Raw genomic sequence first — 71,669 nt, 5'->3', positions numbered from 1 at the left:
ACCATCTTGTAATCGTGGAACTGCTCCATAACATACATCTCACTCCCAGCATCGGTGGCCCCGAATTTAGATTCGAGCGCCTCCCACAAGTCCTTGGCAACCTGCATATGTAAATATGCATCAACCAGCTTATCTCCGATCACGCTAATGACTGCTCCAAGGAATAGGACGGTGGCCTCCTTAAACATCTTCTCCTGTTCAGGAGTGATAGTTTCCGTAGGAGTGACACCGGCTACCCAGAACACGTTCATAGCCGTGAGCCATAAGGTGGTTCTCGTTTGCCAACGCTTGAAAAAAGTACCGGTAAACTTATCCGGTTTCAGTGCAGCAGCAAAACCATTACTCGAAAAATTCCTACAGACATTAGGTTTTTGGATTGTTGAGTAAATAGGCAATTTTCCGAGTAGATTAATCCACAAAATAATAACTAGCATGGCATTGACTAGACTAATGACATACTGATGTTGAGCTAACCTAGCACATACTACGCATATAGTGGATACATCTATGCAAACAAGTAGTACTGCTAGAATAAATACGAACAAGAGGATAAACGAGTCATACCCTCCAATCGGCCAGTTGGCCGTAGCAGCAGCAGCGGCGGCGGCGGCAGTATCCTCTGCCGTCTTCTTTTCGGCTTCCTCGCGGAGACGATCAGCTTCGCTTGGTGAAGACATGGCGATGACGAGGGCGACGCGGACGTAGACGAAGCAGACGGACGGAGGCGAGCAGTCGCGTGATCGCTCCCCAAAAACCTAATCGCCCCTCTCCCGTACAGGAACCGGAGAGGCGAGGTTTCGGAGGCCTGCTCTCCCGTCGACCGTGTACGCGGTAAACGGGACGGAGTCGCCGGCGGCAGCAGCAGTTCAAGGAACGAACGCGTGAGGCAGATGTGATCTGATTTCGTGACGGCTAGGGTAGGCGATCGCGTGCTTATAAAGACGGCTGGGTGGAAGAGTCCGAGTCGGTAACGATCACGATCCGACGTCTCGGATCGTTTCCTTGTCCGTTACGTATTCTCCGTTCCTGACCGGCAAAAATAAGCGCGTAGGTATGAGCTCGGCTCGGCTCATTCCCGCAACCCGCGGCGCGTCGTGACGAGGCGTGGCGTGGCGAGGCGGGCGGCGGAGGAGGAGTGCGTGAGGGCACCTTCTCTTCTCACTCTCCAATAGCATGTGGAAGAGAGACCCTTATAAAGGGGTCCAAACTCTCCTCCACTAGCGGGGTGGGACTAAACTCCCACCACCTTGCCATGCCACCACCTACATGGGCCCTTTAGATTTTTCTGAAATTCTCTAGTGGGCCTAAGGCCCACCTCCAAATTTCAACAATATCTTGGTCTTTCTACGGCTATTGGTTGGATCACAGGTGAAAAAAAATATCATATAAGGAGACAGCCGAAAAAGTCTGTCTGCTTATGTTGGTATAGAGATTATACTAAAATCGGTCTTCCAATCGTTAGCATGAGTTGCTTTCTTTTAACCAAGAAAGCGTGCAAAGGTTTAAACTCAAGCATGGCTAAGTTTTGGTGAGGGAGTTATCTCTTAACCCAAATTTACTATTTGCCACGGTATTGAAAGGCGGATACTTCCATGATATTGATTTTATGCATGCTACTCCCTCCATCCCAAAATAACTGTTTTAACTTAACACTAGCTCTAGTATAAAATTGTATTAAGCTTAAGACACTTATTTTGAGACGGAGGGAGTACAATACAGAAGTCTGCTTCAACTACATGAACTACATGAAAAACGGTCGTAGTGAGACATAATATACTCAATGTTGGCTTACTTAAAGGAGTTGGTAATGGTTCCACCATCTTTGTATGGAGTGATAGATGGATTCCTGCCACTTTCTCTATAGCCCCGGTGCTCAAACCTCCAAACACGTCAATTGAGATGGTTAGTGATTCGATTGTTAATTGCACATGGAAAAGATATCTTATTTGTGATACATTCATATCCCCAGATGCATAAGCCATTATGAAGATACCTATTTGTCAAGGGGGCATGAGAATATATTTTTTCATGAACACATGAGAAATCAGGGACCTACTCTATTAAATCGTCCTATCGAGCTTATTGAATCCAAAAAAGCGTGTCTCTAGATGAGGGGCAAATAGCGGGACCTTCAGTGGGCGAACAACAGATGTGGAGTAAGCTTTGGAAACTCAATGTAGTCCTCAAGGTGAGGGTTTTATGGTGGCGAGTGATTACGGGAATTATTCCTGATGAACGTACTCTCAAACATAGGCACATCGGAGATATAAGTACATGCAGAATTTGTCTAGCGATGGATGAAGACCTTATGCATGCGTTCATCAATTGTTCACATGCACACCGGTTTTTGGAAGAGACCCGCCTCCTGGTCGACGAATATTTTTTTGCATAAAGCTCTCGGCAGTTCTAAGAAAAAAACCGAAAATAGGAAAAAATGACATTTTTTGGAGGCAAACATTTCTGAGTGTTTGATCATGGAGCACAAACTCGATGTTCAATTACAACATGTATCTCCGTGCAACCGATGCACGTTGATATTAAATACGATATTAATTGGTCACTAATTACGTGGTTAATGCTCATTATTATTATTGTTTTGAAAAATACCTTGAGCTATTATAAAAGTTTATGAGAAGTATAAATCTATTCTAACATTATGCAAATTATATCGAGGACCTGAACCATCGAACGACCACTACCGTCGTCAGAACGAGCCATCGACATGCCACTATCTCTCATACGGCTGGCATGACCTTGCATCATAGTGGAAGTGGGGAGGGTTTTATAGCGGCATGCGGTGTGAAACATGATGGATGACGGGTAAAAGTGGAGGCAAAGGACGTAGTCGGTGAGGAAACATGGCGGGAAGGTGTGCGGGAAGGTGTGCATGCATCGCCGCGATTGGTTGGCCCGCTTCGCAGTGTCATGGCACTAGTGCAGAATCAGACAATAGTTTCGGTTCTTAAGGACCTTTAGTGTCGGTTCTGCAACCGGCACTAAAGGGTGGGGACTAAAGCCCCCCCCCCTTTCGTGTCAGTTCGTCACGAACCGGGACCGAATGTCCATCACGTGGCACGAGCCCGCGCCAGGGGCTGGGGGCCTTTAGTCCCGGTTGGGGACTAAACGGTTTAGGGTTTTGTGTTTCTGGTTTATTTTTCCTTTTAATTTTATGTTTTCCATTTTATTCTTTTTCATTTCAAACATATTTTACGCTACTACATATTGTACACGTTATGCATATATAAAAATAGACTTTTTCGTAGAACCAATCATATATATATCATCGAATTTCTCGCACGATCATTCACACATACATATGTATATATACAATTTCTCCTACAATTTGCATATCATTACATGGAGGCATTACAACTTGTAATGGTATTCTCCTTTGGGATCTATGACCTGGTCGAGCAAAAATCCCGGTATTTCCTCTTGAATTGCTCGTACGCGATCCGTTGGTAGGAGCTGATCCCGCATGTCTTTCATCTTTATTAAAAAAAGATCAATATGAATATAATAGTTTTATATATCTATATATATTAGATCATGATAAAAGGAATTATGAATAGTGTTTTAACAAACGTACCCAAAGTTGTCTATCACTCTTGGACCTTTCGGACGCCATCATGTGAATGTTCTCGCAAACGTAGTATCTACATAAATTATTCCCCGACGCGCCCCGGAAGGTAGCTCCTCCCAGTGCCAGACCGGCGGAGCCCAGTCCCGGACATGCTGGCGCCTCTCAAGCAGGTGGTTGCCACCGAGTCGACAATGAGAATACGGGTCAGGCATCGTCGACGTCAAGAACCAATTTTATAACTATTTAAATTCCTACTATTTAATAACCTTTTATAACTATTTAAGTGCAAAAATTGTAGTGTAAAATAGGTACCATACATGCATAAGAATGAAATTATTATGAACAGATCCGAAGTGTAGGAAATGTCATTAGCTCAAAGTGACAGGATTTGGCGAGGGTTGATATTATTGAATTCTAAACTAGGATGGTAATGCACGTAGTTGGCAATCCATGACCGAAGTGAACATGAAGGTCTTATTTTTTTTTCTATTTTTTCATGTTAGTATATTCCCATCTCCTTTTACTTTTAGATTTTACATTAATTTTAAATTGAAGGTGCACCTACAATTTCTTCAGGAGAACCAAGCACAACTCAAGTACATAAGGTATTATTTTTAAGCTATTGTAAACCTCAAGTTCTGACAACATATTCTTCAAGAGCACCAAGCACAACTCAAATACATAATAGGTATTATCTATAAATGCTGCTATCTATATAATAAAAAAGATAAGCAAGTATCTGACAACATATTCTGTAGGCACGATACAACCTAGTGACATATATAATTCCTTTGCATCACGATTCCTTCGAAACATCAGAATCAATTCATGAGCAAACCTTAGCTGCTAAAAGTTACTAAATGAATCATAATCTATGGATCGAGGAAGGAGGCGGACGCGCTCGAGCAGGCTAAAGGCCATGGCGCCGCCGCGCTCGGGCAAGCCGGAGGCCATGGCTCTGCCGCGCTCGGGAAGGCCGACTGGAGGCGGCCGGAGCTAGGGGAGGAGAGGGAGGAGCGGTTGAGCTCACCGTGGGAGCAGAGGAGGGCTGGGGCGCAGCAGCTGCTCGTCGACGGACAAAGGGAGGAGGCACAGGCGGATGACGTCGGTGGCGGCGACAACGAGGATGGCCTCGGGGGCGGCGGCGACTCCGGCAGCCTGGCGGCGTCGGGGGCAGGGGCGTCGTCGTCGAGGGATCAAATGGAGATAGGAAGATCGAAATTTCAGAAGTCCTGCTTATATACTCCCAGCCTTTAGTCCCGGTTAAAGCCACAAACCGGGATTAAATGTAAATTTGGCGAGCCCAAAGGGCGCGAAACCACCAGCCCCCGCCACCCATTTAATCCCGGTTGGAGATGCCAACCGGGATTAAAGGTAAATTTGGCGAGCCCAAAGAGCGTGAAACCGCTAGCCCCCGCCACCCCTTTAGTCCCGGTTGGTGGCTCCAACCGGTACTAAAGGGGGGAGGCGAGGGCTGGCGAGGGGTGCGGGGGATGTTTAGTCCCGTCTCACTAGTTGAGGCGAGCCGACACCTGTTTATAAGCCCTGCCGCCGGCAATGCATTGAGCTCCTCTCTACTGCACGCCTTCTGGGCTACCTCACTTCTGCTGCCTGGTGCTACTAGGCCTACTAGGCCTGCATCCTGGCCCAACTACAGGTTGGGTTTCTAGTCGTATGCAGGCCCTTGTGGCCCAGTAGGAGGGCTTTTTTAATTTATTTTTCATTTTTTCTGCTTTATTTATTTTCTTTTGTTTTTGAGTTGTTTCTTGCTTTATTTAGAGTTTCTTTGCAAATCTTTTTGGTTTAGGTAAAACAATTTATAAACTTTCTGTTAGTGCAAGTAGTTTTCAAATTTGAATTGTTTGAAATTTGTGTGAATCATTAGTCTGTGAATAACTTTTTTGTTTTGTTTTCTGCTTTATTTATTTTCAATGATTCTTTTTTCTTCTATTTAATATTAGTGTGTTTTATCATTATATTCATTTCGTAATTCTTAGGTTGTTTAAAAAATAAAATGCCTTTGTAGCACATGAGTTTTAGGTAAATGATTCTAAAATTAAAAAGCACTACACATGAACTCTAAAAAGGTTGAAACCTGGCATGGTATCATCATTTCACACACATAGCATGTGCTAAAAAGTTAAGAGGATTACGACAAAAACTGAATGCACTTTGTTTACAAACTTGGGCATCTACTTGAGAATATGAGGATTTCGGACGAAAACTCATTTTTACACGGTCATTTCATTTTTGTTAACTTGTTTCAACTCCAGACTTTTCGTGCATTTAATATGCACCATTCCAAGCCACATCCTCAAATTAAAAAGCATTACAAATGAACTCTAAAAAGGTTGAAACTTGACATGGTATCATCATTTCACACACATAGTATGTGTAAAAAAGTTGAAACGATTACGACAAAAACTGAATTCACTTCGTGTACAAACTTGGGCATCTACTTCACAATATCAGGGTTTCGGACGAAAACTCATATGTTACACGGGCATTTCATTTTTGTTAACTTGCTTCAACTCCAGACTTTTTATGCATTCAATATGCACAATTCCAAGCCACATCCTCAAATTTCAACAGTTTCTAACTTTAGTTGCTATTTTTCATGCATTTAATGATTTTTTCAGGTAAATGACCCTCAAATTAAAAAGCATTACAAATGAACTCTAAAAAGGTTGAAACTCGGCATGGTATCAGCATTTCACACACATAACATGTGCTAAAAAGTTGAGACAATTACGATAAAAACTGAATGCACTTCATGTACAAACTTGGCCATCTACTTCAGAATATGAGGGTTTCGGACGAAAACTCATATGCTACACGGGCATTTTAATTTTGTTAGCTTGTTTCAACTCCAGACTTTTTGTGCATTCAATATGCACAGTTCCAAGCTACAAGCTACATCCTCAAATTTCAACAGTTTCTAACTTGAGTTGCTATTTTTCATTCATTTAATGATTTTTTAGATAAATGACCCTGGAATTAAAAAGCACTACAAATGAACTCTAAAAAGGTTGAAACTTGGCATGGCATCTGACATCACAATGCTCTAGAAATCTTGCTCACGTCATATTTAAACACGGACATAAACAAAAATACTCGTCCGAGCTTGATATCCCCAAGCAGTACATAATATATAATAGCTAGAAATAGAAGTGTTCGCCATTGCGAACACTACTCGTCCGAATCAGAATATCCCCAAATTGGTGGTGGTGGTGGTGCTTGATGTACGAGGTGACGCTGGCCATAGTTCATGATTCGAATCCTGCGGTACAACTCCTATGCAACGTACGCATCTTTTTATGCATACTTAATGTTGATACCGTCAAGTGGAGTCGTCTCCCACTCTTTGTGGTGATTGGAGGGGAATTTGGTCTTCATATCAGCGTACTCCTCGTCGATGATGGAGACTGCCATATGAGCCATCGAAGTCCTCGTATGTTGAAGCCTGAATATGTCTTGGATATCAATGTGGCAGTCAGCTGGTATCTCAATACCGAAGCTGTGCCTCATCTTGAGCTTGTCATTCCTTATATCAACGCTAGCAAAATGTATGCCGCTGTGAAGAAAGTCCATGAGTACTGGCAATGTTTGTCACTACTGCAACATCAAAAAATTAAAATGGAACAAATGTTACATACTACAAGTATATTTCGATAGAAGTATAATAATTAAGAATCTTAACAAGTATAATATGCAACTATAAAGGAAAATTTGTTCACTACAACAAAAGAGGAACCAAAAGAAGCCCTAGATGTTGCTATCCTATGCAATTTTCATATATGAATCAAAAGAATAAATCTATGCAACAAGGAAAATTCTTTCACTAGAACTAAAGAGGAATTGATATTTCCCATAGGATTCAAATGGAACATATTGCTATCCTACGCAATTTTCATATCCTATGAATTGATCAAGAAACCCTAAATTAGCTATGCATATATATTCTCCCATGGTTTTGCCGATAAGCAACAAGGAAAATTATTTCACTACAACTAAAGAGAAATTGATCTTTAGGATTCAAATGGAACATATTGCTATCCTATGCATTTTTCATAACATTTGATCAAAAAAAGCATCAAAACTTACCTCGCCCATTGGAAGACCATGGCATTTCTCTTGAAACAAAGTTGGATGATTGTAACGACCAAGATGCGGTCCTTTCTGATCTGGGGGTCGAGGCCCCGAATAGGAAAGAAGCGCATCTAAGCGTTTCGCAAGCAAGTAACATAACACAAAATAATAATACAAGTAGACAATTCGGGATTCAACTGTCTTCTTATTAATAACTCAGAGTACAGCACAGATACAATCAAGGTAGTTCCGCTACGGACTACAAAACATGGAAAATGCTATGCTACCCTGCTGCAGGCCCACGATCACGACCACGCCTCAGTCCTCGGGATAGTTCACGTAGAGGCGGTCTGTCTCCTCGTCGTACTGCCACGCCAGCTGGGTGACGTCGGGATCATCTGCCTCTGGAGTACCTGTACCTGCTGTGAGTTTCGGAGGAATCCGTGAGCCACGGGGACTCAGCAATCTAAGACCTTGGTGCCAAATCTAGTCACGTTATTTGGGTAAGGAAGGGATGAAGTGTTTCAGGCTGCTGCATCCTATGACAGAATAAGTGGCTAACTTACGCAAAAGGGGAAGTGAAAGTGGTCTATGCTAACGATCGGGAATACCTGATCAGAAAGTGATCCTGAACACCTACCTACGGCATTCATAACCCCACCGTGTTCCCGATCGAAGAGGGGTCTTCGAAGGGACAGTCACGGTTACGCACACAGTTGGCATTTTTATTAGTTTATGTTTAAGTTCTCTAATACCGGATGTTAACAAAATATTCCAAGTTGTCACATAACCGTGGGCACGGCTTTCCGAAAGATTAAACCCTGCAGGGGTGCTCCAACTAGTCCATCATAAACGAACACAGGCCGCAAAGGCATCCTCTATCACGAATCTCGTGATCTCGTCGGATCCCTTAGAGGAAAACATCAACTCTGGGTGAAACCAAAGCTTCACAGGGATTCCTATACGCAAGATATATCGCTAAGGTAAGGCAAGGCTAGCAGGACCTCCCGACGTGTCGACGACCCTGATAAGAGCCGCGTATCTCAGTCTCAGGACACGCCGGATGAGCGATGGTTACCACGCCAAAACAATAGGAATCATGTCATATGGGCATGTGATGGTACACACTCTCACATGCACCACAAGGAACACCCTAGGAATCATGTCATCCTCAAGGTGCAACCCCCACAATAATCTACCCATGTTGAACTAGTAAGCTCCACCTTCACATGCTATCATAGCTAGCCACCTAGTGCATCACATCACATCAAATACATGTGGTGAGGGGGAGGCATCCACACCCCACTAAACCTATACAAGCAATTAAGACTACAAGAACAACTTAGCCCACACTAAAGCTCAAAAGATGGGGCTATACATGATTAACTAGTGCAACTATCACACCTTAAAGCACAACACTCACAAGAAGCAAAACAACTAGCACCAACTCCTATCAAGGGTCACTTCACATCACAAGGTGCAATCACCCTAAGCATCACAAGGCTAGCAACATCATCTATCACACACTAGTGTGCAAAACACACACACAATTAAATCTACCCTAACTATACTAGCCGAAACAGGAATAAAACACCACTATTCCTAAGAGTTAGCTAACCAGAAGAATTAACAGACTAACAAGCCACTTTGTATAAGAGTTAGAGAAACAGAAAAGAATTAGGCAGAAAAGAAAAGACAGCAAAAAAAAGAAACACAGGCTCCTGGGAATCGAACCCAGAACCTCTGGTTCCAACAACAGCAACTAACCACTACACCACTGTCATCTAGTCCACAGGATAGAGGAAAGAAACAGAGTAAGCTGATTCACTGGTCACTGTGCAAAGAAATAGGATCTAGTCGACAGGATAGAGGAAAGAAACAGAGTAAGCTGATTCACTGGTCACTGTGCAAAGAAATAGCAAAATAAAAAGAGGCCGAGGGGGGATCGAACCCGCGCCCTCTCATCAGGCACAAACACGGAACAACCGCTGGGCTACGATGTGGTTACTGGCAGAAGGGGGGAACTCAAACAAGTATGCTATCACTGCCGTCAGGTTGCTCTGCTCGCCGGCGACAGAGGAAGCGCCGAGCAGAACGCTGCTGCTGCTGCCCAAGAAGTGAGCCGTCTACACGCCACTGCGCTGCACCACGAGGGGGGAGGGAGCTCCACTACCCAACATACACGCGCAGCCGGCTCATCCACTGCGTCAACCCACGAGCACGTCTACCTCTCCTGCTGGCTACTGCGAACAGCAAGGTACGAGGAGGGCCACGGCGTCATGGTCACGAGGTGGAGCTGGTCTACCTCGGCTCTACGTCGGCGAGGGGACCGAATATATAGCCCCGGTGCTGTCACTACGAGGGGAGAGGGAGCTTCCCCCTGCGCAGCACACCCACAAACTCCGTTGCACGCGCTGCACCACGACAGCATCCGAGCTACGTACAGAGGACGCTAGCGCTACCAGGTTCGGCCGATCTACGGAGGGGAAGGAAGGAGGAGGTGCAGCCTCACCTTGGGGAGAAGAGGGGGCGCCGATCGGGAAGGAGGAGCACCGGAGGGGAAGAAGGCCATCGACGAAGAAGTTCTTGCACTGCAGAACCGAAGGAGAGGAAGGAGACACCGCGGGCACGTCCTTGATGGGCTCGGGGTCGTCGGTGTGGCCGATCTCCGGGGCCTCTAGCACCGGGAATGGATCGCAGGGATCCACCCCGAGCGCCCGGACATGGCGACGGCGGCGAACGGAGGCGGGGGCTCGACGGTCGTCGGCGATGGCCTTCTGTTCTTCTGTGCTATTCCTACCACTGCCTTACCTGACAGAGGAGAGGGGGAGAGAGATGGGGAACGAGATGGTGGCGGCGCGAGATGGGAGGGAAGGAGGAACCCTAGATGGGGGAAGAGGGCACGGACGCCAACGCGCTTAAAAGGGGGACCTCGACGTTGTTGCTCACGGCGTCAACTCCTCTCTCTCTCTCGTTCTGACTGAAAGGAAAACGCGCGGGGAGGAGTGACGGCGTCAGGAAGGAGGGGGCTGCTGGCGTGGGCTCCTAGCACCGGGAGGGAGAGCAGCTGGGCCAGCAAAGTGGAAGGAAGCCCACAGGCGACCACTATAAGAAAGGCCCGAGTGGCCTTTCCCAAATAAAAGAAACACCAGAAGGAAAATAAATAAAACAAATAATCTGGTGGGAATAAACTTAAAAGGAAAAATCCCCTGGTCATAGAAAAATATGACCTAAATTAAAAAAATAAGAACAAGATTTTTAGAGTAGGCAAATATTTGACAAAACAGCATTAAGTTTGCTGTTTTGTGTCATTGCCACCTGTATAAATCACTCTCAAAAATCACCAAACTAGCATAACTACACACTCACCTTAATCCCTAAACACAAGACATTTTTAGAGCAACTTTTGGGAAGATAGAATTTTGACATGAGATAATAGGAGGAAAAAGGATTTTACATAGCAAAGAGCTTTGAAAATACTTAGCACTCACTCCTACCCATCACACACCAACATCACATGCATCACACAAGATAATACAATACCACAACATCACACCTAGCAAGATCACATGCAATCATGACATGACATAGAACCATAAGGTATGGCAAGGATGGTATGGCATGGATGCATGCATGCAAAAGAAAAATAGAAGGTGGCACATGAATTCATACATGCATAGAAACTCTCATGACAAAGTGAAGGTGGTCCCACATGGAAGCTTACAAAAAGGGAAAGTCCTACACTTGGGGCATTACAAACTCTCCCACACTACAAAGAAGATCTCGACCTCGAGATCTAAGACTGAAAGAAATCGGGGAATTCGGAACGGAGGTGATCCTCGCGTTCCCACGTAGCCTCTTGATCGGAATGGTGTGACCACTGCACTTTGAGAAACTTGACAGACTTGTTACGGGTCTTGCGCTCAGTCGTCTCGAGAACCGCAACTGGATGCTTGCGATAAGAAAGGTCAGGCTGAAGATCGATATCTTGAAGATGCACAGTGCGCTCGGGGTTCTTGAAACACCTCCGAAGCTGAGAAACATGGAACACATCATGGACATTTGCAAAGGTTGACGGAAGCTCGAGCTGGTACGCGAGGTCGCCCCTCTTGCCAACCACTCTGAACGGACCAACGAAACGAGGCGCAAGCTTGCCTTTGATGCCAAAACGTTGCATACCCTTCATAGGTGACACCTTGAGATAGACAAAATCATCAAGCTCATACGACATGTCATGGTGCTTGCTATCGTAATAGCTCTTCTGCCGGGACTAAGCTGCTCTGAGGTTGTCGCGAATGATCCGACACATCTCCTCAGCTTCTTCTATCATATCATTGCCAAGGATCTGACGCTCGCCTGTCTGGGACCAGTTGAGCGGAGTGCGGCACTTCCTGCCATAGAGAATTTCAAACGGAGCCTTGCCAGAACTAGCTTGGTAACTGTTGTTATACGAGAACTCCGCGAAAGGCAGACAATCCTCCCACTTCATGCCAAACGAGATAACACAGGCTCTCAGCATGTCCTCAAGAACTTGATTCACTCTCTCCACTTGACCACTAGTCTGAGGATGGAACGCTGTGCTGAAGCAGATCTTCGTGCCCATAGCAGACTGAAAAGAGTCCCAGAACTTGGAAGTGAAGATACTCCCGCGATCTGATGAGATCATCATAGGTACACCGTGCAACGAGACAATCCTTGAGGTGTACAACTCTGCCAGCTGAGCTGCTGAAATGGACTCCTTGACTGGAAGGAAATGCGCCACTTTACTGAATTTGTCGATGACGATGAAGATAGCGTCATTGCCCTTCTTGGACTTCGGAAACCCTGTGACGAAGTCCATCTCAATGTGATCGAACTTCCACTCGGGAATCGGCAAAGGCTGCAAGAGGCCCGCTGGTCTTTGATGTTCTGCTTTCACCCTTCGACATACATCACACTCATTAACGAATTGTGCAATTTCACGCTTCATACGGGTCCACCAGAAGGTCTGCTTCAAGTCGTGGTACATCTTGGAACTTCCAGGATGAATAGAAAGCAGAGAGTTATGAGCTTCTTCCATGATCACCTTCCTGAGATCACCTTTCGGGACGACAAGACGGTCCTCGAAAAACAAAGTGTCCCTGGCATCCACAGTGAAACACTTATACTTGGGAAGACTCTTTACCACACCAATCTTGACCTTCTTCACCATAGTATCAAGTAGCTGAGCTGCTCTGACCTGATGTTCCAAGGTAGGAGAGATCTGAAGGTTCGCAAGAAAACCCTGAGGAACCAGCTGAAGATTGAGCTTCCTGAAAGACTCAGAAAGACCCGGCTGGAGAGGTTGCAGAATCAGACTGTTGCAATATGCCTTCCTGCTCAATGCATCTGCCACAACATTTGCCTTGCCTGGCGTGTACTCAACACTCGGATTAAAATCCTGGAGCATTTCCACCCAACGTGTTTGCCGAAGATTCAAGTTAGGCTGAGTGAAGATATACTTGAGGCTCTTGTGATCGGTGAAAACTTCAACCTTACGTTCCAACAAGAGATGTCTCCAAGTCATCAAGGCGTGCACCACAGCTGCTAGCTCGAGATCGTGCACATGATAGTTCTTCTCCGCAGGCTTCCGCTGCCTGGAGGTATAAGCAACCACCTTCCTATCTTGCATCAAGACTGCACCAAAACCCTGGAGAGAAGCATCGCAAAAGACCTGGTACGGCTTGGAATCATCCGGAGGAGCCAATACCGGAGTGGAGGTAAGCTTCTCTTTGAGTGTATCGAAAGCCAGTTGACACTCTGGAGACCACACATACTTGACACCCTTCTGAAGAAGATTAGAGAGCGGCTTGGCGATTTTTAAGAAGTTCTCGACGAATCTTCTGCAATATCCGGCAAGACCGAGAAAGCTTCGAAGCTGCTTCACATTCTGCGGAGGTTCCCATTCAACAATGGCTTGAACCTTGGACGGGTCAACCTTAATGCCCTCGGTAGAGATAATATGCCCAAGATAAACCACTTCTTTCAGCCAGAACTCGCACTTGGAAAACTTGGCATACAGCTTGTATTCTCTCAGTTTATCAAGCACCAACCTGAGATGTTTCTCATGTTCTTCCTCATCCTCAGAGAAGACCAGAATGTCGTCGAGATAGAGCAAGACAAACTCATTCTTGAATGGCGAGAAAATATAGTTCATCAATCAGCAAAAAGTCGGAGGAGCATTAGCCAGACCAAAAGACATGACTGTATACTCATACGAGCCAAAACTGGTCCTGAATGCCGTCTTCGGAATGTCTTCCTCGCGAATGTGAATCTGATGATAGCCCATTGTGAGATCAAGCTTGGAGAATACTTTAGCACCTTTCAGCTGCTCGAACAACTCATTTATGTTCGGAAGTGAGTATTTGTTCTTGATTGTCTTCTTGTTCAATGGACGGTAATCGACACACAACCGGTCCGTACCATCCTTCTTCTTGACAAACAGAACACCACATCCCCACGGAGACGAGCTTGGTCTGATCAAACCCAAACGCTCCTGCTCATCGAGTTGCTTCTTGAGTTCCTTGAACTCTTCTGGACCCAGCTTGTACGGCCGCTTGCACACTGGCTCTGTGCCTGGCTCAAGCTCAATGACGAACTCCACTTCACGGTGCGGAGGCATCCCTGGCGGCTCTTCAGGAAACACATCTTGATATTCGCAGACTACTGGAACTTGCTCAATGGGATTGATCTCACCCTTTTCATTCAAAGAGAACAAGCGGATTGTGTCATCGCGCGCAGCGAATATAATCACATCCTCCGAAGAGTGGGTAAGTTTCACTTCTTTAGCTTCACAATCAATTGATGCCTTGTTCATGGCCAACCAGTCCATACCAAGGATCAAATCAATGTCGGACTTGCCCAAAACAATAGGAGATGCCAGAAAAGCATAATTGTCCATTTTGATAGAAACATCCGGAACCCTCATGAACGAACTCATTCGCATGCCCGGAGAAACCACACGGAAGGGACTATCCAAATGAATTGCAGGAATATCATGCTTAGCTAGGAAAGGCTTGGAGATGAAGCAATGCGAAGCACCAGAATCAAACAAGACTTTAGCAGGAAAATCATTGACTAGGAGATTACCCATGATCACATCCGATGAATTTTCTGCCTCAGCTGCATTCACCATGTTGACTCGAGCTGATCTGGGGTTGAACTTCACAAGAGCGTTGCTAGGAGGTTTGCCTGGAGGAGGAGGCGGCAGACGGAGCTGAGAAGTGCATTTGTTGGCATAGTGATCCTTCTGCCCACATTTGTGACAAGTGACGTCTGATGGCTGCCGGAACTGAATCTGAGGAGGCCCTTGCTTCTGATGCTGATATCTCTGCTGGAAGCCAGGTTTGGGTGGGTGGGAAGAACCACGTCCACCTAAGTGCTTCGGCTGCTGAGAGTGTCGAGGAGGAGGAGGAGAAACCCAAAACCTCTGTTGCTTCTGAACCACCTGAGTCGAGGAAGAGCTGGAATCTCTGAAACGTTTCTTGGAGTTCTCCACCCTGAGCAAGGCTGCCTATGCCCTGAGAGCTAAGTTATAGAATTTGTTAAACTCCTCAGGATCGTGCAAAGCGAGTGCTAACTGCAAATCCTCCTTCCAGCCACCCCTGAACTGGTATATCTTGCTCTTCTGATCCGGAACATCCTGCAAGGCGTAACGGGCCAGCTCGTGGAACTCGACATTGTACTTGTACACAGAATTGCTACCCTGCTTCAAGCGCCTGAACTTCTCACGCATCTCCTCAACAAAACTGGAAGGGATGTAGTGGGACCTGAAGTCACGACAAAACTCGTCCCAAGTCATCACCCTGCCACCTCTGGAGTCCTTAAGCTGCTGCCACCAAATAGAAGCCTGCCCCTTCAACTGGAATGTTGCAAACTTGACATAGTCCTTTGGACGCACATTGCTACACTCAAAATGCTTGTTCATATCACGGATCCAATCTTCCGCATCAAATGGCTGATCGCAAGAAGTGAACGTATTAGGCTGATTTGACAGGAACTGACTCAGACTGGCGAAGTGATTGCCACCCTGCTGGAAATTGCCCTGTTGATGACTGGCTCTCTCCTGGATCAACTGCAACAACATCTGAGTGTTTGCATTGGTAGCTGCCATCATCGCCTGCCAGGCCTCTGCAGGAGGAGGCGGCGGCGGCGGTGGCGGAGGAGGAGGTGGAGGCGGCATATCCTCACGCGTTGGGGTCTGACGAGTTGGTGGAGCCATCCTGAAGACGGACAGCATATTAGTCCACAGAATAATTGAAGATATTTCTGAATCAAAAGACAGAATATCTGAATAGAATTTAGCATAGCACTCGAACAACATAGCAAGAGTGCATCCTCCAAGTAACAGACGACAAAATTCCGATAAGGGCCACTGCAAACAAGTGTGAGCTAGAACTTCTCGGAACAAACATATGACCGAGATTTCCCAAACCTCAATCAAGTGTCTGTAGGAAGATAGTCCTATAAGATACTACTAGATATCCCACCTATGAATTCCCGAAATAACTGGTCATGCAATCAGGCACACGGATACAAGGAGTATTTCACACAACTCCTAAACTAACCCGTCACCTGTATCACATCCTTCAACACACGACCGGCATCTCGGACCTTCGTCTACAACAGATCCTCGTGATCACAACGATACAAAGTGTGGTAGTACCCCCGAACAATCTACATCAGTACTGGGGACATCGGGGTTATCTCACCACTACCCGTATTGAAGCAATAACGAACACCCTCCGTTCTTAGATACTCAGAAATCTGAATGATGGCGATGTGCGCGATAATCCCTGGAGCTCAACTCCCCTGATACTTAGAGCAGATAGGAGGCACCAGGACATGATTCCGTCACATCGAAATCATATAGATTTCACAAATACCCGCGTGATCCTAAAAAAAATTTGAGCGAGAAAAGGAGTAGAGTTAAAGATTTCCTAAGACGGAAGCCTCACCAGAGCAAAGAAGAGGAGAAAAATGAAACCTACTCTCCGATATAACTAAGACTCAAAACATTTACTAGACTCGACCCGGCCAAATACGATCACACAAAGGCTCCTATGGTCGTAAGGCTCTGATTACCAACTTGTAACGACCAAGATGCGGTCCTTTCCGATCTGGGGGTCGAGGCCCCGAATAGGAAAGAAGCGCATCTAAGCGTTTCGCAAGCAAGTAACATAGCACAAAATAATAATACAAGTAGACAATTCGGGATTCAACTGTCTTCTTATTAATAACTCAGAGTACAGCACAGATACAATCAAGGTAGTTCCGCTACGGACTACAAAACATGGAAAATGCTATGCTACCCTGCTGCAGGCCCACGATCACGACCACGCCTCAGTCCTCGGGATAGTTCACGTAGAGGCGGTCTGTCTCCTCGTCGTACTGCCACGCCAGCTGGGTGACGTCGGGATCATCTGCCTCTGGAGTACTTGTACCTGCTGTGAGTTTCGGAGGAATCCGTGAGCCACGGGGACTCAACAATCTAAGACCTTGGTGCCAAAACTAGTCACGTTATTTGGGTAAGGAAGGGATGAAGTGTTTCAGGCTGCTGCATCCTATGACAGAATAAGTGGCTAACTTACGCAAAAGGGGAAGTGAAAGTGGTCTATGCTAACGATCGGGAATACCTGATCAGAAAGTGATCCTGAACACCTACCTACGGCATTCATAACCCCACCGTGTTCCCGATCGAAGAGGGATCTTCGAAGGGACAGCCACGGTTACGCACACAGTTGGCATTTTTATTAGTTTATGTTTAAGTTCTCTAATACCGGATGTTAACAAAATATTCCAAGTTGCCACATAACCGCGGGCACGGCTTTTCGAAAGATTAAACCCTGTAGGGGTGCTCCAACTAGTCCATCACAAACGAATACAGGCCGCAAAGGCATCCTCTATCACGAATCTCGTGATCTCGTCGGATTCCTTAGAGGAAAACCAGAACTCTGGGTGAAACCAAAGCTTCACAAGGATTCCTATACGCAAGATATATCGCTAAGGTAAGGCAAGGCTAGCAGGACCTCCCGACGTGTCGACGACCCTGATAAGAGCCGCGTATCTCAGTCTCAGGACACGCCGGATGAGCGATGGTTACCACGCCAAAACACTGAGTTGCCCCGGGGAGCGTAATAAGCTGCTCTGGTTTGGACCAACACTCATGAGGAGCACTGACCCGGGTTGTTGATTAAATTCCTCGGGGTAGCTATTCCCTATGCAGTTTATTATTAGGTGATTAGCAAATAGTACCAATGTTGGGTCCTGCTGGACAAGCCTTAACACTACGCGATTTATCGAGGGGGTCCCCATAACAACCCCGAACATGTTAGGAGCGATCATTATGGAATCAAACACCGGTAACCGGTAACTAAGGCGGCAATAACGGAAAAAGACACCCGGCAAAAGGCTAGGCCTCCCGTCATTTACCAAGTATATAGGTGCATTAGTTAAATAACAGAATTAATATAATGATATCAAGCTCATGTCATCACATGAGTTTAAAACACCTGCAACTAACAATGCTAACATTAGTAGCTGAGCAAGCCTACCTAGCCATACAAGTTTGCTACGCAAAGAGTATGGTGTTTAGGCTCATGGCATATGAAGAGGCAATATAATTTCAGTGGTAGGCAGCGAGCAATATGACATGGAATCGAAACTAACATAACAAGTCTAGAGATGGAATCAAGGTCATATCATCTTGCCTGTGATATCCTCAGCTTGGAATGGTTCTGGATCGTCCTGCACGTACTCTCCTGACTCCACGTATTCGTTCTCCTCTCCCGGTGCTACCCAACATAAGAATAACAGCCAATGAACAGCAGCACCACAACATGCAACAATCACATGATGCACGATATGAAAGTTGAGCATGCACCTCTATTTCTATCACTAGCACAAGCAAAATAAACTACAGCAAGTTTCTGGACAGAACTTTGCACCAAACTATTTTGACAGGTATGAGAATGACATGAACAGGTGCAGCTCGTAAAAACGGTGCAAAACCATATAAGGAACATTGCAAATGGAGCTACGGATCAACGGGAATCAACGAAACAAGATATGAAGCTCTACGTGAAAGATTCAACACCACACACACAATTGGCACAAATCTAGTATTCCCAGGTAGCCAAGACATGTAATAACCCAACATGAACGAAATGAAGCAAGGTAGAACACCACAACATACAATTAAGCACAAGCTTTGAACAAAATGGCAAAACTACATAATCTGCCAGTTTCTGCATCTTAGCTGTTTGGGAGCAACATGCAACTTAGCTACAGGTCTTCAAACATGACAAATAATATATGTGGCTGTTGCCAACCAAGTACACTACAAGCCCCAGCAATAATCACAGCAAAAGGAATTAAACTCTAGAAGATACAAGGCCACAAACTTCCCCAAAACCATCAGATCTCAGGGACTTAGTGAAAATTCCTGCACCTGAGTTTCTGTTTCTGTTCTGAAGCTTTTTGACAGCAATCAAAACACAAGCTACTGGACTCCAAATGACTTGCAAATTGACAGGAAGCTTCACAAACATACCAGGTTCAAAATACTAGCACTGAACCAAGGCCAGTTCTCAACAGAATGACCAGCACATCCTCATCTATAGGGGAAGAAAATGTTTCCAGCATCCCAGACTTACAGAAATTTTCAGAGTTCAAAATCTGGAATTTTCCAGCCACATGCCCACTTTGTCTAGGCATAGTTTGCACACACATGTCACCAAGAGGTAGATGACACCACTATGGTGTTGAGCACAAACCCCTACTATTAACACACAAAATCCCATGCCCTTGGGCTCCATCTATACCATGGAATCAAGGACCAAACTCTCAACAAAACTGCTAATGCAACTCCATAAGGTATTCTTCTAAGATGACAATTACATAGGTTGAGTTTCATGTGCACAATTACAAAGTGACATGGGGGTTTGAACCCCATGTTTGTGTCATGCACATCAACAACACCCACACATATGTCACACTAACACCAACATCAAGCACAACAAAATATAAATCCTATGCTAACAAAAGAGTTTGCACACCCTCACATATGGGCATGTGATGGTACACACTCTCACATGCACCACAAGGAACACCCTAGGAATCATGTCATCCTCAAGGTGCAACCCCCACAATAATCTACCCATGTTGAACTAGTAAGCTCCACCTTCACATGCTATCATAGCTAGCCACCTAGTGCATCACATCACATCAAATACATGTGGTGAGGGGGAGGCATCCACACCCCACTAAACCTATACAAGCAATTAAGACTACAAGAACAACTTAGCCCACACTAAAGCTCAAAAGATGGGGCTATACATGATTAACTAGTGCAACTATCACACCTTAAAGCACAACACTCACAAGAATCAAAACAACTAGCACCAACTCCTATCAAGGGTCACTTCACATCACAAGGTGCAATCACCCTAAGCATCACAAGGCCAGCAACATCATCTATCACACACTAGTGTGCAAAACACACACACAATTAAATCTACCCTAACTATACTAGCAGAAACAGGAATAAAACACCACTATTCCTAAGAGTTAGCTAACCAGAAGAATTAACACACTAACAAGCCACTTTGTATAAGAGTTAGAGAAACAGAAAAGAATTAGGCAGAAAAGAAAAGACAGCAAAAAAAGAAACAGAGGCTCCTGGGAATCGAACCCAGAACCTCTGGTTCCAGCAACAGCAACTAACCACTACACCACTGTCATCTAGTCGATAGGATAGAGGAAAGAAACAGAGTAAGCTGATTCACTGGTCACTGTGCAAAGAAATAGCAAAATAAAAAGAGGCCAAGGGGGGGATCGAACCCGCGCCCTCTCATCAGGCACAAACACGGAACAACCGCTGGGCTATGATGTGGTTACTGGCAGAAGGGGGGAACTCAAATAAGTATGCTATCACTCCCGTCAGGTTGCTCTGCTCGCCGGCGACAGAGGAAGCGCCGAGCAGAACGCTGCTGCTGCTGCCCAAGAAGTGAGCTGTCTACACGCCACTACGCTGCACCACGGCGTCACGGTGACGAGGTGGAGCTTGTCTACCTCGGCTCTACGTCGGCGAGGGGACCGAATAGCCCCGGTGCTGTCACTACGAGGGGAGAGGGAGCTTCCCCCTGCGCAGCACACCCACAAACTCCGTTGTACACGCTGCACCACGACAGCATCCGAGCTACGTACAGAGGACGCTAGCGCTACCAGGTTCGGCCGATCTACGGAGGGGAAGGAAGGAGGAGGTGCAGCCTCACCTTGGGGAGAAGAGGGGCGCCGATCAGGAAGGAGGAGCGCCGGAGGGGAAGAAGGCCGTCGACGAAGAAGTTCTTGCACTGCAGAACCGAAGGAGAGGAAGGAGACACCGCGGGCACGTCCTTGACGGGCTCGGGGTCGTCGGTGTGGCCGATCTCCGGGGCCTCTAGCGCCGGGAATGGATCGCAGGGATCCACCCCGAGCGCCCGGACATGGCGACGGCGGCGAACGGAGGCGGGGGCGCGACGGTCGCCGGCGATGGCCTTCTGTTCTTCTGTGCTACTCCTACCACTGCCTTACGTGACAGAGGAGAGGGGGAGAGAGATGGGGAACGAGATGGTGGCGGCGCGAGATGGGAGGGAAGGAGGAACCCTAGATGGGGGAAGAGGGCACGGACGCCAACGCGCTTAAAAGGGGGACCTCGACGTTGCTGCTCACGGCGTCAACTCCTCTCTCTCTCTCTCGTTCTGACGGAAAGGAAAACGCGTGGGGAGGAGTGACGGCGTCAGGAAGGAGGGGGCTGCTGGCGTGGGCTCCTAGCGCCGGGAGGGAGAGCAGCTGGGCCAGCAAAGTGGAAGGAAGCCCACAGGTGACCACTATAAGAAAGGCCCGAGTGGCCTTTCCCAAATAAAAGAAACACCAGAAGGAAAAGAAATAAAACAAATAATCTGGTGGGAATAAACTTAAAAGGAAAAATTCCCTGGTCATAGAAAAATATGACCTAAATTAAAAAAATAAGAACAAGATTTTTAGAGTAGGCAAATATTTTATAAAACAGCATTAAGTTTGCTGTTTTGTGTCATTGCCACCTGTATAAATCACTCTCAAAAATCACCAAACTAGCATAGCTACACACTCACCTTAATCCCTAAACACAAGACATTTTTAGAGCAACTTTTGGGAAGATAGAATTTTGACATGAGATAATAGGAGGAAAAAGGATTTTACATAGCAAAGAGCTTTGAAAATACTTAGCACTCACTCCTACCCATCACACACCAACATCACATGCATCACACAAGATAATACAATACCACAACATCACACCTAGCAAGATCACATGCAATCATGACATGACATAGAATCATAAGGTATGGCAAGGATGGTATGGCATGGATGCATGCATGCAAAAGCAAAATAGAAGGTGGCACATGAATTCATACATGCATAGAAACTCTCATGACAAAGTGAAGGTGGTCCCACATGGAAGCTTACAAAAAGGGAAAGTCCTACACTTGGGGCATTACAATGATGGCAACAGCTTCTTGATTGGCCTAGAGATCAAGCCCCATGAACTTGTCTTTCTCCTCCGCCACTTCAAGTCGTTCCTGGAAATAGGAAAGAAAACGCGGCACCATGGCGATGTCGTTCATGTAGACGACATTGAGTTTGGTCGTGCCATGTGCGAGCACCTTCCCGTAGCGAGTGATTGGATCATCCATGATGGAAGATATGGAGAAGAAGAGAGTAGATAGCAGAGGAAGACGAATAGAATGGCCGCAGTTACCATTTTTCTTGTATTTCATCGCACGAAACAACGTGGGATGTGAACGGTTTGAACCTTTAGTCCCGGTTTGAGACACCAACCGGGACTAAAGGGGCTTGCACCAGGCGAACGGTTGCGGTACTGTACCATTTATCCTGTTTTTCATCGCGCGAAACGACGCGAGATGCGAACGGTTTGGACCTTAAGTCCCGGTTTGAGACACCAACCGGGACTAAAGGGGTTCGCACTAGGCGAACGGTTGCCACCACCCCTTTCGTCTTGGTGCGTGGCTCAACCCGAGACTAAAGGCCCTTAACGAACCGGGACAAAAGCCATTTGGCCTTGAGTCGCTCGAACCGGGACTAATGGTCACATTAGTCCCGGTCCAAAACCAAACCGGGACTAAAGGGGCGAACGTAAGACATGTTTTCTACTAGTGTGGGTGCCTGGTCATGTATGTTATTTGTATGGAGAAAAGGTGGGCTGCATGAAAGGATTAGGAGGGGTGAAACTTGCCTCCTACGCGAGCGGATGACTATGTACCATGCTCCAAAGCAACGCCCCACAACCTCCAAATATGGAGGCACGTGGGCTCAATATGGATTGTCCTTGATAAAGTATCCATAAAGTATGTCGATCGGGGCCTGGATGGCGACTCTACTCGACTGGCATTTTAAGTCAAAATCACCATAATGGCGGTTGTTATGGCGACCGGATGATATGGCGACTATGTCAGAGTTGTTCTAATATGGCATTTCTCATCCTACCACTTTTGATTGTTCACAACAAAAAACAACATGCTTTCATTGACTTCTTTTGCATATGTTTAAGAGGGGGGTTACTCAACTTTATTCAAGTTCTCAAGCAGCCACAAATGGTGCCCCAAATTAAGAGTACCAATCAATCTAGCTAAGTTACGAGCCTCCCAATTATTCCCTCTTTTCTCATGATCAAAAGGACAGATTTCAAAGTCTTCCATCTTCTCTTTGATATCATTTATAACTCTGGAGCTTCCACCCAAATATGGCCTCTTCAAATAGTCCATCGTGGCCATGCAACGAGTTACCACCTAGACCTTTCTCAAACAAAGATTTGACGCTAAATCTACTGCTTCATGAAATGCCATTGCTTCTAAGATCTCCGGTGTCACTTGGTCCTTTACCATGACCGTCGAAGCCCCTTGGAAAATGCCATGCTCGTTCCTACAGACATCTGCATAAGCTCCTTTGTCACAAATTTTTTACGTTGTCGTGTCCACCACCAGTTTAGCACAACCATGCAAAGGAAGCGTCCATCCTCCTTCCTTGATTCGGCCTAATCTGATTATTTCCAGGTGTTTTGCACGCCTTGACTGGGAACAAAGCAAGATCATTCAAGTATTTCTCAATAAAACAGAAAATTGAAAGTGGTGACTAATACTTCTGTTTTTTTAGATCCAGCTGAACGCTGCTTGCATATATTGATAGGAGGGAGCAAATGGTAATACAAAGATCGATGGGTTGGTGATCAAATGATCAAGGAGATAAAAAGAAGAGCGGAAAATTTCTCCCACTAAAGGTGTGTGTGGGGGAGGGGGTGATGGTAGTGTGACTACTCACGGTGGCTGCCCAAATGGATGCTCAAAAGTCTTGGCTCCCGCTTGTCGTCAAAGCTCAAAATTGTTTTTTGATGGATGTTGCAATATTGGCCTAGATGGCAGTTGCTCCCGTGAATATATACAACTATTGTGCTCGCTCCAGATTTGGTACAGAATCGGGAGGATCAAGGATCTGATTCCTTTTCTATGCTCCGGCTTGCTTTTTTTGATCATCATTCTCGTGATCTTTTGTTGTCGTATTGAGGTGATGCCACTGATTTGGGTGGAGGGAGATGCATCCATGCGCCGTTGCAGCAATAGCCCAAACTGACATGGACATGGAGCATTTCCACAACAGGTGTTGGGCTGACTCGGGGTTTTTGAAACAGAGATGACAAAAGTACCCATTCGCCCAACCTCTTCTCTGCAAGCGATTGTTGCACCATAGCCTGTTCTTGTGTAGCAACCAGGCAAAAATCTTCAGCTGGGCTGGCACCCAAGTCTTCCAGAAAATGTGTTTGAAGCTATATCTGATGGAGCCTTGGAATTGGGAGTTGTATGCAGAGCTGGCCGAGTATACGCCCAAGGCTTCATGCTTCCACTTGATTGTGTATTTCGTGTGATCATCTAGGTCGATATTTCTAGTTTGGAGCCATTTGTGTAGTTTGGTAACCTCACTCCAGATCTCTTGTGTGTCACGGTGGGCGAGGTACATGAGCCAAGTCTGGTTTCGAAGGGCGTCCCTCGTCAATCTATTTTTCCTTCTCGAATGCTTGAATAGGGAGGGTAAGGATGTTTTGAGGTTGCCTGAGTCTGTCCAGGAGCAGTTCCACAAGGTTGTTGTAGTCCCCTCGCCTAGGGAGACAATTATTGAGGTGTTGAATAAAGCTCTGTCATCGCCGTCGCATGGCAGCTGCATTCCCACCCATGGGTTGTCTGGGCTCATCTACGAAAGTCAAAGCCATCATAGACGGAGCGCTCCGCTAAACCACTATAGCTCGGGGATGTCAAGTCCACCGTTCTCAATTGGTTTGCACACCACTGGCCAACTAATCTTGCACTTGACGCCCGTGATCTCGTTGTCTTGATCCCAAAGGAATCTTCGTCTGGCCTTGTCAACTTTAGGGAAGAACTTCTTTGGCATCCGTAGCACTCCCATGGAAAAAGCTAGTAGCGCGACGACCACGCTCCGAATCAGCACTCGCCTGTAGGCAATCGAAAGTAGCTTGCCTTTCACATAGATGGGATTGCCAATGAGTACAAGCAGACTAAAAATTGAGGACTTTAACCCCATCATGCAAAGAGTTGAAAGAAGACCAACTAGTTGCTCAACTCTACTCTCATATCGTTTTGATTAATGAAAATATACCATAGAACAATTGTTCTACGGTTTGAGGTTCAAAAAAGAACATCTTTTCCAAAAAGTGTTCAGCCATGGATGAAGCTGATATTTTGTCCCTACCTGTTCCATTAAAGAGGCATATATTGAACATTTCATTGTTGTGCTATTTTTTTTGACACGATACAAACGCAAACGCTCTTATTCACATATCACAAGTTCCTTGTGGCAGCACATATATAATGGGCGCATGCCAGCCAAAACCCACAAGCTAGCTACTGCCTTGCACCGAAGCCTCATAAAGACATGCACCTAAATTTCACAAGAGAAAGTAAACTGGTGCTAGTTAAGAGACACATGCTTGGTACTCACGGCCATGACAAATAATGTAAAGCCTTTGTTTCGTGGAACATTTTTTCAAAAATAAAATATGATAAAAGAGATAATTTGCATATGTTTCCAAAGAACCATGTTATATAAGATGGATAGAGCAGCATCGACCAAACAACAGAGTTCTTTCAAAGTGAAATAGAACAAGAAAGATATACTTTAAAGCTTGCCATGGTTCTGATCTCGTCTTTCACCGAGAGCGAAATTGTAACTCATGAGATTGGGAGATATCAGGAACTGCTCGTATGTCTATTGATCATCACGACCTTCTCATTTGCCCTTGTCGCATGCTTGATGTTGACGTCCCTCGGTTGTTGTTCTAAGCTAGGGTAACTGACCTTAGCTTGAGGAACAAACTTTTGAGACTTTGGTTACAATATGATCACATTGGACTGGGCTACCTATAGCCTATAGCTTGAGTTCGGCTCCATATCAATCTTTAAATTTTTGAAAGCGATGGATACATATTAATCTCCAAACAATTTTACTACATCGTCCAAACAATATTTGAAACATTCACAAACATATTCTAAACTTATGATTGTATAATATTTTTTATTGAATTACACAAACATTTTTTTACAATTGTGTAATATTTTTTTGTGTGCTCATCTAGGTTGATATTTCTAGTTTGGAGCCATTTGTATAGTCTGATAACCTCACTCCAGATCTCTTGTGTGTCACCGTGGGCGAGGTCCATGAGCCAAGTCTGGTTTCGAAGGACGTCTCTCATCAATCTGTTTTTCCTTCTCGAATGCTTAAATAGGGAGGGGAAGGCTGTTTTGAGGTTGCCTAAGTCTATCCAGGAGCAGTTCCACAAGGTTGTTGTAGTCCCATTGCTGAGGGCGAGAGTGGTTGAGGCGCTGAATAAAGCTCTGTCACATCGCATGGCAGCTGCATTCCCACCCATGGGTTGTGTCGGCTCATCCACGAAAGTCAAAGCCATCATCGATGGAGCGCTCCGCCGAACCATTGTAGGTTAGGGACGCCAAGTCCACCGTTCTCAATAGGTTTGCACACCACTCGCCAACTAATCTTGCACTTGCCGCCCGTGATCTCGTTGTCTTGAGCCCAAAGGAATCTTCGTCTCGCCTTATCAACTTTATAGAAGAACTTCTTTGGCATCCGTAGCACTCCCATGGCAAAAGTTGGTAGCGCGGTGAGCACGCTCCGAATCAGCACTCGCCTGCCGGCAATCGAAAGTAGCTTTCCTTTCACATACTTGGGATTGCCAATGTGTACAAGCAGACTGAAAATTGAGGACTTCAACCCCATTATGCAAAGAGTTGAAAGAAGACTAACTAGTTGCTCAACTCTACTCTCATATGACGGAAGAATTTTGTCAATTAATCAATTTTATCTGCTTTACCAATTTTCTTCATGTGCACTTTGGCATTGCGAGTTGGAGTAAATGAGCAACTCAACTAATACCTAAGAAATTTCCTATGGAGAAAGTTTGGAATGGAGGAAAGAGCATCTGCACTTATTGCATGGTCTAAAGTTTCCAAACCAAAAAAGCAAGGAGGACTAGGTATACTGGATATTGCAATTCACAACAAAGCTTTTCTCATGAAGAACACATCAACATTCCTTAATCAACAAAACCTTCCATGGATTAAGTTGGTTTGGGAAAATTACTATCAAAGCAATATTCCCACTAGTAAGCCGGAAGGGTCATGTTGGTGGAAAGCACATCTCTCCTTGTGGAATGAGTTTAAGGAGAACTCTAGCTCCCAAGTAAAATCTGGAAAAACAATACTGCTATGGAAAGATACTTGGGAAGAGCAATCATTGCAACTGAAATACCCAAAGTTGCACTCATATGCTATCAATGACAATATTTCAGTCCATGATTACTTTGCTACTCCAAATGTGACATATCCTTTTCATTTACCCTTGTGTGTGGAAGCCTTCCAACAACTCAATACTCTTAGGGACAACATGCCACATCTAGTTCCAAATGAAAATGATCTTTGGTCTTCTAAGGGATCTGAAAGAAGCTACTCATCCATGAAAATGTACAAATAATTGATGGGAGAGCATGAAGGGCATCCAATCTTTAAACTCATTTGGAACACCTCTAGCAGACTAAAACACAAAAATTTCTACTGGTTAGTGACCCACTGCAGAGTTAACACAAGAGCATTTCTCACAAGGAAAGGGATGCAGTTGGATGATCCCCATAGCCCAAACTGCTATCAGAAAGCTGGGGAAACAACATTCCACCTGCTCTTTGACTGCAACTTTGCAAGAGATGCTGGAATCATATAGTACTAGGAAAGAACACAGGCACATCTATCTACGAGGAAACCATGTTGGCTATGGACATGCTACCCAAACCATTTGCTACAAAAATTGTTATTCTTGCTTGCTGGAATATTTGGATTCAGAGGAATAGAAAAGTTTCCAGGTCATAGCAACAATCAATTAAATCATGGAGATTTTACATTAAAAAGGATCTTAAATTGTTGAGATTCAAAATAAAAGAGAAGCATGCAGAGGAGTTTGAATAGTGGATATATACTAATTTTTTATACAATGCTCCATTTTCCAAAAACTGGAATTGGGTAGTTCTGTTATTTCTGTACCATATCGTTTTGATTAATGAAAATATACCGTAGAACAATTGTTCTACGATTTGAGGTTAAAAAAACATATTTTCCGAAAAGTGTTCAGCCATGGATGAAGCTGATATTCTGTCCCTACTTGTTTCATTAGAGAGGCATATATTGGACATTTCCTTGTTGAGCTATTTTATTAACATAGTACAAACGCAAACGCTCTTATTCACATATCACAAGTTCCTTGTGGCAGCACATATATAATGGGCGCTTGCCAGCCAAAAACACACAAGCTAGCTACTGCCTTGCACCGAAACCTCATAAAGACATGCACCTAAATTTCACAAGAGAAAGTAAACTGGTGCTAGTTAAGAGACACATGCTCGGTACTCACAGCCATGACAAATAATGTAAAGCCTTTGTTTAGTAGAACTTTTTTCAAAAATAAAATATAATAAAAGAGATAATTTACATATAATTCAAAGAACCATGTTATATAAGATGTATAGAGCAGCATCGACCAAACAACACAGTTCTTTCAAAGTGAAATAGAATAAAAAAGAGATACTTTAAAGCTTGCCATGGTTTTGATCTGGTCTTTCGCCGAGAGCCAAATTGTAACTCGTGAGATTGGGAGATATCAGGAACCGCTCGTATGTCTATTGATCATCATGACCTTCTCATTTGCCCTTGTCGCATGCTTGAAGTTGGCGTCCCTCGATTGTTGTTCTAAGCAAGGGTAACTCGCCTTAGCTTGAGGAACAAACTTTTGAGACTTTGGTTACAATGTGATCTTATTGGACTCGGCTATCTATAGTCTATAGCTTGAGTTCGGCTCCATATCAATCTTTAATTTTTTTGAAATGCGATGGATACATGTTAATCTCCAAACAATTTTACTACATTGTCCAAACAATATTTGAAACGTTCACAAACATATTTTAAACTTATGACTGCATAATATTTTTATTGAATTACACAAACATTTTTTTAACAATCGTGTAATATTTTTTATTGAATTACATGAACATTGTTTAGACATTTCTTAAAATTTCATGGACATTTCTTACAAAATGCATGACATTTCTATTTGTCTCATTTTTAGTACATATGATTAAAAAACTAATACATCTAATTTACTTATTCTTTATAAATGATTAACATTTTCTACTTTTAACATTCACATTTATATATTTCTTGTATATGATCGAGACATTTTCCAATAGATGTTTAACAATTTTCAAACGCAAGATTAAGTTTTTCAAGATTAACATTGTACAAACATTTTTTCTTGAAAAATGTCCCAAACACAACTAGTGAACATTGTTCTTAAATGTAACCTACATTTCGTGCACTTTATGAATTTTTTTTTGAATTACCTGAACATTTTTTACAATGTACAAACCTTATTCACAATTGTCTTTTTTATACAATTTTTTACATTTCCTACTTTTTATGATTCACGTACTTTTATTCATATAAGTAAAATACATTTTTCTATACATGTTTAACATTTTTAAAATGCAAGGTTAACATTAAAAAAATCTTTATAGTGTTTTTAGTAATACATACATATTATAAATCTAGAAAAGGGTTAAAAACCGAAACAAAGATGTGAATAAAGCCGGTAGAAGAGAAAAAAGAAAAGTAACATGATGTCAGCACACGACTAGTCGGTACTGCCTACTGGGACGATCCAAAACCTGGTCCTCCAGGCGAGCCTTAGTAGGACTCGCATCGTGCGGCACATAGCTGAGTGCAGCAGGCCTCGCGTGAAAGATTTCCTGGATGCTACGGTGCTCATGCATTCTTTAAGGTTTCCTCGCTCGTCCTTGCTTTCTTTTTTTTGCGAAATCTCGCTCGTCGTTGCTTTGCTGTTTCGCTGTTAACTTTTTTTTTAAGGGTTTTCATTTTCATTTTATTTTTCACTGGTTCTCATCCGCTATTTTTTATGTTTTATTTTGTTTTCTTTCACCAGTTTTCATCGCTTTTTTATACTTTGTTTTTTGGATTTTTTTTATTATCTTTGCTTTCTTTTTGTAGTTTATTTATTTTACCTTTTTAACACATATTAACTTTTTTCAGTGCACAATATAATTTTTGTAGTGCACACGTGTAACATTTTAACAAATATATGATGTATATGTTTACTTATATATTTATGATTTTTTTTATTACGTTATCAAGATTTTTCCAAATTCCCGTTTAATCATTTTACAATTATATAAAAAATGTAAATTATGCAAACATTTTATCATTTGTATAAACATTTGTTTAATGTCACAAACATTTTTTTCACACAAGAATATTTATTAAAAATGTTACATATATTTTTATTAATAATATGAAAGTTTTTTATTATATTATTCAAAACCTTTTTTATATTGTGTACACATATTTGTAAAAGTTCACATAAATTTTTCATTGTCAAGAACATATTTTAGAAGCTATAAATAAATTGTTTAGTTGCGCTAATATTTTCTAACTGTATGATATTTTTTAAAATTCATTGTTTTAAAATTTGGAGTAATTGTTTACATAAATACATTGAATATATAGATAAGAATAAAAAAATGCATGAGATTATGCGACTCATGTCCCTACTGGGCCGGCTCACCATTGGCTCCTTATAGTGTGCTCGGACGGAGGCAGTCGTGTGCCTCACTATAGCGTTTTCACCCGACTAATTTGACTTTGTGTGCAAATTCTATCTATACTACTAATAAAAGATCAAACGTAAACTTCCCTAGGTACACATAGCTATTATCCGCACAAAAGCAAACACCAATCACCACCACATAATTAGCCAACAAATAAAAATCTAACGGCTTTCCACCATCCACGCAGCACCACCGTGTGCATTTACCAATTAAAGTAAGGTTGATGGTGAAGTTCCCATCCATGTGAGTTAGAGCATGCGCTACTTCCAGGAATGTGCTGGGTCAGGAGTGGAGCAGGCGTTCTCTCACTGCTGGACAGCCAATTGAGTTGTTTTAGAAAAAAAATACACTTGTGTTGTCACTTCATACTCGAGATTTAACCAAAAAAGTGCTTAGACAAACAAGGCTAAGAATACAATCAAAACAAATTCTTGAGATTCAAATCCTCGAGTATTCCTATGAAAATACTAAAGTCTTAAGAGACTCTATGTATAAGTTCCTGCTCTTTTTACCAGATAATGCATGCGATATATGAAAGCCTTGACTCTAGCAGGGTATACTAGGGACAAGAACCTTTGATCTATGGGTGTATATATACCCTATACGAGAATAAAATAATAATTAAATACAAAGTCAAAAAATACTGAAAATATTTTTTGAAACAAACTTGACCTTACATTGTACTTGTAAAAAAATTCCACACAAGGAAAAACACCCACTGACTTCTTTTAGAAAAGAACAAAAATTTCTGCCAAAATAGTGTGAATAATGACCTACAATAACAAATAGTTTTTTACCCTGAATTAGTGAATTTAAAAATAGTATTTTATTTGTGAAAAATTATATACTAGTGTAAAAGAAATTCATGTTTATTCTAAAAAAACTTCTAAACCTTTTTGAATTTTTAAAAATTATTTTAAAACATCTCATATGAGGTGTATATACACCCAGGAACCAAAGGGTATTTTCCGCTATACTAGGACATATATTGAACATTGAAGCAACAACACAAGCTAATGTACGCCTGTCCACTGCCTCACTCTTTGATCCGAAGTGATATTTGAAGTACCAAAATCTTCGTTTACAACGTGCCACATAAATTATATGCTGGTCGATGAGAGCCTGCTTAAAGTTGAAGTACATAAATTAGGTAAGAAGTAAACGTTCTTTAGATAGTGCCAGCAATCACTCTGCCCACCTCTGTACGCATCAACATATGCATGATGCAGCTCTATAAATTGCAGAGTATATGCTAGTATCGGATAACCTAGAGATTCTACCATAGACTTTTTTGGTTTCAAGAGATGCATAGCTTGTAATTGAACTTGATGGGCGTATCTATAGATCATACTTGCTTCCTATACTGGCAATGGCATCGCCTCCGTTTTTATCTCTACCGACATGTTAGATCTAGCTAGCCATTCATAGGATTGGGATGCAACGTGGATCTAAGGCGCACGAGAACTGATGCATAGCCTGATCAAGCTCTCATGAGGATTTGTACTCATCAACAACATGGTGGTGCAACCATCCTCTAGAAGCGATCCTTTGCCGTGTTATGTAGTAGGCTACTAGCAGGGTCTTGTCTCACTCGTATTAATTGGTTGCTAGAATATGGTGGCATGTCTCATCTAGTTGTTTTTTCTCAAAGGTGGTGTGGTTCTTCTCTTTTGGAGCGCATCTGGGTGCTTAGAATATTCTCGTCTTGTTTCTGGTTTTCCCATGTCTGAGTTGTTACAATTTGTTGAGCATGATAGTCTTATGTTGGTGCCATCGGGTTTTCCTCACATAGCATGTGTTTCGATCGCGAGCACATGTAGTAGGTTTCCTGATGGTGTGTTGAACTTACGTCTTTCCTTTCTTGTTTTCTAAATTCATTCGAACTTGCTGATGTAGTTCCATTGCTATAATTTATAAATAATGGAAATGTGATTAGTTTCCGAAGAAGAAAAACAACAGACCTTTGCGCACACTACAATTTTCCAACATTTTATAATCACCCCACAATTGAAGATCCCTCTGTAGAAGCAAAATGTGAATGTCAAGAACAAGAGGTCAACTAATACTAATGGGCACGTGAATTTTTGTTTGTTTAAGCTAGCTAGCACTTTATACTGACGGGCACAGAATTTAGACAAACAAAGATAATTTATTTGGAACAATGGTTTTTCCCTTTGGAGATTGATAACTGATAATATTATCGCGGCCTTTGAGTGTCTGCATTTTATGAAGACAAACAGGGCTAAGTAGCACTGAAATTCGCATTCAAATTGATATGATGAAGTCTTATGGTTGTATAGTTTCAGATTATTTGGTGGCCATCGTGGGAAAGTTGGGGTTTGTAATGTCTGATTCCGTCGGTAATGATATGCGTAAGAATTTTATATTTTTCAGTTCTCTTCAACGGCGACCATCTAGACGAGTTTAAACTGGCTCATGGAATCATACAAGGGGACCCTATCTCGACCTATCCTTTTCTTTTGCTAGCAGCGGAAGGTTTGTCATTGCTATTAAAAAGAAGGACCCTGATAAGTGGCATACATCAGGAACGAACACATGGCAATTTTGAATGTTTTTTATGACAAGTTTAATGACGCAAGGATGACAATTTTAGTAGTCATGCATGGCAACTTCCTGTTTGGATGGCAAATTTCAGTTTTTTATCTGTTTTTTTCTTTTCGGATGACAACTTTAGTTGTAGAAAATGTTAGGACTAAATTACTTCGTGCACATGTGTGACACTTGTCATTTGGAAAAAAGCAAGATGCAACAACTCTAAACAGGTTGGGATTAAACTGGCACCCTTGGCTCCAAGGGTGACTCACATATTGTTTTCTAATGACAATTTGTTTTCCATGAAAACAAATGAAGTTGTTGCACAAGAAGTGATATCGGTGCTACATTTGTACTGCAGTGCTTCAGGACAGAAGATAATCTAGAGAAGTCTTCGGTCTTTTTCAGTCAGGGATGCTCAAATGAACTGAGAGGTGAAGTTAAACAAAGAGGCTGTGTTTGATAGCATGGTATTGCAAAAATCAAAGTATTGAAAACTATAGTATTTTAGTCTATGGGTACAACATACCACAGTTTTGACATACCAAAGTATTTTGAAGTATTGTGAATATTGTGACCTGTTTGGCCAGTGCTTTATGCAGCAACGTAAAATAGCTAGCTAGCCGGTTGATAGCCGTTGCAAACACATGTATTCCTAACTAATTACAATCACTTGAGCAAGAGCTAGTTTGGTATAGAAACTCCTGTGCTGTAACCGGTGCCGATGGACAAACATGGCACGAATAAGAGCTACATCAGCTCATCTTTGCACCCGCACGCCTGGGTAGCAAGCTCCACCAGCAGTCCAACAGGGCTTGCTCGCTTTGTTCCTCACGGCTGGCGTGACGGGGCTGGAAGGGTAAGCGACGGGAGGCAGGGGTCAGTGGCCGGCATGGAGAGGTGTACGACATACTGACGATCAGCTATCAGAGAGTGCATCACGGCAGCACAACATAGGCAAATGTAGCATCAAGTTCACGGACGAGATCCAACAAGACTAGGTCGTCGAGCGGTAGCAACATGAGGATGAAGGAGGAGGTGACAGCGGCTTGGAGCAAGGAGGAAGATGACGACGAGGCATCTCTTTCGCCAACTCAGTTTTTAAAAAAGAGGTCCATGGTTCTTTCTTAAAAACAGAGAAAATACCACGGTTTTGCAAATACTACAGTATTAAAACCATAGTTTTTAGTGGCAGCCAAACATCCTATATTAATTAAAACCATGGTAATCTCAGACATTGTAGTATTCACAAAATACTTAGAAACAACTGAGCTATCAAACGGGGCTGAATGTGTAGCAGGAGATTTTGTCTGAAATATATTTAGGCACACCAACATATGTGGTGAGATAAAAAAACAGGGTGTTTAATTGTTTAAAGGATGGAGTGTGGAAGGGAATACAACGTACTATCAAATTTTGCTAGTGGGAGGAAATGAAGTGCTTATCAAATCGGTGGATCACGCTCTCCCAACTTATGCTATGGGTTGTTTCAAGTTGTTTCAAATTAGCGAGAGGAGTATGCAAACAAACTAATTCCATGCTTTGAAAATTCTGGTGGGGTTAAAAGGAGGGTAATTTGAAAATAACTTGGGCTTCATGGAATGATGACTCAACCAAAAAAATATGGGAGGTTTGGGCTAAGTGAAAGATGGAATTGTTTAACCTTGCTTTGATAGCGAAATGGGGATGGTAGCTGGTGCAGGAGCTAGACACTCTCAGTGCGCAAATTTTGTATTACTTGAGTAGGAATTTCCTTTCGTCAGAGTTGGCCTCCCGCCCCTCTCAAATTTGGAGGTCCATTTAGGATGGCACGGAGTGTTGGAATAAGCCACGGTATCTGGTGCGGTCGGGCTCGTCGGACACGTCGGTAGCGCGCGGGTGCAGTCGGGCTCGTCGGGCGCGTCGGGTGCGCGCGGGACGTGCGGGACGCATCGGAAGCCATGGCGGGTGTGTCATGCGTTTTGTTAGTCAGTTTGTACGTGTAAGCTAGATGCATGGAGGCTTGGCCGGGTCTTGTGGTGGCTCACCAAGACGTGGGCTGAGTTCCGCATGAACTAGTCAGCTAGGCTGTTAGCGATCTATTGCGAACCGGACGCAGCATGCGGGTTGACCGCATTGTGAGCGCGCGTGGGCGAGCATGCAGATCGTGTGCACTCAGTTGAGCGAGGTGGGCTGCGTCGTGTGCGGTAAGCTCCTGGTATAAATCCTGTAGTTCGTTTGTTGTTGTGTTGAGGCAGTTGGAGCTGAACAAAAGATTAGGCTGTATGAGCAGCCGTGGCGTTCGTCCCCAGAAAACAACTTCTGGGTGCTAGTGTTCCTCTACCTCCAGTCCTTCCTCCGAGAGAGCTAGCTAGGGTCGTCCCAACACGGAGGTTCTGAAACAAGGCTTGATTAAGGGGATTGGGCGTGGACATTCAGCTTATATTTGGAATTAGAGTTGGCTTCCGAGGGAGAGCATGATGGACATTCAACTCATATTGGGGGTGGACAATCAACTCATATTTGATGTATACTACTCCTTCTGTAAAGTAGTGATCTAAACACTCTTATATTAATTTACGAAAGGAGTAGCTATTAGAAATCGTCATGATGTCTTTCCCTCAAAAAGGTCTTAGAAAGTTGAGATGTTAACGTCGACAACCGTTGGGCCAACATAATACAAATCGGATGATTCGAGACCAGAAGAAACACCAGGCGAGCAAGGAACACTGACAGCCGCGTGCCCTGCCCAAATGTTAATTAACCGAGTCGTCCCTGTTCGTTGTTCGAGCTGGCACACAAAAGTACGGGAGAAGACGACTTCTAATTAACAAGTCAATCTGTGCCACCCACGCTACGGAAAGATATTCAAAAACTCATTGGCAACAGCGACATGTCATTCCGAGTAAGCGGAGGAACGAATGGACGTTCAGGCCATCTGTCGGTTGTGGCCATTGATGAGTTCCCGTCTATGTGCGTTCAGGTACAGATTCGATGCCTCCTTTTTTGTATAACTCATTCTATATTGTGGATGTAGGGTCAAACATTTGAAGACATGATCATCAATACAAGAAAAACATTACCGACATCAAGGATACATACTTATATATCTTTGTCTTGCAGTACTTGCAACTTTATCTTCCTTTTAGTGGTTCATACATTTTTGCGCTCACATAGCTCTAGATCTTGCGGTCATGGTGGACGTGGTGCAATGGTGCTGGTCATGCCGTGCGATGAGGAAACGTTTAAAGAGCGGGCACCGGCCGGGACACGCCGTGTGGTGGCTCAGTGCAGGCACCGGAGTGAGTTTGCCGGTCTCCGTGCCAGTTTAATGCGGCAGACGGAGTTTAAGCGCTAAATTTCCAGATATTATGCTAGTTTGACTCTGGAATTTTCTTGTTTCGGCCGGGAGATGGTATGAATGCGGTGCACATCCATCCAGTCCGGTCCGGTTACGCGTCTTCGGCATTGAAACAGGCGTGGTGACCGGCAGCGCTTTTGATCGACATGTCGATTCAATGTCGACCCAGTAAGAGGTCATGTCCGCTCTGAACCAGCATGAATATGGCGCTGACAATCTGGAGTGACGTTGGCCGACATGAATGTGCGGCAGCTGCTTCGCACGGGAGAGGGTGCAAGCATGAATAATTTTTTCGATGGGTCTGGACGTCCGTAAAGCCTCTCTAGTTTGCATTGTTATACAAAAAAATAGACGTCTGAACCACTTCACGGGCTAATAAGGTACCGTGTTGTATGACAAAATGTGTCTGAATCATCTGGTTCGAACGGTTGAGGGGGTTTGAGAGTCGTGCCCTTACTATCTTTATACTCCTATGTTAGAGTTGGTTAGCATCCATGTGTCACCTCTTTCCCTTCCATGCACATCATTTTCTTGTTGCTCCCTCTCGTATAACAAGGGCAACAACGCATATCTCGTTCGACTACAAAGTGCGTGTTTAACCTTCCTCATCTTCGAGACAAACTGGCCGATCAAGTTTTTAAATTGGACAACTTTGACCTACATCAGATATGCGCAGGCTGCTCATTTTTCGAAGAATGCACACCGTGATTTGAGTTCTTGAAAGCATCTACACGCGAGCACCCAGACCCGTCTCAAACATCCGGTCGAACGGCTTGATCAATGTCTGGTCAAAAAAATATGATGTAGATCGGCTCCTTAAACAGGTCTTAAACATTCGGGCTAGCTATCCGACACTTCTCATATTCAACTCAAATTTAAGACGATTACGGGGCGTCCGGACGCTAATTGATTCAAGTGGGTAGCTTCACTAGACCCATAGATCATGGAACAAATAGGATGGGCAGGCCCAATCACCACACCACACATATAGACGCGAATTTCCCTCCTTACTGTTTGTGCGACTCTCATCGTGCTCGGGCGCATCTGCTCGACATGCCTACCCCATCACAAATTGCACCAGATCCACCAAATCCTTCCTCCTCCTCCCCCTCCCCTTCTCTTTCCCGCGTTCGAGCCCTCGCCGTCAATACCCTTGATCCACATCCCCACCGTCGGTCCCGATCCATCGCCCAAGATGTCATCCAACCCCTCCCCCACCGCCACGACAGAGGTTATGTCTGCCACATCTGTCGGTGTCCTGTCCTTGGCTTCGTCGTGCAACCCGGAGAACAACGCCTGGAGGAACTGGGGCCGCCGACAGCGAGAGGGGGAAGCAGTTGTGATGTCGCGGGGAGTGGAAGGGGACATGAAGGAGCAGCTGTCCCGCCAACCGCACCCGGCACCCCACACCCCATCCATCCGTCCACCGACAAGGAGAGCCGTCGGAGCAGGTTGGGACAGAGGAGGATCCGATGGCCGGCTGGGGCATTCCGGACAACTTTCCGCCAATGCAGATGCGGGTGGTGGATGTGTGCCACTCGTTGCACCTCGTTCGGGTGCGGATAAGCACGGGCATCGGTAGCGCCCAGGCTGCCCACGACATGTTCGATAGAATGACACAACAAGACTTGGTATGTTAAATTGCCCATGTCCACTCAACTTTACATATGGCATGTTTTAATGTTTTGCATGGACCGTACATGATGAATACTCATAAAACCGTGATCATTTAGGAGGTGTTCCTGTCGAACATGATCAATGAAAATCAAGGTCTGACAGAAATTGATTACGAATTGGGGGATCCAACTTGCCCTTCATTTGAAGTTGGGACAACATACAGTGCCAAAACTAGCAAGAAAAATAAGAAGGGAAAGACGGTCAAGGCAAGAGGTCCAGCATTCTCAACTTTTGAGGATATCTTGTTGGTCAAAACTTGGTTGGCCACAACAATGGATCCAATATGTGGCATCGAGCAAAAGGGGAGTATTGGGAGAAGATTTGGAAGGGAACAAAAGGAATATGTGGAGTCGCACCCTATCTTCACCAACCGCAATGTGGCATTACTCCAACATCGATGGGGCATCATTTAAGGGGAAGTGAGCAAGTACATCAGATACTACTCACAAGTGACTGTCCGCCCTCAAAGTAGGATGGGAGTGGAAACTCGCGTAAGCTACTTCATCCTCTCACCATTTGTGTACTTCATCTTGCATTATCGTGCTCATACATTTGTTTTTTGCTAGACGGCGGTGGCGGCCACAATGTATCATGAAAGGGAGAAGAAGTCGTTTGATTTTAGTCATTGTTGGATCATTTTGAATGGTCGGCCAAAATGGACACAAGTTGTCATTGATCTCAAGGCCGGGAAGGAGAGGAATAATGGATCAAGCTCCCACCAATCAATTGGGTTCGATGATGAAGAGGAAGATATTGTGGTCACTATGCCAAAGAATAACCGAGAAGTCATGGGAAACAACTGCCATGTAGGACTCTGACATCCCCAACCTACTCAAACCATCTCCCAGTCGCATTCTCTCCACTCCGTCCCTCCTTCCCCTTGCTTTACATCCGCGTCCTCCTCCTCCAACATCGTCGTTGTACCTCTCCGGCCTGGTCACCACTCAGGCATTGTTGGATGTCCGCAACCATCACTCTCGTGCCCACTAGCCTTGTACTACGATGTCGTCTACCCATGATCCGTCCATGGCCAGGTGCCCTCCCCCCTACTGACGACGTCCATGGTGGACACCACGCCCGACAAGTGTACGTCAAATACATTGGGCTTATTTTCGAACTTCAGTGTCGTTTTTAGAGTAAGGATGGTGAGGTACTCGTCCATGAAGAATGAGTTGTTGTGTGATGCACGGTTGGCCGTATCTACGGACTTTATATGCAGGAGCAGAAGGGGTTGTTTTGGTAGCGCGTGCATGGTTTGTTTCGTGCGCGAAAGCACATTGCGTCCTACGCCATGCACATCATCGCAATATAAAGTCATTAATGCATCGATGATACACGATCCGGAATTCTATCAAGAAGTTTTGTGGCGCGCTTGATCGCCGGAGGCAATGTGGCCATTGCCTGCGACAAGCATGGAGGTTGTAGGTTTTGCTTCTTGTTGCTCTACATGTCGATTGATTCATTCACTCATTGTTGGTCTATACATTGTGTAGCCTGCACACACTGACGTGATGTACTACTGGTCAGAGGACGGACCATTCACGCACATGCATTGTTGGATGAAGTTTAAGGAACAGTATGTGTGTGTCAGCATGTGACAGAGGTGCAGCTAGTATCGTTGAATTCCATCTTTTCATGAAAAACTTGTTAAACATCCGGTTGAATTCGAATCATTTTTGTATTAGACATATTTACATGCTATTTATGAATGATTTGTGCTATTTTCTATCAAATTTTAATGAATTCCGACGTGTTTGATATAATTCGTCCGGTTAGCTAAAACCAGATTTAAAATATATGCCGACAACTTTGGATGTCCACGAACTAGTCCCTAGGTCCACAGATGGAGGTCCACAGATGGATGCGGTGTCCGAATGAGATGCCCAACATGCATACAAAACTCAACACATGATCACATGCACAACTAAGGCTGGCCCCAATGCAAGTAACTTCGTTGGTAACTTCATGTCCAGCTCAGCAAAATTTCCTACGTGGCAGTGAGTTAATGAGGAGAGAAGGAATTGGAGTAACCACCGTGGTTACCGTAACTTCGCGCTTTGTACGAGACTTTTTTAATGCTAGAAGATCTCGTGTGCGCTGTGAGCGCTTCGCGTGGAGAGAAAAGAAATTCCCATCGAGAGACACCACGCCTGCGCCTCCATCCTCATCCAGCTCGCCCCGCTCTCCGTCGGGCCGTCCGTCCAGCGGCGCCTCTGGCCGGCGGCGCCACCTTGCTAATCCTAATCATGGCCAAATCCGGTGCCCGTAAGGAGGCGGCGCCAGTCCGGTCACCGGCGACCTCGCCGCAGCAGCACTTCCCCGGCCCGGCAAGCTCGTACGCGAGCGGCTCGGCACAACAACTCTTCTACCCGGGCGCCCCGACGTGTTCCTCCGCCAATACCTCAACGCCGCCGCCGCACCTGTACCCACCCCTCATGGAGACCTCCTCTCCCAACCCTACATGGTAAATCTCTGCTTTTGATTCAATCTTGGGCAATTTTGGATTCAAGTCTGTAGCCGTTTCTATCCTGAATTGATTCAGTGTATAGGTAATTTCTATCTCCGTTCAAGTATATCTTGTTTTAAGCCTTTGTATGTTGTTGTACAAAATTGCATTGTTGTTATAATATGCTCATGAACTCTGATATTTGTAACAGGAGGCCAATGTACACCGCTGCACCTGAAAGCTTGCTAAATTTTGGGCAATTCCCTCCAATGCATCCTTATAATTTTCGACCTCCGCCGGTCCACTATCCAGAACAAGGACACGGCAATTTGGAGAATTTGCACTTTGTTGGGGCTTCTCCACACGATTCCTTTTCAACACCACCACCGCCACCGCACCCTAAAGTCGCATCTCGGTCTGGTCCTGCAAAAGTGGATTCGACATCTTCCAAAAAGAAAAGGAAGACCATCAATGTAGATGAAGAAGAATTGGGAGAAAGGACCGCATATCGTCTGCCCTATACACCCGAGGAACATGACAGACTGGTAAGCATATTCGTTGCTCAAATCCATATTATGTGCATGTAATTTCTTGATGCTTGTTGGGCTCAACTAAATTAAATGTGAACAATGTAGGCTGGTGCTTGGCTAGAGTGTTCACTGAATCCCATCGATGGGAACGGAAAGAAGGGTGAGCAGTTCTGGGATGACATTGCTGCTCTCTACAATGGTGCCACACCAAGTAACCGGAAGAGAGATCGCAATCAGTTGAAGATGGAATGGCAAAGGACCAAGAAAAAGCTCGGTGCTTTCCATGGGGAGTGGATTGCTGTTATGGGAGTGTATCATAGTGGTCACAACAGTCATGACCTACAAAAAATGGCCTTGGAGAAGTACGAACGCAACTATCATCAGCCTTTCCAACATTTAACTATGTGGGAAAAACTTAAGGATGATAGCAAATGGCTAACCTCTTACAAACACATGACTGCAAAAAAAGGTAACATGACAGATAGCAATACCACATCAAATATGATCAACTTGGAGGCTGAGGAGCGCCCAAAAGTTGGCCGTGATAAGGCTAAGCTTGAACGTGCTGGTAAAGGCAAGTCAGGAGGGCTCTCGCAAGAGCTTGGAGAAAGATTGGTCAAATTCATCGAGGTTAACAATCAATCGATGGAGGACCGTCAAAAGGTGATAAATAGCCAGGTTCTTTTATCAAATCAACAACTTGAAACTGCAAAGATCAACAACAAGACAAAAATGTTGGATGTTTATTCCAAAATGCTTTTAGCGGACACATCTAAGATGGATGATGGTGAAAAGGCCCGGCGTGCAAAGGCTTTGAGTAATATGGAGGCCATGTTATTTTCTTGAAGGAGATGCAGGTATTTTTACTATGAACTTGAATCGCTGCTCTATTTCATGTCGAAACTTCCTCTATAATTACTTGTGTCCTCACTCTTACTTGAGAGAATAATAATTACATCTACTGATTATTTATTTATCTACTGTTTGGCAAGGTGATTGAAGGGAAAGAAGTGGTGCACTACGAAGCATATTAGAAGTTAGCTCGGTCAGTTTGTTGTGTGAACCTGATGGATCGTTCATCACTTTTGGTGTCGGGTCAGTTTATTTTGTAAACCATGGATTGTTATTGTGTGTGCCTGGTGGATTTTTAATTGTGTACCTGATGGACCGATCAGCTACTCTAGAATTGATGTGAACGTGGTGTTTTGCTGTTAGCTTTTGGACTGATCAGCTACTATTGCCAGTTACCTTTTTAATCATTGGTGAGGCTCAATCGTTTCAGTTTCTATCTACACATGAACCGTTGCACAATACTGTGCTATATATACAAGCCTACGCCTTCTCTTTTTCTTACTCCTTCACTACTATATTTTCCCCTGTTCCGCAAGATGGCCAGCACTGAACCTGCCGATGGTTCCGATGGTGAAGCAGAAGCAAGTATCACCAATCCTTCCTCCCTCTACACACTAGAAGACTACGTTGTCCAGATGGACATGTTGGACTCATTAGGAAAGGAGATCGCAGTAGAAGTGAAGGAAAGCCTCCAAGATCAAGCAAGATCAAGCAGGAGTGGTCCGAGGACATACGTGAACAGGCCACGTGAAGCAGCCGCTGAGCAATTGGTACGTGACTATTTCTGTGATAATCCTGTCTACAAGCAGAAAGTATTTCGTAGAAGATTTCGGATGAGAAGGCCTCTTTTCGAGCGTATTGTACATGCATTAGGAGAGTGGTCTCCTGAGTTCACACAAAGGAAAGATGCTCTTGACCGCGATGGACTCTCTCCGTTGCAGAAATGCACAGCGGCTATTCGCCAATTGGCGTATGGTACCCCGGCGGACGCTCTCGATGAGTATCTTAAGATTGCCGAGAGCACTTCAGTTAAGTGCTTAAAACTGTTTGTCGAAGGCGTGATTCATATATTTGGTGATGAGTATATGCGAAGACCCAATGTCGACGATGTGCAGCGATTACTTGATATTGGAGAGAGTCGTGGGTTTCCCGGCATGTTAGGAAGCCTCGATTGTATGCACTGGCATTGGGAGAAATGTCCCACGGAGTGGAAGGGGCATTTCACTAGCGGGTATAAAGGAGCCCCTACTGTTATTCTAGAGGCGGTTGCATCTCAAAATCTTTGGATATGGCATGCCTTTTTTGGTGTTGCCGGATCCAACAATGACATCAACGTGCTTAACCAATCAATGCTGTTCACTGAGCAACTGAAAGGGCAAGCTCCTCGAGTGAACTATACTGTCAACGAGAAGGAATATCAACTTGGTTACTACCTTGTAGATGGAATATACCCCGAGTGGGCAGCATTCATGAAGTCAATACCCATGACTCTAACAGAAAAACACAAGTTGTTTGCGAAACATCAGGAAGGAGCAAGGAAGGACGTGGAGCGTGCATTTGGTGTGTTGCAGGCGCGATGGTCTATTTTACGTCTTCCGGCACGTTTATATGACCGGGGCGATCTCAATAATATTATGTTGGCGTGCATCATTTTGCACAACATGATAGTCGATGATGAACAAGAAGAGGCTGGAAATATTCTTGATTTAAATTATGAAGCGGGCTCATCAATTGTCCTTCCTTCGGTATTTACGCACGGTAACATACCAGAATTTGCCGAGGTACTTGAAAGAGATGCTAGAGTCCGCGATCGTCCGATGCATAAGGCTCTTAAAAATGATCTGATTGAGCATATATGGAGAAAGTTTGGGCGAGAATAGATTATATTTAAGTCTTGATCAATGTACTGCTAAATATGTTTTATATATTTTAATAATATTATATTTTACTTTATTATTTATTATGATCTAAATTTGTGTTTTTTTTATTTATCCATGGGTACCTGAAAACACAATTTTTATTGATACATGGCACGTATAGATCACAAAGTTGAAATGCTACTATAGATCCCACAAAAGCAATAAATGAACCCTCTAAGTTACCACCCACTATGAAGGTAGTAACATAGAGTAGTAACATGCTTATGTGTCATGTATGTTACTACTCAATGTTACTCCCCATTGTGACCAGCCTAAGAAAGAACTCCACACATACACATTGGTCGGTTCAGTGTAGGATTGTTTATCCCCCAAAAGCAAGCGTGTAGGATCATTAATTTACTTAGAAGACAGTGTGCAATCAAGTGTTCGATTTAATAGGCTTTGTCAACGATCGTATAGCACGGTGGACGATACAATGACGTACGTACCGACCGGTAGAGCATCCGAGAATCTCCGCTGTTTCAGGGTCAAATCACGGTTTACCAATAACATTTCCCAGTGGCAAATGACAGAGCAGCACTGTCAACTAGTAGTACTAGTACTTCCATTCCACAGTACATGATCTGTGTATATATGTGTGCCAAAGCGCAAGGTCGTTGTGCATGTGCTCCATTGCACACAACGCAAAGCCTTGTCTAGCGATGTCATCGTTGTTGTCGTCCTTCTTGTACTCGTCTTCTACATTTTTTGAAGACTGTATGGATTTGTAGACTGAGTTGGGCCCGGTCAAAAAAAACTAGGACAGAATCGAGTAGAAAAAAGGAAAGAAAAGGAACAGAAGAAAGGAAAGCACTAGCTCATTTTTTTTTTCATAATGTAGTGCGTGTACATTATTTTAATGACATACTCCCTCCGTTCGGAAATACTTGTCTTAAAAATGAATGTATCTAGATTTATTTTAGTTAAAGATACATACATTGTATACATTTTTAGGACAAGTATTTCCGGACGAAGGGAGTACTTAGCAAATTTTGACCAATTACTGAAGAAAATAATTATATCTACAATATTAAACATGTACAATATGAAAAATATATCTCATGTTGTATTTAATGATATGCATTTGGTATTCTAAGCGTAGATGTTTTTTCTCTATAAACTTGATGAAAGTTTGTACAATTTGACATTAAAAAAATCTATAGGCATTATGAGTGAGAGCGGAGGAAGGGTACTTACTTGTCTTTTGGAGGATATATGAATCAGCCAGCTCATCATAACATGAAACATTCAATGCTGGCTAATGACGCACGACAGAAAAGGAAATTTTTGTTTTGTTTTGAGAGTGAAACAAAAAAGGAATTCTAACAAAGCTGCTAGCTGGCAGAGTGTCTAAACCAATCACGACACACCACCATTATATACTTTTCCACCTATCTTTGTGTTCTGCCTTTTGATTTGGGTATTGACAGACCAGAAGTTCCACATAGTTCTATTTCAAAAATATCAAAATAATTCAGAGATTTCAAACAAAAAAAGTTCACGCAGGTTTCAAAGGGTTTGGTATCATTTTACGCCTATCTCTCGAATATTTCAGTGATCTTCCCAAATTCATATTCTTTTTATTCAATGTTTTCTATTATATGAGGGAATTTTCATTATTTCAATTTATTTTACAAATATAATTTATAAATATCCGGACAAATTTCAATAATTCATATTTTAACAATTTTCCAAAACATTCCCTGTCATTCTAGTAAATTTCAATTATTTCATCCATATTTCAATCAATTTTATCCATATATATATAAACAAATTAACGGTCTCTGTTACCAAGTTGAGCCGATAGAAAATTCGTGTAGGCTGATGCCATGCTTTAAGAAATATGCTCATGAATTTTCAGATAGAAGTTATGTAGTGAGCGTAAAATTTTCCTAACTTCCCACTTTTCCCCATAGAAATGTTCCATCGAGTTTATTAACCATGGAAGGACATGAATAATTTTTCTAGGGTTTATAGAAAGGATGCAACTAGCTCTTCCCTTTGGCTCGTCGGCACCGCCATGGGTCCTTGGCCTCCACCGGCCACAACGACGGTGGGAGGATGGAGGAACCCTAGATTGTCACTAACCGTATCTCATATGGTCTTTGAGTTCTTCCTCGCTAGTGAAGTGGGCCAACAACGATTGTGAGAATATGCTTCCTCGACTTTCCCATGTTTATGTCCTTTCTTGGAGTGGCATGGACAAGTTGGACGATGATGCCGATCTCGGGCACTCGGTATAGTGTGATTCAGTTTGTTCACGACAATGGTGTTCGGCAGAGGAGATGTTGTTGTGACATGTTGTTCATCACGGCCCGACTACGCCTAAAATTTAGTCTTCCTCAAGCCCGAACACGTCCCAGCCCAACTGTCGGACTCAATTTGCAGGACCGAGCACGGCCCGCTGGCATGATTAGACCTAGCCTAGTCTAAGATTTTTGGTTTGGGTTGGGTCGGGCCATCCGGTCCGGGCTGCCCATGGCCAGGTATAAGTGGAGCCCATGTCGAGCCGATGAAACTTGTGTTTTTTATATATCTGATTGCTAATATTATATCCTACCTAAAATCCTAAAAGTGAAGCTACGCCTTTTGACCTCTTCGAACGCACACTTGTGTGGGTTGTCTGATAGAATCGCGTGGAGGAGAATCGCTAGGGACGAGGCATAGTTGATTTCCTATGGCTCCGTTAGACAAGTGAGGATAGTGCACTTATTCAAATGACTTATGGTTGGGGAAAAGTCATCACACGAGACAAAACCCGGTGAACACTAAGAGTACAATCACATGCATTTACTTACATTTCAAAAAATATATTAATAATCTACACCTTTCAAACCATGTGTCAAAATTGCGATATGTTTCCATTGCTACCCTTTTTGCGACTAGCTCTTCAAAACCAGATTTCATATTTATATGTTTCTACACTTTTTTCGTGAGAAACTTTACTGCTACATGAACTATTTTTTATATTATGAGAAACAACTTTATTATTGTGCAAGCCAACTTCTTGTTAGATTTCGAAGAATGTAGCATGTGTGTGCATCTACTGCATTTTTTGAAAATTAAAAAAAAACAATAACTTTTTAGTCGGCCAATGGAATTAAGATTCATTTTCACCCTTAAACTTGACTCATGTGGCACTAAACTTGCACACAGCTACTAATTAGTTACATGATGTACTGTGAAAATTCAAAAACAAAGTTGCTTAGTGTTTATGAAGTTGCATGCTATTGCTAATTAGTTGCTCGATGGTACAATGAAAGTTGCCTACTATGATTTTGAAGTTGCATTTGAAAATTAATGTATCGACATTGCTACGAGGTTGTCTATCTTGGTGATATTTAGTTGCCCACAATAACCTGAAAGTTGCATATCATGGTTCCTTAGTTGGCTACCTCGAAAACAAAGCTCCCTATAGCGCCATGAAGTATTTTACAAACAACTTCTAGATAATATTAGGGTAACCATTAGTCATGGTAGAAAATCTAAGGGTAGACAATCATGATAACCAGCTTACATCATGAAAAACAAACATGTAGGGAGTTGCTTCTGGTATCACTATAGTTGGTTCCCGTGGCACTAGAATTGCCCTGAGAAATTTTTGGTTGAAATACATTCATGCGATATCTAGTTTTGAGGAGTTATATGGGAGGGGTCCAAAAGTGAAAACAGATCACAACTGTACGACATTTTGCTCAAAAATTGTAGCTTTTCTATTTGTTCTAAACATGGTTTCCTTTTTAGGCTGAGTATGCAGGCATTGATTTTTTTCATGGATGTGTGTCTAGAATCACTAGCCCACAACACATGGAGGCCCACAAACAAAGTGAGTACCTTGTTTCCTTTTTAGATTGAGTGAAAAAAATAAGCATTCTTCTTATGGATATGTGTCCAGGACCACTTACCAGCCAATTACTAGCTAGACGCGTCCATAATATATTCATCAATACTGTAGGTGCATGATAAAGTGACGAAGAGTACTGGCCAATGAGCTTTAGAAATCAAAATCAGATGTATTTTCCGCTTATAACAAAAACAAATCGAGTGCATTTATTGCTTCATTTACCAAGAACATTTCCCATTGGCAAACGACAGAACAGCAGTGCTTCGATTCCACACCTTATGACGCATAGTAGTACTATATATGTATGCGCACATGTGTGGCGTGCACCATTGCAAACAACCCAAGTTCGAGCAATGTCGTCGCCGCCGTCGTGCTCGTCGTACCTCGGGAGGCCGACCTACTGCGCCGTGGCACTCGTCCTCCTCCTCACCCTGCTCTGCATCACCTTCCCCGCCTACCTGCGCAACCCGGTCAGCGTCGCGAGCTGCTTCACGGGAGCCGACGTCCGTGCCGCCGCCGCCGCCGCCCAGCCAGCAGCGTCGGCGTCGGCGGCGTTGGTGGCGGACGACGGGGGTCAGCTCAGCATCCTGGTCGGCGTGCACACGATGCCCAAGAAGCACTCCCGGCGGCACCTGATCCGGATGGCGTACGCGCTGCAGCAGACGGCGGCGCTCCGGGGCGCCGCGCGGGTGGACGTCCGGTTCGCGCTCTGCGCGCGGCCGATGCCGCCCGAGCACGCCGCGTTCGTGGCGCTGGAGCGCCGCGCCTACGGCGACGTGCTGCTCTTCAACTGCACCGAGAACGCCGAGGACGGCAAGACGTACACCTACTTCGCGGACCTGCCGGCCATGCTCGGGGGCGCCGGCGGCGGCTCAGGCGAGGGGCGGCCGTACGACTACGTGATGAAGGTGGACGACGACACGTACCTCCGGCTGGACGCGCTGGTGGAGACGCTGCGCCGTGCGCCGCGGGAGGACATGTACTACGGCGTGGGCCTGCCGTTCATGGACCGCGAGTCGCCGCCGTTCATGCTCGGCATGGGGTACGTGCTCTCCTGGGACCTCGTCCGGTGGATCGCCGACTCCGACATGGTCAGGAGGAAGGCCAAAGGTACGTACGCGCTCCCTCTGCTTGTGAATCACCAAGTCCGGTAGGAGATCTGAGATAAACCCTCTGCGTGCGTGTGCATCAGGCGTGGAGGACGTGACAATGGGGAACTGGCTGAACGAGGGCGGCAAGGCCAAGAACAGGGTTAACATCTTCCCCAGGATGTACGACTACAAGGGCGCCCAGGCCAAGGATTTCCTGGAGGACACCATTGGCGTGCACCAGCTCAAGGAGGACATCCGGTGGGCGCACACGCTGGCGCACTTCAACGCCACCTCCGACGACCTCCGGCCTTCCGGAGAGGGGAGCTCATAGATTCATATGTGGAAGACCTGTAAATTTCCAGAGTTAAACTGCCTCACTCAAGGGCAGCCTGTCTAGAAATCCAGCAGTTTCACATGCATATGATATGATACATTTGGCATTAATTAAACACTGGATTCCCGAGTTTCCAAACAGGGCCTGAATGATGCACTGAGTACATCAGCATTATTTTCCACTTAAGAGCATCATATCTCTGCACTGATAAGAGCTCGCTAGAAACAACTAAAAATACAATGAACATCCATGCTAGATGTACAGAAATGAACCTGAGGCCTTCCTGGAGACCGGTGAAATATCTACTCGCCAATTCGATCCAAGAAAGGACCTCACCATCCCTGGCGCGCCCGTCGCGGGTGCTTGGATCTTTACCAGAGGGAATGCTTTCCCACGCTCACCGACAGCTAGCCGATTTTATGAAAGACGGGGCTATACATGTAGTAGACCATCCTCACCATTTCAGTTTCTCTACTCAGCTCCAGACATGAATTTCCTGTTCAACAAATGGTTGACATGTTGTCTATATCCACAGGTGAATAACCAGCCCAGCAGCGCAGGTAATTATCCTCTGGTAGATGCAGCAAGGTGAGCAGAGCCGATATCCTGTGCAAAGAAATGAAACGCTACAAAGACCTTCAACTCGGGGCAGGGCTCTTTCTAGACCTTCTTGGATCACTCGACTTGTGTTCAGGACCTGCCTCTTCCTGCATTTTGGCCTGGCTAGATTCACTCGTTCGAGAAGCTTTTGACCGTTGACTCTTTCTAGTTCCTGTGCTCCTTGCATCCGTTGGCTTGGACTTTGCTCTGACCGGCCTTGCACTAGAAGACCCACGCGATTTCCGTTTTGATCTCACGCCCTGTTTAGCCACCTGTTTCAATCCTTGTTGGGTTTGACACTGGTCGTTGTTTTCTTGCAACTCTGAACAAGCAACTGATGTTGAAGTTCCCTGCAAAATGAAGTATGCATATGTTATCAGCGAGCTTCAAGAAGAAGAAAAACAACATGCAGAGAAGAAAGGCTCAAAAACATTCAGATCACTCAGGAGGAAAGATTTTTAAGTTCCACATCACCAATCAACGACCGACTGATCATTTTGGTATTACTCCCTCCGTTCCTAAATGAAAGTCTTTTTAGAGGTTTCACTAGAAACTACACGCGGATGTATATAGAGATGCTTTAGAGTGTAGATTCACTCATTTAGCTTCGTATGTAGTCACTTAGTGAAATCTCTAAAAAGACTTATATTTAGGAACGGAGGGAGTAGAACATGTGAGAATCAGTCACGAACATGTGAACATGTGACAAACATCATGAAACACCAGTAGCGCAGTGCTTGACGTTTAATCATATAGCATAGCAGAAGAGGAAAAAACACAGTACAGTGCAACACCAGATTCATGTGCCAAGCATTACCTTATTTGTAGTCGAACATGGTTCTGTGCCCTGAGCTTGCTCATCTTCAGAATCATCCATTTCCTCACATTCAAACTCAACATGCTGGCTCTCTTCTTCGGAATCACTTAATTCTTCTTGTTCCATTACAATGCCTTGCATTGTTTCTTCGCCAAGCCCTTCAGTGTCATGATGAGAACTAGCATTTGCAGGCTGTAAATTCAAAATACTAGCTCTGTCCTTCACAGACTTTTCTGGCTGAATTCTGGATTTACTAGGAGTACTTCTCAAGTCCTTCGCAATCCTGAAATCCACTGAGGAACACAAATGAATGTCCAAATCAATGTTGTTATCCCTCTCACAAGGGCTTGTGGATGCTTGCATATCAACATCGATCTCTCTTTCGCTTGAGGACGCTTCCCTAACTGTTGACTGGTCATCTACTGGAGGTTCCCTCATACGACCGTCAGATTGATTAGCAAGTGGATGGCAGTTCTCTTCTGGTACTTCCACATGCATCTCAGCTTCAGATCTTTGCAGTAGAGGATGGAAGTCGATGGTATTAGCATTGGCAGGAGCTCCTTCCATGCCATCTGTAGTCTGCTTATTACTTTCCTCAAGTTGAACTTTCTCAAAAGGGAAAAGATTATAATTTCTTGTATGACTAGTAAGATTTTGAACCGAATGGCTATGTGACGGAAGCACTTCTCGAGGATGCTGAAAAAGCAAAGGATGCATTTGAAAATCTTGCTCAGTGCCATCTTCCGTCGAACGTCTATCACACCCATGCTGTTGTGATCTGTCAGTAGTACTATGATGAGGGAAAAGATTAAGCTGTGTATAAACACATTCTGTAAAGGTTGGAGGTGGCACAGGAAACAGATCCTGCGCTGCGTTATCTGAGGTACCATTATAATGTGCTGCCTTCTGATGAAATTCCATCTGGGATATCACACGGACTGAAGGAGGAAGGTTTACAGGAGGCAAATCTGGGGCCAACTTGACGACATGGCTACCTTTCTCTCTAGACAATTGTGAAGCTGGCAGTTCGTCCAAAATCACACCAAACACCCTTTTAGTCGAAGGACCATCAGAAGCGCAAGAGCTAAAAGGTATATATGCAGTGTTGACACCGTGGAGCATACTATTTCTTTTATGCTGCTCAAAGTGGCCATGTGCAGAACCACAATCACCAATGAGGCTGGTGCCCGTCTGCATCATATTCATGCTCCTATTCTCTGTGTCTGCTAAAAATGCTTCATTGACATACAGATCATCATCATAATCATCATTTTCAACATCCTCAGAGGCATCATTATCAGCCTGTCACGAAAGCAAAATAGATCATGCTGAATAACACTACTGTAAATGGAAATAGGCATTCGAATATCTCAAGGTTCTCTTGTGAGTTCGGGAACACACTAACCTCCTGCTCACGACCTACTTGTGAATCAGCCATGGAAGCTTTTCTTTTTCTCCTCTTCGCTTCATATGTTCTCCTCTTTGCTTTTAATGCGTCGCTTTTACTGTAAGATCGCTGAATTCCATTGGCAACTCTCCACTGACGCTGGAGTAGTGCAGGATCTCTGTATGGCACAACAAACTTCCAAACAGATGTCCAGTCATTTTTGAATATCTTAAGGCCCTGTATCAACGTAGGAATGAGGGGAAACGTAAGCAAATACCAATTGAACAGGGAACAGAAGATAGTCTGCAGACACAAGATATAACCACCTCTTCGATACGCTGCACTTCCTCACTACTCAATGGAGAATTCTTCATACGACGCACATGCTGCATTATTTCAAACAAGAATATGCTTAGCTGATTTCTGGAAAGACATCTACTTCCTATTGGGGATCACCATAACAGCCAGTAGAGCATGAGGATCAGGTAATCCCAGTTTCAAACCAGTGTTTGTTTTTGCTACATGGGAACATATTGACCTACCATTTTAAAACACACAGGGGTGCTCTTTGAAACTTCCAGTGACAAGAGGTAAGATCATAGAGCCCCACCAAAGTATTATAAATTTCATCATTTTTTCATACCCTTTAAAAATAGAGCTGGTAGAAATCATTTCTCAGCTTGCTTCTAATTACAATAACCAAATGTGATATGGTCCATATTATAGAAGTTGGTTTTTACAGTTTTCCAGGGAATTTTTGTGTCCGTTACTGTTGACACGTAAGAAATTTTGAAAACATATGTTGCATATCAACATAAAAGAAAAACCTTAAAATAATGGTGATTCAGACAATGCCAATGCTTCTTCATGAGCCTCACAACTTAGAATATCATTTGAATCCAAGGGGCCCTAAATTCCTATGGAAGTATTTTAATCGAAGGAGCCCTAAATTTGTTGTACCGTGGCAACGCAAGGACATTCAAAGCTAGACGATGGGATGAACCGGCACACCATACTTATCGTAATCAGCCAAGACCTTGAGAAATATTCTTGAACCACAAAGGCTTATAAGAATTCATTAATCATCTTATGTGCCAGTAAATGGAAAGATGTACACTTTACTTACCTTGACTGGATTGTCCGTAGCTTTCGCTGAGCTGCGGTTCTTTTGTCTCACAAATATCTACACTACAAAAAAATATGTTACTGAAAGAGTATAAAGCATACAAAGAGAAACAGGATTTTGATCAACTGAAAACTTAGTCAAGAGACTAAACTAAGCACTGGGAAAAACAAGAATTTGCCCATAAGGTCTGGAGTTGTGGTTCTTAGCTGAGATTAGAGGATCAAGATTGATCCAAGCTTGCTTGTATAACGGTAACAAAAGCACAACGATTTTTGGGCAGTAGCCTTTGTTGAAATTAAGCATATAAGAGCCACCAGTCTTAATTTGAAATATGCAACCTGGTGTATTAGTTATTGGGAGTAGATATCAAATTAGGCCGGCCGTAGTGTCAGCACCCAGCAGTGTGGGAACTCTCACTGCCATGCCAATACAATCAAAACAACACTTGTTTCTAATAACGAGTCTTTAATGAATTCAATTTCTTCATATTTTCAGATATTCAGACGAAGTCTGTTACAACACCAAGGGCACCAAACAAGTGATGAAAATACTAAACTGGTATGTCTAGCAAATAATAGAAAACTGTGAGTTACTCAAAAGAAATAGAGAAAGATTTGAAACAAATAAATGACACCACGATAGTACCTGATGTGTTGATTTGCAAGGAAGAAAACGCTTTTGTATCGCTTCCCAGTCGTTATTATATTCCATAAGTCCTAGAGCTAATAATCTGCAGGCAGAAGATAGAGTAAGAATGTTACATAACCAAGAAAATAAAGGACAGCACAGTTAAATTTGGATGTTATATAATCATGCAATTGAAAAGGGTAATATATGATGCCACATTAAGCAAGTGGAACAAAAATGATCAAATTTAATATGATTAACCACCCAAAAGGAGACCTTACAAGATTTTCAATATGAAGATGAAAGGACAGCTTAGTAAAGCCAGGTACAAATTGCATAAAATAGTGACAGTAACACAGGAAAGAAAACAGTACAACCTCAATGGAGACTACAATAAAATTTCGACATTCAGCATTCCTTGAATCTTACATTTTGAAGATTGAAATTCATGAATAGATTAGAATTAACAGAAAAGAAAACCATAATGCATGCCTTAAAAACGTTAGTGAAGATGTAAATCATACCCGTCCTCTGCATCAGTGAAAAGTAGTCTACTGACCATAGCTGCAGGAGGTGGCTTATGAGGAAACAGCGAAAAATTGAAGAGTGGATAAAATCTCTGCGCCAATCTTGCAATATCAAATGGAACGAGAGCAACCGGCTCCTTTTGAGTACTCTCAAAGAGGGTAGCAGCTAAAGATTTCTTGGGCTGTGACTGCCCAGGTGAAGCTGGCGTTGATGTGGACACATTATTTGATCTGTCTTGAGAAACATTGTTAGCTTCCCTGCCAGTGGTAAGTACCGGTGATGGAAAAAGAGGGTCTTTCCTAAACCGGATCCTGTCTGGAGTGCCATCCACATGGCTTTTTCTATACTTCACAACGGCTGTCAATTGAGTAAAAAAAAAAGATGCCTTAAGTCATGGCAAACAAGATGAAAAATAGTATTTGCAAAATTGACCACACACACACACACACACACACACACACACATTGCGTACTCACCGCCTGCAACATCACTTAAATAGCCGAGGGCCAAAGGAAGTGGCGAGACATCAAGGATGGACATAATAGGATTCTTAATTAATGGAATCCATTGGCATTGCGAGCTCTCAGAATAAGCATGACTAATTGCTGACTGAAGATGCTGCCCTTCGAAACAGAATGGTTGACGAATAGTGTTTTTCCTAGCCAATGCTTGATCACGGTAGCCAACCAACTCAACTATCATTTTTTTAACATCAGCAGCCACACGCTGTTTAGATAGGTCAAGAACGCATAGAGAGAAGGTTTGGATCATGAGCTGAACATGTTCATATATCAAAATATGCAATTGGCCAAGTTGCTCATCAGTAAATCCCTCCACTACAGCAGCACCAGTTGCTGATGACAAAGAGGAAGGGACATTGATGTTCTGGGATAGATACTGCCCAGGAACCTGAGGTGTAGGTGAGGCATTCGGCAGAATCGGTCGCAAATTAGCTTTAGTTGATTCCTGTTGATGATTGACTGCCCTAGACAACTCGGGTCTCTTCTTCCTAGTCTGAGGCCTATGACCATCTTTCTCATTCCTACCATTTATGTTCTTATCATTCTCGACATTTTCACCACCATCACTTTCCAGGGCCTCCTCAATTTCAAGCTCAAAGTCTGCATCATTCTCATCTTCATCCTGGGTTTCATCCCCCTGGCAAGCCTGTGGGTCATCACCTCCACCAGATAGGACAGCTGAAAGAAACTTGCGGTACTCCTCTTCCTCATCAACATTCTGCAGGTCACCATCATCGTCAGATTCCTGGAGAAAGGTCTCTAACTCGTCGAGTGCGTAATTTGCCAGGGAGTATCTTGCCCGTGTCCGCCTGCAGATTGCATCTTCCTCGGCACTGGGATGAGTATTCTGTACTGATGGAGAGAAGGAAGGTACAGTCTGTAAGGGTTCCTTTCCCAATCCATTAACACGGCCTTCTCCATTCTCACAATGCAACTGGGTCGAAGTGCTCTCTGGAACATTTTCTTTGCAGGCACCTTTGGCTGACAAACTTTCTTTGGGAAGCAAACGATCACCTGTGTTTCCATTAGCAGGACTACTGCAAGGAATCACCTTAGTGCTTGGTTGATTTTCAAAGCTAGTTCCCTCGCATTCTGCCTCCGAGGTGAGGCTTGACGATGTCTCGGATGGTGATCCTTCCCTATATAAAGGGTTGAAATCCATGTCATCATCCTCCACATCATCATCGACTTCCATACTAAATGAAGCAAGGGTAGCTTATGCAAACAGTAGAACTGCCTATAGTCTGCCATTGATTAGGTGAAGAACAATAAGTTAACAATCTTTAAAATGTTGCTTGTGAGAAATAACAACAAGAGGCACAGCAACGAAACTTAAGACTAATACATATAACTAATGCCTTAATAAATAGGTAAAGCCGTAAAGGATCGTGGCGAAGTAGTTTTAGCTTTTTATAGGAGGTGACGTACAGCAGGTGCAAGACGGCCATCTAATTTTGCGGAAATAATATTAAGTTACAAGAGGTCATTTAATCTTTTTAACTCAACCGCCCCAAATGTGAACTCTTTTATGATTACATCCTAGTTATTACAGTACATAAATACCGACAAAAGCATGCGATTATCAAGGACGACGATGATGAACAAGACTTTCTTCGCTCATTTCACTCGGCTTTGTGTACAATAAATCAAATCTTCCAAGTCTTTGGAGAATCAAGTCGCAATGGATGGTGACTAGAATGTGTACAGCCACAACGTAGACATGCCTAGAGCATAATATTACTTAGGAAGAGCCATATATGGTCTACAAACAACGCAAGCCAGCCAGCCTTAAGAAGGGTGAACTAGGAACAAAAGAGACCAGTTACCAAGCAAATTCGAACCCTAGTAGCATAACAGCGCCCGGATTTACAGAATTTCCCCGTGAAGGAGAGACGAAATTGCAGGTTTCCCGGTGAGAGAAATTCCCGAATCCGCGACCAACCGAACGCGCCTTCGACAGTCCCGATGAAATTGATGAACATAATCGGGGCAAGGAGGCGAGATCAGGGCGGCTTACAGTTTGGACCCGGCGACCTCCCCCCGCCCGGGCGAAATCAGGGCGAGAAGCGCTTTAAACCGGGCGCCGGAGGAGAGGAGACCGGCACCGGGGGAGAGAGCCCGGCGCCGCCGGCAGCCCCGAGGGGGAGGAGGGGCGCGGCGGAGGCGGACGACGGCGACGGGGAAAGAAGGTGCGGCCGTACGTACGTGGTCGGTCGGTTACCCAGCCAGCGGAACGAAACGATCCAAATCGGGTGGCGGACCGACTCGCGACCCCGTAATGCCCCACTCATGGGCCTCAGGCCTAGTCAGGCCCACGCGTAAAGGTCCAGCCATCCATCTCCACCGCCCGCGCGGCCCATCTACCGCCGTGACATTCGTCAAACCCTAGCCCGCTGCGATCCGCCGTGGTGGGACAGATCGAGCCGTCCGTCTCGCGCGGAGAGGCGATCCGCGCCGTCCAGATACCGCCCGCTGCCTACATATAAGCCGCCTCCGCCAGCGGCCGCCGTCGCGTCGCCCTCTCCCACACGAAGCCCCCACCCCAACCCCCGAGCCCCTCGTCTCCGGCGGCGGTAGGAAGAAGCAGCAGCGGCGGCAGCAATGGTGAAGGGACGCACGGGGCAGCGAGTCAGGCTCTACGTCAGGGGCACCATCCTCGGCTTCAAGAGGTGAGCGGCCCCTTCCCCCCGCCGGATCTGGCCCTTCATTTCATGGGCGGCGCGCTGACGGCGGCGTTGATGGCGTGCAGGTCCAAGTCGAACCAGTACGAGAACACGTCGCTGGTGCAGATCGAGGGGGTGAACACCAAGGAGGACGTGGCGTGGTACGGCGGCAAGCGCCTGGCGTACGTGTACAAGGCCAAGACCAAGAGCAACGGCACCCACTACCGCTGCCTCTGGGGCAAGATCACCCGCCCGCACGGCAACTCCGGCGTCGTCCGCGCCCAGTTCAAGTCCAACCTCCCCGCCGAGTCCATGGTCAGTGGCCCGGCACTGCCCTTCATCGTGCTGAAGATGCTCCCCTTGTTTTTCGTCGTGCTTTTTGCTGATGCTGTTTGTTGCTTTTGCCTTGTGTGCAGGGGCGCAAGGTCAGGGTGTTCATGTACCCGAGCAGCATCTAAGGTTAGCGCCTGCTGCACTGTCGATGATGTTTGTTTAAGTCTGTTGCTTTGCCCCGTGTGATTCTACTCTAGCATGCGTGTTACATTTTGTCCTTCGCCTTGAGAATTACTAGGATGGATGTGATAGATTTCCATGTGTAGTCACAATGTATAACATGAATGCCTGAAGTGTATGAACTTGTGCAATGTGTGTCCATCGAGAGATTGATGCTTTGGGTTGGGTCATTCATTGTGTTGATTTGGGATTCTGTGATCTTGCCCTTTTAATCCCTGAAAGATGCATATTGTCATTATGAGTTATCAATTGATATTTTAGTATCGTGCTCATGGGAAGTTTTATAGATGTTGAGGATTATGCCGCTTGTCAATTTTCAAGGCTCACAACTTAATTGTATGAGAAGTGGGGAATACAGTTACGTCAAACTTTCTGTTTTTTCTGGAAAATAGTCTGATTTCGCTTTGGTGGTTTTAGTGTATACCTCAAGGTGATGTTTATTTCGCTTTTGTGAATCGTTAGCAAGCAGGTATCATTATTGATGTTATGATCGAGTTGCATAATTAAGACTAGAAGTCATCTATTTTACATCATTAAGTTCTAGGTCAATTATTTCACTGGAATGTCATTCCTTATTTTCAGTAACATAAAGTCGCCATAACTTCAGAAATGAGATACTGGCTTGTGTTCCAGCTGTGTTTGACACATCCATTTGGTTGGCTATGCTAATGTTGCTTCTCCTTCTGTTTTGTTCAATGCAGGTTAATTCGAGCTAGGGCCAGTAATGCTTGTTTCTTGCGATTGTCATGAGCTGAGAAATGTCATTTTATGGTGAATCGAATCTATGTTGGTGACTGAAATTGTTCATGTATTCGGAGAACCTGTGGAAGTTTTGGCTAGACTTGTTTGTCAAATGTGCGGACCATTTTAGTATTTCTATATCAGCACTAAAGCGTAATCTCATGAGTTCTTGACTGTTTTGCAATGTTTGTGACTTTGTGTGTTATCTCAGATGTTCTGTGCTGTTTGATGCTTATGATAATATGTTGAAGAAGATGCATCCGCAGGTAAAGTGGTGATCCAAAATCCTGATGCCAGCATAAATGTTACATGTTCCTGCTCTATTTCATTCAGCTGCATTGTGGAATTTGGTGCCCCAGATCAGTCTATGGATTGGGAAAGGGCAGCATCTCTGATACTAATAGGGATAGTTGTCAAACTTGTTGCAACCTAGCTCGGTGAACCGGATGTGCCTTGCCTTGCATACCATACCCTCAAGGACCCTGACATAGTGTTCATATACATGGATATTACATGAGGATGAAATGGTGTTTATATACTAGGATGTTACAAAAGCAGGTGCTTAGGTGCCTATTGGATGAGCATGCGTTGATAAAAAATTACATGTTTGGTCCTTGAAGTCAACACTACAATATGATGGTACGTAAATACTCTATGGTATCCAATTGAAGCATCGATACAATGCGTGTAGGTGTCCAATTGTACATGTATGAGAGGAAGTCGCTCTTAGTTCTGTGATTAATTAGGCGCTTTTACAGCATTGTCGGTTCGGTTTTTTCTATCAATAGAAAAACATCTATGTCCGAGAGCCCTGTTAGATACGTCCAATATACTGTGATGGAGGAGAATGACGTTTTGGAGGCTGAGCTCTGTAGAGGCCTTTATTTTTGAAAAATTCAAATTCAAATTTTTATGGTTCAAAAAATTCTGAAAAAAAATGCATGTATGTAAGGATGTAACCGACATGTGTGTAAAATTTTAGATCAAAATACTTTAAAACAATATCTGTATAAAAAAGATAAATTTATGGTTTGAAATGATGAATAGTAACATGTGTTAAACAGCCTCAGATTTGTCTTTTTTGCACAGCCCTCATTTCAACGTATTTTGTTCTGAAAATTTACACACTTGTGTATTATACTTTCATTTATCTATGTATTTTTTTCAGAATTTTTTGAAACATTAAAATACAAATTTTCACTGAATTTGAAGTTTGAATTTAAAGGCCTCCAGTGAGCTCGGGAGCCAAAAGCAATATTCGGTGATGGAGGGAGTAGTTAGAATCTAATACTAACACTCCCTCTTGAACAACGTTCGTTTTGCATTCCTTTAGTCTTGATTATATAATAACTCCTCCATAAACATATGGGAAATAAGGAGAAGAATGTTTGATATATTGTTATTAAAACTCCTTAAACGTAACTTATACGAGGAAACCTTAAAACGATAAGACAGTTGATAAGTTTAGAGGACAATTAATATATATATACATCCCTAAAAAAACTGGTCAATAAAAGGATTTCAATCTTTTGTTGATACTATCTCATTAAAAATCTTGATTGTTTGAACCATGAGAGTTAACTCATAAAGAAAAGAAGATGGTAATATAATGTTTGAACAGGTAATGATTCAGAGCCACTTTCTTTATCTTTGCAAATATCGAAGTCGTCGCATACCAATCTCATGTTTAAGCTCGGAGTGACTTTGTGAATAGGTCGGCGAGATTATCGCATGATTTGACTTGCAGTATGTTTATCTCTGTACTCTTGTGTAATTGATGAGGATAAAGCAATTAAAGGACAATATGTGTAATGATATTGCTCTTTATATGATCCGTTTGCATTTGAGCAATACAAGCAACATTATTTTCGTATATAACGGTTAAAGGTTCGATAGAACCTTTACCACATGATTTTTGTGTATGATTTATTATTTTTTAGAGCGACACACATTCATGTGATGCCTCGTATCAACAACAACAAAACCTTTAGTCCCAAACAAGTTGGGGTAGGTTAAAGGTGAAACCCATAAAATCTTGTGATCAACTCATGGTTCTGGTACATGGATAGCAAGCTTCCACGCATCCATGTCCATGGCTAGTTCTTTGGTGATGCTCCAATCTTTCAGATCTCTCTTTATGGACTCTTCCCCGGCCTCTTTTGACATTATCCACATGTTTTAGCAGTCGACTGTGCACTGGGACTTCTGGAGGCCTGCGTTGAATATGCACAAACCATCCCAGACGATGTTGGACAACCTTCTGTTCAATTGGCGCTACCCAACTCTATCTCGTATATCATCATTTCGGATTCGATCCTTCCTTGTGTGGCCACACATCCATCTCAACATGCGCATCTTCGCCACACCTAACTGTTGCAGATGTCGCCTTTTAATCGGCCAATACTCAGCGCCATACAACATTGTGGGTCGAACCGCCATCCTATAGAACTTGTCTTTTAGCTTTTGTGGCACCCTCCTGTCACAAAGAATGCTAAAAGCTTGGCGCCACTTCAATCATCCGGCTTTAATTCGACGGTTCACATCTTCATCGATATCCCCATCCTTCTGCAACCTTGACCCCAAATATCGAAAGGTATCCTTCTGTGGCACCACCTGACCATCAAGGCTTACATCCTCCTTCTCTTCGTGCATTGTAGTACTAAAAGCGTACCTCATGTACTAGGTTTTAGTCCTACATGTCTAAAACCTTCCAATTCCAAGGTTTGCCTTCATAACTCCAACTTCCTGTTGACCCCCGTCCGATTATCATCGACTAGCACCACATCGTCCGCAAAGAGCATACACCATGGGATATCTCCTTGTATATCCCTTGTGACCTCATCCATCACCAAGGCAAAAAAGATAAAGGCTCAAAGCTGACCCCTGATGCAGTCCTATCTTAATCGAGAAGTCATCAATGTCGCCATCACTTGTTCGAACACTTGTCACAACATTATCATACATGTCCTTGATGAGGGTAATGTACTTTGCTGGAACTTTGTGTTTCTCCAAGGCCCACTACATAACATTCTGCGGTATCTTGTCGTAAGCCTTCTCCAAGGCAATGAACATCATATGCTGGTCCTTCTTTTGCTCCCTATATCTCTTCATAAGTTGTCGTATCAAAAAAATGGCGTCCATGCTCGACCTTCCAGGCATGAAACCAAACTGATTTTTGGTCACGTTTGTCATTCTTCTTAAGTGGTGCTCAATGACTCTCTCCCATGTGATGCCTCATATAATGTGATTATTTTAAAATGATTGCTGGATATAACGACTAGAGTGTGCTTCGAAATTTTTCATGATATGGCATTGTGGGGTCAGATAACTAGTCATCACCAGTATGGAATCATATCAATGCACATTTTTTTCTTCTGAAATTAACAAAATAGGCCAAGATCCTTTGTTCTTGGAGATATCAAAAAATACAATTGACTCCCATCTAATGTCGTTTGGTGGGAGTTGTGTTGTCTAGCTAGTATCACTGTCAATTGCAATGTCAGGCTGGTGCAATTTGCAAGTTACATGAGGGCTCCATGCAACCTCAGGTCCTAATATTTATTATCCATAATTCCTTGGTCTGAAACGGATCTTTTTCTACGTCTAGAGATCGAACTATCATGGGAAATTTGTATGGGATAAAATTTGATCATATTGAATTTCTTCAATAATTCCTGGATATAAGCGGTTTGATGAACCAAAATACATGAGGGGAGGTGCTCACGTTGTAAATCCAAGCAAATTTTGATTTTATCCAAATCCTTCATCTAAAATTTCATTTTTAGGTTTTAAATTCTTGAATGTTTTCTAAAATTCATGGTCAATCCGCCACAAATATGTTTCAAATTCTTGAATGTTTTCTAAAAATCATGGTTTTTAAAATTCACAATAACCATCTTTTAATTACTAACTTTTTAAAATAGAAATTTATAGTTGATATATTTTTCCAAGCTAACACTAGGGCGAGCGAAAAAAAAAGCCAAGGGGGTGAGAGAAGCAGGGAGCCAAGCTGGCGAGCGAGAACTTCATGAGCCAGCACATGTGAGCATTATAGCAGTAATTTCATGGTTTTAAGGTGGAATAGGAGCTCTCAAGAGGCCCAAACGACCACCACCAACTAACACCTAGGCTGAAATGTGTAAAGACACCACAACCCCGCAATTACATTCTCCTTTGGAAACAAATAAAGTCTCCAAAAGCAATCCGACACGATATACGAATGAGAAAACACCGCCAAAACATAACTAAAACACAAATCAACAAAGATAAAATCCAAACAAATCAACCAGTCACAATAATCAAAGAATTAATCCCAGGAATGAAGAACAGCATGGCGAAGCACGAATAATCCTCTAGTATTTTTGTGTTGCAAAAGAGGAGTACTTGTAAGCCTTGACACAAGAAAATCATATATAAATTCCACATCTGTTAACTCGACTGGATCAAATACTACATGACGAAAATATAAAATTCCCGCATCTGATCCCTCTAGGATAAAATACCACTTGGCGAGGGTGACATATATATTTCAGGATAGCAACAAATCCTAGCATATTGCTCTAATTTTATTGCTTAAGCTTTGCAAGCATGGCAATAAGATCTTTGAGAACGGAGGGGCAGGATGCAGCAAGAATATCCAGTCCACCGGTCTCCATGACATTTTGCAGGTTTGCAGGAGAGTTGAGGAACTCCAAGCACGTCTTCTTCAACCCGCCACAGCTGTGCTGCTCAGCTAGCATCAAGATTGCCGTGGCCGTGGTCACATCGACGTACTCAGACAGCTTCTCTTCACACGTCAGCCTTAGTCGACGAAGATCATATCTGTCAGCAGCGATCAGCAGGTGCTGCCACATGACATACGCATATTTTTCCTCCTCTGTCTCTGGCAGCGAGTCACCGTAAATGAACCCAAGCATCGCCCTGAAAACTTGCGCGTCCATGCCGTCGACCTGTATGACGCTGGTAGTGTCCGTGCCCTCTTTCATGGCGCCGAAGAGCCTTGAAGACCGTAGATCTAGCTGCCAGCACACACCGGTGTGCGGCGATTGTCTCGCCGCTCACCTGGAACGTCACATCTGTTCCCTCCTCGGACAGAAGAAGATTGCGGAAATGCTTTTGCATGTCGGAAGGTGGCACGTTGATGAACAGAGAAGCGGCGGCAGTGTACAACCTGTTAGCAGCATCACCGATGATGACGAGGTCATACCGGATGGTGAAACTGTCACCCTTAAGGTGTTTGGATTTCTCCAGGGCCTCCCTTGCGATGTGCCGGTTGTGGCACATGACTGCGCAGCTACTAGGTAATTCAACCACTTCGCTAGAGAGAACGTAAGTGGATTCCTGCCTGTCAATCTCGTCGATGAAACTTATCAGGGACTGCAGCTTCACTGGATTTGCGAGTGCAACATCATTGTGAAGAAGGCGGTCAGGCGGACATGGAAACTTAGAAACTCCGCGTTCTCCGACTTGTTGCCATTGGGGTAGAACTCTATGCGCCAAAGGTAGCCGCCAACCTTGAAATCGCCAGACCTGATGCTCTTGCCAGTGGGCGTGCTCTTGGTGCGCGAGTAGCCATCGACTATAAGTAGATGGTAGCCGTGGGAGGCGTCGCCAGCTGAGACAGCCGAGACAGATCGCGCAGGTCGTCCGTCAGTGATGACAGATACGCCAGTGAAGGACATGACGAAACGCCTCCGCCAACGCCCAGGTTTGCTCGCGAGAAGTTGGCCAGGAGGGAGATTGGAAGCGATGAAGAGGGAGAGAGACTACTGATACTAAGTGTTTCCCTTAATACAGTATATACTACTCCACCGCTCTAGGGAACGCGCGCGTCGTTCAGAACGAGAACCCACGCGTGCCGTATGTGAACGTAATTGCAGACGTTTAGGAATTTGAGCAGGCTGCGCCTTCCGTCTCCTTGGGAACTCAAAGTCTGAAACAGTAATAGCTTCCACTCTCGAGGACAATGAATACTCTAGGTGTCGTTTCAGTGCAACCTGCAATTAGAGCAAGTACAATAAAATGACATCAGCAGTCTATAAGAATTAAAATATTATATTGATGCTTAGTTGGAGGAGAGAGGAGGAGAAAGAAGAGAAGCGGGCTCTTGGTGGGTAGCCGGCTGCAACATGAGATCCAAGACACTTTGTGAAGATTGTAAGGTCGGTCAACTATTAATAAAGTAGTACAAATCTAAAACTTACTATTGTATATGCCGGCTATTAGGTTAGCTCTATATGACATGGAAACTTCTTATAGCCGATTGTTGGTTGTATTATTAACCATGCTCTTAATCTAGCACCGAGAAACCGAACCAAGAGAGTCGATTTTCGCTTCTCCTCCGTGTAGGCGTCCGCGTGCAGTGGAGCGTCGGCGTCATCGTCATCTGAGCCGAACATGGTGGAGACGTCGCTGTATTCCTCGTCGAAGCTGCACCGCATACCGGACAGCCTGCGGAGTAGACGGACCCGCTCCTTCGAGTGGCGGGCTGCTTTCGCCTTCGCTGCCACCTCTTTCGTTGCCTCGCACTTCGATAACTGGATGGCCCGTCGGAGCGTCTCGACATTCTTGCGGCGAAGGCTGCATGCATCTGTCTCCGTCGTCGTGAGCGAGCGACGAAGGACTCGCGCGAGAAGCGCCTCCTGGGGGTCGACCGGAGTTGCGTGCCTCACGAGAAGGGCCTCTGACGTCATTGACGCTCTGTCAGCGTGCGACGGGCCCGGAGGATGCAGATCCACCGCCGCCACGACCGCCTTGGTCTAATAACGACCGGCGCAACGTGATGTGGGCGGAGACATGGGGGACGAGCAGGGGCCTCCCCCCTCCAAACGATCAACAAAACTTGAAGTACCTAGTGTATATTTGACTGGTATGCACTAGTATGTAAAGTATTTGCCCCCTATCAGCGGCCATATCCAAATCCTGGCTCCGCCACTGGATGTGGAGGGCCACCTCCTCCACATCGACGTTCGACCCGTCGCACCTGCTTTCGCCGCCAGCCATCGGTCGGAGCATGGGGAGGGGAAGTGGAGTGGACGGAGAGTGAACTGCCGGATGTCCAGGGTTTCCCTAATTTGGTTATTTAGTGGGGTCCGTGGTGGGCCGGGCTGACGTGGGGTGGGGTCGATGGTGGGACAGGCAGTCAGGCGGGCGTGCCCGGGTTCCCCATATTCGCCCCATATTTAGGTTGGATATGACGGGTGCCGGTCAACCCAAACGTTTGAGGCCCGTTTAGGGAGTCCGTCTGGGTCGATTTTTCATGACCGGGCAGTGACTGGACGACCTATCCGGACGTATTAGACGGATATAAGGGGTCCGGTTGTAGATGCACCCAGCCAACTTTTGGCTGCACTGCAATCCGCATCATTACGCCCGATGTTGTTCGGAGGGTCCGCGCCCGATTACGGCTGCAACAGGAACCTTCGGCGGTGCTGCGCACCGGTGGCCATGTTTAAGTGTCGTGCCACTCGTTGTTGTTGTTTTATTGATGACCACGCTTGTATACATCTTCCACCTCTTCGTACAAAGCCCGAGGAGTGCCTACGCTACATGATACGTCTCCAACTTATTGATAATTTATAAATTATTCATGTTAATATTCTACAACTTTCAAATATATATATATATATATATATATATATAGTTTGGCAACATTTTATATTATTTTTGGGACTAACTTATTTATCCAGTGTTTAGTGCGAGTCCCTGATTTTTTGTGTTTTTTTGTTTCGCAGAAAAGCCATATCAAACGAAGTCCAAACTCGATAAAAAATTAAAAATATATTTTTTAAAAAATATATGTGAATTTTGGAAAAAAAATCAATGCAACATGGTGTCCGAGGGCCCCACAAGCTAGCAGTCCTGGCCGCACCCTAATAGCTTGTGGCCACCCCTTAAGTCAGTTGGGCCCATCTTTGACAGTGCATAGTTTTCCTCCTCTATCTCTGACAACGAGTCGCCGTAAATGAACCCAAGCATCTCCCTGAAAACTTGCGCATCCATGCCGTCGACCTGTATGACGCACGTGGTGGTCGTGCCCTCTTTCATGGCGCCGAAGAGCTCTGCCTTGGAGACCGTATATTCTTGACAGTCAATCTCGTCGATGAAAGTTATCACGGACTCCAGCTTCACTGGATTTGCGAGTGCAACATCACCGCACCTGATGTTGTTCGGAGGGATTGCTCCCGATCACGGCTGCAACAGGAACCTTCGGCGATGCTGCACGCTGGTGGCCATGTTTAACTGCAGTGCCACTCGTCACTGTTGTGTGTTTGACGATCGCACTCCTACAAAGCTCAGGGAGTGTCGGTGTTGCATGATACGTCTTCAACTTATCGATAATTTATAAAATATTTATGTCAATATTTTATACCTTTCATATATATATATACTTTTGATAATATTTTATATTATTTTTTAGACTAACTTATTTATTCACTGTCCAGTGCCACTTCTTATCTTTTGTGTGTTTTTGTTTTGCATAAAATCCATATTGAACAAAGACAAATGCGATAAAAATTTACGAAGATTTTTTTTTGAAATATATGTGAATTTTGGAAAGAATAATAAACGCAACACGGTGTCCGAGGGCCCCCAAGCTAACAATCCTGGTCGCGCTCCGATAGCTTGTGGCCACCGGTTGGGGCCTTTCTTTCGCTGCATGAAGATAATTTTCACATAAAAAACCCCACAAAATTTCAGTCTAATCGGAGTTAGTGATCTTCGAATATTTAAGAAATGGAAAGGGTTAGAAAACAAGAACAAAAATAGGGGAAAAACACAGAGAGGCGGATCCATTCTCGGAGGGGTTAGAGCCATGGAGGCCAAGGACCAGAGGGGAGAACCTCTCCCCATCTAGGGAAAGGCCATGGAGGAGGAAGCCTAAGGGGGGAGACTCTCTCCCCTCTCTCCTAGTGGCGTCAGAGTGCCGCCGGAGAAACCATCGCCGCCGTGATCGTCTTCATCACCCCCCTCATCTCTTTTCACCGGTCCACTCTCCCGCACCCCATTGTAATCCCGTACTTAAACATGGTGTTTCATGCCACATATTATTATTCAATAATGTGTTACCATCCTATGATGTTTGAGTAGATTTATGGTGTCCTTTGGGTTGACTGATGATCTTGATTTATTCGAGTGTATGTTTTATTTTGGTGTTCACCTATGGTGCCTTCTATGTCACGCACACGTGAGGGATTCTCGCTGTAGTGTGTTGCAATACGTTCATGATTCATTTATAGTGGGTGGCTAGAGTGACATACCCGAGTAAGGGTATTGTTTCGTATGGGAGTAAAAGGACTTGATGTTTAATATACCTTAATGATTTCTAGTACTTGCGGATGCTTGCTAGAGGTCTAATCATAAGTTTATATGATCAAAGTACGAAAAGTATGTTAACCAATGCATCTCCCTCATATAAAATCACAAGCATGATTATCAATCTTGTTATCAATTGGCTAGGATGATTCTGCACATCATACCTTCATTTATTCCACACTCGCTATTTGTAATATATTATAATATATTCTAACTTTATTTAGGCAGCGATTATTTTCATATTTTTGTTCTCCAATATCATGCAAAGCTATCCTCTTTATACACACAACACAGTTTTATTTCTTGTTACTAGATAAAAGTAGACGTCCGATGTATGTAGAGTCGTATCGGTGGTAGATAGAACTTGAGATAATATTGATCTTACCTTTAGATCCATGTGGATTCGACACTTCATACTTGTCACTTCCATCTTTGAAAAGTGTTACGATGGTTCCTTGCATTTGAGGATTATCAAGCTCTTTTCTGACGTCGTTGCCGGGGAGCAATAGCGTGGGGTTAATATTTTTGTGTATGCTTGTTTGCTTTTATCACTAAGTAGATTTTATTTTTCTTCTGTTTCTGTTTTCTTGCTTTCTTTCTTTAGTTGTGGGTGAAACAAACAAAAAAATTGAAAAATTAAAAACACAAATTTTTTTACTTTCCTATTAAAAAAGAAGCGATTGGAAAGTTATGCATTGAAGAAGTGAGAGTCGATTTTGAACACTTGTGTTCATACTCATGCAAACAATGCAGAATTTTTCATGGAAGTTTCTCATAAAAACAATTATCCCCTTGTATATACCGCTGCACCACAAAAATAATTTGCTTGTCAAAATATTCATGATGCTCTTTTGCATGTTTCATCCACTATTCTTATGTGAGAATCACTGAAATCATCATGCCTAGCTAAAAGGCTTCAAAGAAAAGCGCTTCTTGGGAGACAAGTGATGACCCACAAGTATAGGGGATCAATCGTAGTCCTTTTGATAAGTAAGAGTGTCGAGCCCAACGAGGAGCAGAAGGCTCTGATAAACGGATTTCAGTAAGGTAATAACTGCAAGCACTGAAAGTAGCGGTAGCAAGTGATTGTGTAGCGAGGTGAAATGTAGCGAGCAAAAAGTAACAAGTAACAAGTAACAAGTAGTAGAAACGTAGCGGAGGGCACCAGACGATCGAGCAGTCGATCGTGGATCCATTTTGCAAGGTGAAACGTAGCAAGCGAAAAGTAACAAGTAACAAGTAGTAGCAACGGTGCAGCAAGTGGCCCAATCCCTTTTGTAGCAAGGGACAAGCCTGAACAAAGTCTTATAGGAGGAAAAACGCTCCCGAGGACACACCGGAATTTCTGTCATGCTAGTTTCATCATGTTCATATGATTCGCGTTCGTTACTTTGATAGTTTGATATGTGGGTGGACCGGCGCTTGGGTACTGCCCTTACTTGGACAAGCATCCCACTTATGATTAACCTTTCTCGCAAGCATCCGGAACTACAAAAGAAGAATTAAGACAAAGTCTAACCATAGCATTAAACTAGTGGATCCAAATCAGCCCCTCACGAAGCAACTCATAGACTCGGGTTTAAGCTTCTGTCACTCCAGCAACCCATCATCTACTTACTACTTCCCAATGCCTTCCTCTAGGCCCAAATATGGTGAAGTGTTATGTAGTCGACGTTCACATAACACCACTAGAGGAAAAACAACATACAACATATCAAAATACCGAACGAATATCAAATTCACATGACTATTATCAGCATGACTTATCCCATGTCCTCAGGAACAAAAGTAACTACTCACAAGACATAATCATAATCATGACCAGAGGTGTAATGAATAGCATCAAGGATCTGACCATAAACTCTTCCACTAAGTAATCCAACTAGCATCAACTACAAAAGAGTAATGAACACTACTAGCAACCTTACAAGTACCAATCGGAGTTGCGAGACGAAGATTGGTTACAAGAGATGAACTAGGGATTGGAGAGGAGATGGTGCTGATGAAGATTTTGATGAAGATGCCTCCCCTCCGACGAGAGGAGTGTTGGTGATGACGATGGCGGCGATTTCCCCCTACGGGAGGGAAGTTTCCTCGGCAGGATCGTCCTGCCGGAGCTCTAGATTGGATCTGCTCAAGTTCCGACTCGTGGCGACGGCGAAACCACGAAAAAGCTCCCTATTCATTTTTTCCAGACCAAAACCCTTCATATAGCAAAAGGGGGGAGCTAGCGGGCCGCCAGGCAGCCCACAAGCTTGCCCCGCGCCACGAGGGGGGGTGGTGGCGGAGTGGGGACTTGTGGAGCCCTGGTGGCCCCCCTCCGGTAGTTCTTTCGCCCAGTATTTTTTATATATTCCCAAAAAATTCCACGTAAATTTTCAGGGCATTTGGAGATGTGCAGAATAGTGGACTAGGATTTGCTCCTTTTCTAGTCCAGAATTCCAGCTGCCTGAATTCTCCCTCTTCAAATAAACCTTGCAAAATAAGAGAGAAAATGCATAAATATGGTACCACAAGTAATATAACAGCCCCAAAAACAATAAATATCAACATGAAAGCATGATGCAAAATGGACGTATCAACAAGACAACACTTATCCTTTCTACTTTTGTATGTCCACATGATTAAGCTACTGTAGTAATCATGTTTTGTGTATTTTATTTTAATAATGTGACAAATAAAGTCATTGGGATGATTTGGATGATATTAGATTTGATCCTATGCGAAAACATACAACTTTTGCGTCTAGTGCAATTTTTTTGTTATTTTACTAAAACACATTTTTTGTGTGAACTTTGTACACAGTATTGGTATATAAATTCCCCAGGTTGTCGTAATTTTTCCGAATTTTTGGAGTTATATAAGAATGATGTTTGTGCTGATCATTACGTATTGTTCTGTTTTAGACAGATTCTATTTTTGTTTGCATAGTTTGCTTATTTTGATGTTGTTATGGATTATATGGGGCGGTAGAAGCCATGAAGAAGTTAGAATATAATATCTTATGCAATAATTAAATATGAATCAATTTATAACAGTACCTAACGTTTATGATTTTCCTATTATACTAACGGATTTCACGAGGTTTTTGTTATATTTTGTATGATTAAAGTTTTTTCAAGTTTTGGATGAGATACCGATATGAAGAGAATAAGGAGCATCAATACCCTAAGCTTGGGGATGACTGGGGCACCTGAAGGTAATAAACAAGCATGAATCAAGCGTCTAAGCTTGGGGATGCCCCGGAAGGCATCCCCTCTTTCGTCTTCAA

The 71,669-nt window shown here is 43.9% G+C and overlaps 5 protein-coding genes and 1 pseudogene across 5 annotated transcripts; 4 read left to right on the top strand and 2 right to left on the bottom strand.

Annotated features, from left to right (window-relative positions):
• Positions 1-40,956: 40,956 nt before the first annotated feature.
• On the top strand, positions 40,957-42,776 carry LOC123411758. The gene is made up of 4 exons (XM_045104724.1): positions 40,957-41,008; positions 41,202-41,535; positions 41,626-42,377; positions 42,513-42,776. The coding sequence occupies exons 1-3, from the start codon at positions 40,980-40,982 to the stop codon at positions 42,364-42,366; spliced, it is 1,104 nt and encodes a 367-aa protein (XP_044960659.1). The 5' UTR covers positions 40,957-40,979; the 3' UTR covers positions 42,367-42,377; positions 42,513-42,776.
• A 429-nt stretch (positions 42,777-43,205) lies between these two features.
• LOC123406967 lies at positions 43,206-44,252 on the top strand. The gene has a single exon (XM_045099985.1). It carries the CDS (start codon positions 43,206-43,208, stop codon positions 44,250-44,252), a length of 1,047 nt encoding a protein of 348 aa, XP_044955920.1.
• Positions 44,253-48,321: 4,069 nt separating this feature from the next.
• Positions 48,322-49,675, top strand: LOC123413038 (beta-1,3-galactosyltransferase 6-like). Its single transcript, XM_045105983.1, has 2 exons — positions 48,322-49,245; positions 49,328-49,675. The coding sequence occupies exons 1-2, from the start codon at positions 48,414-48,416 to the stop codon at positions 49,555-49,557; spliced, it is 1,062 nt and encodes a 353-aa protein (XP_044961918.1). The 5' UTR covers positions 48,322-48,413; the 3' UTR covers positions 49,558-49,675.
• LOC123413037 lies at positions 49,648-57,380 on the bottom strand. Its single transcript, XM_045105982.1, has 9 exons — positions 57,184-57,380; positions 55,122-56,410; positions 54,642-55,002; positions 54,136-54,220; positions 53,491-53,547; positions 52,691-52,750; positions 52,383-52,601; positions 50,978-52,279; positions 49,648-50,510 (listed from the first exon to the last, which is right to left on the bottom strand). Exons 2-9 carry the CDS (start codon positions 56,359-56,361, stop codon positions 50,199-50,201), a joined length of 3,636 nt encoding a protein of 1,211 aa, XP_044961917.1. The 5' UTR covers positions 56,362-56,410; positions 57,184-57,380; the 3' UTR covers positions 49,648-50,198.
• A 301-nt stretch (positions 57,381-57,681) lies between these two features.
• Positions 57,682-59,248, top strand: LOC123407436 (60S ribosomal protein L35a-1-like). The gene is made up of 4 exons (XM_045100571.1): positions 57,682-57,835; positions 57,916-58,144; positions 58,246-58,288; positions 59,044-59,248. Exons 1-3 carry the CDS (start codon positions 57,768-57,770, stop codon positions 58,285-58,287), a joined length of 339 nt encoding a protein of 112 aa, XP_044956506.1. The 5' UTR covers positions 57,682-57,767; the 3' UTR covers position 58,288; positions 59,044-59,248.
• A 4,400-nt stretch (positions 59,249-63,648) lies between these two features.
• LOC123408294 lies at positions 63,649-64,764 on the bottom strand (annotated as a pseudogene).
• Positions 64,765-71,669: the final 6,905 nt, after the last annotated feature.

The sequence above is a fragment of the Hordeum vulgare genome, chromosome 7H (genome assembly GCF_904849725.1).
Source record: "Hordeum vulgare subsp. vulgare chromosome 7H, MorexV3_pseudomolecules_assembly, whole genome shotgun sequence".
In the NCBI taxonomy this organism is placed as follows: Eukaryota; Viridiplantae; Streptophyta; class Magnoliopsida; order Poales; family Poaceae; genus Hordeum; species Hordeum vulgare.
The sequence above is the reverse complement of the archived record's forward strand: the minus strand, read 5'-3'. Positions and strand labels throughout refer to the sequence as shown.

Excerpts from the sequence above, each read along its gene's own strand:
- LOC123411758 (XM_045104724.1), top strand. The coding sequence starts at position 40,980 with ATGGAGACCTCCTCTCCCAACCCTACATG. Across the intron at positions 41,009-41,201 it reads TCCTCTCCCAACCCTACATG|GAGGCCAATGTACACCGCTG; the intron begins GTAAATCTCTGC and ends TATTTGTAACAG. Across the intron at positions 41,536-41,625 it reads CCGAGGAACATGACAGACTG|GCTGGTGCTTGGCTAGAGTG; the intron begins GTAAGCATATTC and ends TGAACAATGTAG.
- LOC123413038 (XM_045105983.1), top strand. The coding sequence starts at position 48,414 with ATGACGCATAGTAGTACTATATATGTATGCGCACATGTGTGGCGTGCA. Across the intron at positions 49,246-49,327 it reads GGTCAGGAGGAAGGCCAAAG|GCGTGGAGGACGTGACAATG; the intron begins GTACGTACGCGC and ends CGTGTGCATCAG.
- LOC123413037 (XM_045105982.1), bottom strand. The coding sequence starts at position 56,361 with ATGGAAGTCGATGATGATGTGGAGGATGATGACATGGATTTCAACCCT. Across the intron at positions 52,602-52,690 it reads AAGTGCAGCGTATCGAAGAG|GGCCTTAAGATATTCAAAAA; the intron begins GTGGTTATATCT and ends ACGTTGATACAG. Across the intron at positions 52,280-52,382 it reads AAGTAGGTCGTGAGCAGGAG|GCTGATAATGATGCCTCTGA; the intron begins GTTAGTGTGTTC and ends CTTTCGTGACAG.
- LOC123406967 (XM_045099985.1), top strand. The coding sequence starts at position 43,206 with ATGAGAAGGCCTCTTTTCGAGCGTATTGTACATGCATTAGGAGAGTGG.
- LOC123407436 (XM_045100571.1), top strand. The coding sequence starts at position 57,768 with ATGGTGAAGGGACGCACGGGGCAGCGAGTCAGGCTCTACGTCAGGGGC. Across the intron at positions 57,836-57,915 it reads ACCATCCTCGGCTTCAAGAG|GTCCAAGTCGAACCAGTACG; the intron begins GTGAGCGGCCCC and ends GATGGCGTGCAG. Across the intron at positions 58,145-58,245 it reads ACCTCCCCGCCGAGTCCATG|GGGCGCAAGGTCAGGGTGTT; the intron begins GTCAGTGGCCCG and ends CCTTGTGTGCAG.